Here is a 60,948-nt window from a genome sequence, read left to right as displayed (position 1 = left end):
TTTTAAAATTTGCAGGTTAGTCCTTTTAAATTGCCAGAATTGCAGAAAGGCCCTTGAGCCCAAAATTGATCCAAAAACGAGTTAGTTACAGGTCCAGTACAGGTGTCACAAAATCATTGGGTCTCAAGCACACATGGCAGCCTATATAAGGGCCAACTCATCAATGTGCAGAATCAGAATCAATCACTGCAAGCCACATCATCACAAACAACTCACACGTTTTCTCTCTCTTCTAACAGAATCAAACAACAAAAATCCATCAAGAACGAAGATGAATCTTCATCTTCTTCGTTGAACCCTAATTTCCCACTAACAACTCTTTCAATCAATTGGAATGAATTCAAAACAGTTCTCAGAGATTCACTGAGGAATCTTCATCATCGAACCGTGACTTCTGCAATTCGAAGCTCAATTTCGTCACTTAGGCAACAAATTTGAGCGATCACAGAAGCAAAAAAGAGTGAGAAGAAGAGGATCGAAGCAAAATCACACCAGTGAAGAAGAAAGAGAAGAGAACAACTGATTTATTTTCAGTTCAAGACTTACCAGAAGCTTGCGTGATCTCTTGTTCGAATCTCCAAACAAACGGTGAATCGAAGTGAAAACTTCGAAAAGATTCGAAAAAGTTTAAAACGAAACCCTAAGATGTAAAATCACGAAGGTTCACCGTTCGTTTTTCAAATCAGAGCTCAAATTCATCATCAGTGTGAAAAATAAGTCAAGATAGGGTTTGATTTCAAAGAGATTAGAAGAAAATTTCGAAACCCTAGGATGTAGCTTCAAGCGTAGATCTATTCAAATCCAGGCCTGTTTTCAAAAAACCAGTTTCGAAATCGTAAAGAAGAAGCTCAGGTGAACACAACGGTGTAAAGGATTTGCAGAAAACGTTCAGGTGTGGTGGCGCCGCCGGCGAACCACCACACCTCCGCCGTTGTGTCCATCGGAGAAGATGAAGGTCATAAGGTGAGAGACGAGAGCTTCTCTCTCTAAGGTTTAACTTAGAGAGAGAAACAAAGAAGCAAAATGAAATGATCCGGTCCACAATTCCTTTTATAAACCACTGAACCGGTCTGGTTCAGTCCTGGTTCGTTTGGTTTTGCATCTTAGCCGTTGGATCTAAGGCTTGATCCAATTGGATCAATCCAACGGCTGTGTTTACTCCCTGTGATCCAAGTCTGTTAGGGTATGGGCCTGGACCTTTGTTCTTTGCAGAATTTCGTTGTTTCTTGATTTTCTTGCTATATGCACCACTGGACTTTGCTTTTCACACCTCCCTCATGTCAAATTTTTGTGCAAAAATTCCAAATGAATTTCCATGAATTCTTGATATTTTTCTTGATGTTTTTTATAATATTTTTGCATAATAAAATTTGATAAAAGTAGGAGTATTAATTCTTGTTATTTGTTTACTTTCCCTGTTAATTTTTGAGGAATCTTGCTATGATTTTGATCATGACACATTGGTACATGATAAGGGTACTAAATATGTGATTTTGTGATAGATGTCCCCCTGAATTTGTGGTTGTTTTACTGTCTTGTGAATTAGTATGTGGATTTCTTGTTTTACAAGTTAGGTAATTACTTTAGTGCATGAATAAAGTGCCAAGTATGCCTAAGATCTATCATGATTCTTGACTTGAGTGTGTGCTTCTAATCCTCATATTATGTAGTGTGATAAGGCCTTTAAAAAATTTTGACATGATGCGAGGGTCATAGGTCATGCTTTTGTCTTAACATTATGATAAGTTTTAGGAATATCTTGCCATTTTTAGGTTAGAAATTTCATTACTTTTGCCTAGTTTTTTAGCATTTCTTTTGCCTATAATTTTCAATCCTTATTCTTCCTTATGCCACTAACCATTTCATTTCATGTTTCACTCATTCATAAGCATTCCATACTTCAACTCCTCCCTCACCTTATTTCTTGTGCATTTAAATTGTTACAAGACTTAGTATGTAAAAGCTTAGGAATTCTTGTATTTTACCTTTATGCAATTTTAAATTTCTTGCAAGACCATAGAATGTATCTAGGATATGATGTAATAAGAACTATAGACTCTAATAATGTACACCGACACAAGCACCGACACATGCACACACCTCACTTTAGATGTATGCTTAGAATATGCATGTTTAGATGTATGTTTAGGATTGTATGTTTAGATGAATGCTTAGGCTTTATACTTAGAAAAAAAAATCTTTTTTCAAACAAATGTGAACAACTTCACTCAAATCATTTTTCTCAATAAACTTTGGGATCAAAATCCCATTGATCTTCTTTTCATTTTCTTAATCAAATTTTAAATGAATTTTAATCATACTTAGACCCTTTTGCAAATAACTAATTCAACCTCACAATTTCATAATCCCATGCCCTTGAGGCCTCTCTCTCTCATTCTTCAAAATCCCATTTTCAAACTTAAAATCAACCAACAAAAACAAAAACATTTTTTGGAAGAGAACTACGGTGGATTTGATCCCTTAAACGGGTACGTAGGCAAGGAATCAAAATTCCTTCAATTCAAATAAAATAAAAATCCAAAAACATTCTTCTCCCTCCAATTCTTGACTTAGTAAACCTCTTAGGTTCAATAGACACTTTCAAAATAGCATTTAAAAATAAAGCGCGCGCGTAGAAGTTAAAGACGGTTCCTATAGGATACTATAGTCGTTATGGGTGCCTAACACCTTCCCGTAGCGAAAACAACTCCCGGACCTCGATTCTCAAGGGTTTTGCTTACTTCTTTCCCTTCCCAAGAAAAAATAAGATATCACCGGTTAAAAAGGTTCAAACGTAATCAATGTTTGACACCCGAAAACCAAGATAAAACAATATCCACCGAAGAAATGACTGCAGATCCATTAACTAAAGGGCTTAGGCCGGTTATATTTACGAAACATGTTGAAAATATGGGAATTGTAAAGTCCTTTGATATTTTTAATTAGTGGGAGCAGACATTAATTTTATGTGTTCATTTTTAAATTAATGAATTTATTCTCATTTTCTTTTTATTATTACTATCATGCTTAACATGCATATTTTTTTTTAATGGAAATTTTATTTGAGATTTGTCTCTGATTTCTCTTGTGGAAATGATGTTTCATATGAAATGTGATTTTAATCTCTTTGGGGAGATTGTCATTTCTTTCATGAGAAAGAAATTGTGTTCCGTAATGGAATGTTTCATTTCAAACATGAATCTCTTTTAAGGGATTGATTGTACTTTCTTTGAAAGGTACAATGAGGACTTGTACACAATAGTATACAATGATCACAATATATATACTATGATGTGTATTGCATTAGTACGCTTATTTGGTGATCATGACAACAAGAAATGTTAGTTATGTGGTTGTGGGTGACATAAACTCTTAATAGTTTAATTTTCACCTATAGCTCTAGCTGATAGGTTTTTTTGCTTGTCGGCATTGATCATGGTTATTTGTGATTTTAGTCAAGATACAAAAGTGGCCACTATTATTCAACCAATGTGTTTTTTTAAAGTTTTATTTTATTTTGGTTTGTTTTCTTTTCTTTTATTTATCAAATCAATGTTGCCCAAGTGGGAGAATGTTAGAAATTTTTGGTCTTCCATTGATTTATAAACTTAAACATTTGGTTGAATGGTATCTTGATGGGTCTTGGAATATCTATATTGTGATCAATAGATATTAGACATCACATGGTAGGTGTACTTGAATAATGTAGCCTATAGTTGAATGAATCCATGATGGGTGGAACCATTCAAATCTTTATGAAAGGGTGTGGTTTGATACCTTGTGACTCTTCATTAAAGGATTGGTAGAACCATTGTAACCCTACATGAAAGGGTAGGTCCCCTCTCCACTTTCTCTATAAATATGTCTTGGGGCATATGCAAAAAATAATCGATGTTATTACATACTTACCCATCAAAGTTTGAGAAAGAAGGAGAGGAAGATCCTATCCAACATAATTGGAATTCAAGATCATCAAAGAGCATACATACGCGTTGACAATCAATGGCTTCAAGAGGTAAGTTCTAAACCCTCTTATTTAATTTTAATGGTGTCCTAATTCATGCAACTATGACTGAAATTTATTGTTCATGATATGTAAATTATATTTCATGATCTGTGATAAATTATTAACATCGAAGATAATTAATAAATTGGCGATCGATTGCAATACCATACAAACTAATCTTTCGGAGTTTGGGAAGTGCCAAAAATTGATTATCATCATCTAGCACAAAATCAAGGTTCCTAACAAAAGCGTAATGACAAAAGCCTGTTTCCTTGACAACAAGTTCTTCAAGTAAAGGGAAACAATCAGGAATGAAGAAGATATCCTCCTTGTTTATACAAAAAAATTCGGAACAAGTAAGAGAGGTCAAATTTTTCATCTTTTTGGACAAAGCTCGGAACCCATCTTTAGGAATGTTGAAGAAGTTGGAGAGAATAAGCGATTTGAGGTCTAAAGGGAAAGCGGAGATTTGGGTAAGAAGCGTGTCGAGGTTATGGAGGATGGTGGATTTGAGATTGAGGGATGTGACGTTAGGGAACTGTTGGAAGAGTTGAGGAATGAAAGGGATGGTTTGTAGGGTGATTTTGACGGAGAATCGGAGATTGTTGGTGATGGAGAGTAACTGTTTGGAGATGATAGAAAGAGACTTGAAAGTGCAGTGATCTCCATTGAGGAATTTGATGATGTATTCCCATAACTCATCTGTTTGGAGATTGTTGCCGCTGCCATCATTTTTGGAACCTTGGATTTGGATGATGATATACAAAGAATACTTAACCCTAAATTGAAGCAGATTTCCGATACATATATTTGCAAACAATATATTCGTTGTTTTTATTCAGAAAAACGGAGCAAAATCATTTTTTTTAATTATTTCTTTAAAATCGGAATTTAACTATGTTATACTTTCTCTCAAAAAAAAAACTATGTTATACTTATACTCTTTCAAAAAAAAACTATGTTATACTTATACATACCAGCGTTCATGTCATCTCTTTTTTATTTTGTAAATAAAAATAAATGCGTATAAATTATAAGAAAAAGTTTACCTTATAATTTTAATCTACCTCATAATTTAAAGAACTACAAACTATCTACAAATTTTAGTCAATAGTTTTTTAAACAAATTAATTACCAGTTAGGAGTTTTGTGTTTCTGTTGTGGTTTAAGTTTTTGCTTTTGTTTATGTGGGAGGGTTTGTTTGATTTTGTTATCGCTTGACATGAATACATCTTGTAATCAAATTTATATGTATCTTTAGACTCTATGACTTTTACATTATTGCTCGATCATGGGTAAGTTTAGATTGACTTATTTAAGCTTAACAATTAACATAAGTTTTGTGATACAATTTGAGAGAATTTATGAAAATAACTTGTGACAATTTTTATATGTTTTTTACGACTAATTTTCATAAGTTCTTCAATATAGCTTATATCATAGCTTATAGCATATATAAAACCATTTAATTGTTGTTTATTTTTTCCATAATAACGGGTTATTTAAGCTTATGCATAAATACTTATAGAATTAAGCAATTGTGCTACAAGTTGTTTATCCAGCACTTATAAAATTAAGCACTTGTGTAACAAGTTGTCTATCCAAACATGCCCCACATAATCAATACAACATTTTCACAAGACTATCACTCAATTGTTCATCTTGTTACTCGTAGATAGTCTTTTTTTTTTTTTTTTTTCCCGGTAGTGGCCGGGGTTTGAACCCCGGACCTTACATATTTTATGCATTGTCCCAACCAACTGAGCTAAGCTCACAAGGACACTTGTAGATAGTTTGATATACCTTACCCTTACTCAACTGCATAATTGTTTTGTTGTTTATCTTGTTAGCCAATTTACGGCTTCACGTATGACACATTATGTTGTTATCCTTTAGATTACTTAGTAAATAAAGGGTACATTATTTTATGGTCATCATTACTCAGCTGCATCCCGACGGTGATCCTAGTGATCGTCGTTCCAGCACTTGTTTTTGTATTTTTCATGGAGATTCTCTTATATCTTGGCACAACAAGAAACAAACCTTGGTGGTTCGCTCTAGCACTGAAGGTGAATATTGTGCTCTTGTTGATACTACTTCTGAGATATTATGGATTCGTTAGCTTCTTGATGATTTAGAGACATCGTAGTCTTCACCAACTGATCTATATTGTGACAATCATAGTGTCATTCAAATTACTCACAATGATGTTTTCCATGAGCGAATCAACCATATTGAAATTGATTGTCACTTCATTTGTCAACATCTTATCCGTGGTGAACTTCATCTTATCTTCATTGACACTCTTGACCAGCTGACTGATTTGTTCACAAAACCTCATTTTCTAGAACATTTCCGCACTTTAGTGTTTAAACTCAAGTTGGTTGAAGCTCCACCCACTTGAGTTTGAGCGAGGACGTTAAGATATATTATGATTCTCCTTTTATTATAATTATGCTATGAGTAATTAGTATTTATGTATAATTATTTAGTGTTTCTGTCTCCAATCCTATCAGGGCCGTCCCTAAGAATCCGGAGGCTCGGCTCTGGGAATGAAAAGAGGCCAGTGATAAAATCAAAACGTATTTTTTTTAAAAGAGCAATGTTCTATTTATATTTTTTAAAAGATAAATATAAGGTGTCGTATATATGCGTATATATGCGGTACACCCAAAGGTGAAAATGACTACCGTATACATGAGGAACCCCCACCTTACACCAAAAGCAAGAGGACCTAATTCTAATAGGCCTAAAAGGCTAAAACAAGAGGATAGAAAATGGCTGGGGGTATTAAAAGAAATTGGAGGGCAGTAGTACTAGTGGATATTAAAAAAAAAATTGAGGCCCATGACTGAGGGAGGCCCAGCTCTGTTGAGCTGTTTGCACCCCTCATGGCCGGGTCTGAATCCTATAATATAAATAAGGCCACCTACTTGCACTTGTGACACATATATGTGAATATACAAACATTTTCTCATATCCTCCTTGAGTTTCTACAATGTTCAAAAAAGTTCGTACAGTATGACTAATGATGCTCTATCTCATTATCCAATCCAAGTACCAATTGAAGTATTCAAGTCACAAAAATTAGGGGTCACATTCTTAATATTTCCTCCAACATGTTCAACCTTCATTTTATGCAGAATTCATTCCACATTAGTGCAAACATAGAAAAATAGGTGGGCAATAACAGCAAATTCAACATTTACAATGTTCAATTTTTGTTACTTTTGAGTACTCAAGTCCCCACCCAACAAAATCATAATCTAGTTAGCAAATATCATAATCTATTTTTGCCGTACGGTTCAGGGTTAAATAATCATAATTTTGAGCCCGTTTGTTTTAGATTTTTTCCAAAAAAAATTTTCCCTTAAAAAAATCACTTTTTTCATTTTTAAGTGTTTGTTTAGGATTTTTAGAAAAATCATTTTATCAAAAAAATCTATTTTGACCCTAAAATGAAAAGCTATTAGGATTAGCTTTTCTCAAAATCTATTTTTTTTCAACAACAAGGAGATAACACATGTGCATGTTAGAACTCATTTTTTTTTTTTAAAAAATGGATTTTTATGGATAGTAGACAAACACAAATAACTTCAGATTTTTTTTAAAATCTCTAAAAAAAAAATCTCTAGATTCTTTTAACACAAAATCTATTTTTTTTAAAGCTGAAACAAACGCACCCTTTATTTGATTCGTATAGATCCTTTGGTGATGCATGACAAGATGGATCACTCTAACTTTTAAACACAAGTTATTTAACAAGCAAATAAATTCAGATAAACTCATTAAAGCATGCAACAAAGTTAAATTCCAAGCATAAAAGAAGGTAGAGAATAAAAGAAAACCCCGATGAATCAATAATAAGTAAAATTCCAGACTTGTGGCTAATGGTTACAATCAAAAAGCTGGCTCAGATTTTAATGAGATTTTCTAACCAGTTATATTGCCTTTCTCAAATAGAAGGTAGAGAATCCTTCCCCTTCTCAATGGTGTGTTACATGAAGAGGTTTATATGCTTCAACCTTCGGGTTTTGAGGCTTCAGATAAAAATTTGGTGTGTAAGCTACACAAGGCTTTATACGACCTAAAACAGGCCCCTCATGCTTGGCATCAAGGTTTTATACGACCTAAAACAGCCCCCCGTGCTTGGCATGAGCGCTTAATTCATACCTTAATACTCTTTGGTTTCACGTCAAATAGCTGCGATCCTTCATTTTATGTGCCCTTATTTATGTAGATGATATCCTAATTACCGGTTCTTCTAGGCCTCTCATTCACGATCTTATTTGTAAAATAAACTCGCACTCAAACATTTGTGTCATCCTGACTACTTCATTGGTTTTGAGGTGAAGTTTCTATCCAATTGATGTATGTACATGACTCAATCAAAATACATCAGGGATTACTTCACAGAGCCAGCATGTCCAATGCATCTCGCATGCCAACTCAGATGGCCAATTGCCCATATTTGATTAAACATGGCTCTGACAGATTGGACGATCCTTTCATGTATCGTTCAATCGTGAGAGAACTACAAATGCACTCTCAGATGAATTCCAATTAAAACATACACCCAATTTGCATCCAGTGAGTACCATTCAAAGATTCTCCAGAGTTTTCACTTTTCATACACTTCAAGCTTAAAGGCATAATAAAAGTAATTTTGCAAATGTTAGATGGGCTACATCTTCACATTGAAAACAGTAGTTTTGAATGTTATTGAATATCGATCATGAAAACATAACAAACAATAATCCAAAGTCAGAAGCCATGACATCAGTCAAAGAAGCAATCAATTAGTTCATATATATATATATTGTTAAAATCTTGTTGCAAAATTTGTTTCAATGCTTCATTGCTTGAATTTTTTTGAAGACTTAAACACATTTCATTTATAAGCTTTCAAATGAAACCATTACATCTTTTATACTATAATATCATATATATAAGGTAGTTCACAAATTTGAACCATATTTTCCCTCTACTTTTAAAGGGCCATGAGTCACTATAGTTTTCGTAGACTACAGAGAAAAAAACTTGGCTTCATTTTAAAAAATCAGCATCAATAGATCACGTATAAAAAGAAGGGGTAATAGGAACATGTTTTCTACCGGGAACATACAAAACATTGCAGCAAATAAAAGAAAATACTCAAAGTTGGATAAATCATAAGATAAATGAATATGTGAAACCCCAAAAGTAAGGTTGAGACCCAAATTCTCATTCCTAGACCCTAAACATGTGAATCGTCAAGTTTTGTAAATAAACAAAAATATACTCCAAACTAAAAGACTTCGTAATTTCGTCATCCCATCAACTTGTTCCGTTAAAGTGCATGGGTTGTCAAGTTAGTTACTTCCATGACACTGACAGAATGATGAAATAACTTAATTTTACAATTGCAGGTAAATTTAGAATAATATGTAAGTATCTCGGTACTCTTGCGAACCCCGAGACCTAACTATCACTATGCAGTATCATTACCATCTAAGTTATTCTTCTCCTTTGTGAAAGGTCCACGGTTGTTGCGAAGATAATTAATAAATTGGCGATCGATGGAAATACCATACAAACTAATCTTTCGGAGTTTGGGAAGTGCCAAAAATTGATTATCTTCATGTAACACAGAATTAAAGTTCCTAACAGCAATCCGCTTGTAACAACTTCTGCGTGTTTCCTTGAGAACGAGTTCTTCGAGTAAAGGGAAGCAATCAGCAATGAAGAAGATATCCTCCTTGTTGATCCAATAAATTTTGGAACAAGTGAGAGATGTTAAATTTTTCATCTTTTTGGACAAATCTCGCAATCCATTTGTAGGGATGATGAAGAGGTAGGGGAGAATGAGTGATTTAATGTCTAAAGGGAAAGTGGAGATTAGTGTAAGAAGAGCGTCGAGGAATTCAGTGGATACAATATTGAGGGATGTGACGTTAGAGAACCGTTGGAAGAGTTGAGGAATAAAAGGGATGGTTTGTTGGGTGATTTTGACGGAGAGTCGGAGACTGTTGGTGATGGAGAGTAACTGTTTGGAGACGATAGAAAGAGACTTGAAAGTGCAGTGGTCTTCATTGAGGAATTTGATGATGTATTCCCATAACTCATCTGGTAAACTTGAACAAGCTTTTGCTGTTGCCGCTGCCATTCTTTTTGGAACTTTGGATTTGGATGATGATGATGCTGTCGCCATTGTTTTTGAAACTCTTTCTCTCAATTCTCGTTCATTCACTCCTATATACATGATGATATACAAGAATACTTAACCCTAAGTTGATGCACATTTCTTATAGATATCACTTTATTGTAGGTATTTAGTTTTTTTTTTCCAATAAATATATTTGCAAACAATATTAAAAAAAAACCGTTTTATAGAAATCTATTATCTATTAACATAACATTAGCCAAACAATATATAAAAATTGTACTCCATCTTTCAAAAAAAATAATATAAAAATCGTACTCCATTAAAGTTTCCTTACTGTCCTTTTTAAAGATCTTCTTTAATTTCAAATGTTTAACGGTCACCGCCATTTGTATTTTGAAAAACCACACCGCTGTTTCCCTTTCACTCAAACTCAACCACAATTCATCACGATGTAGATCCAATTGGTGGTGGTGCGACGAGGCGCGGCCTCCGCATCACTTCACCTCCGGCATCCCTCATCCTATTCGGTAATTCGTCGTCTCAGATCAAACACTGTTCTGGTTCGGGCTTGCAGTGGTGGGTGGCGGCGTCGTCGCCGGTGCCTTTGGAAGGTTTTAGCAACACAAATCGCGGTGGGTTTTCATAGTTTGTTCCTGGTGGCTGGTTTTTGGGGGTGATGGTTTGCTATTCGTGGTGGCTTTTGGGGAAGTTTTTGTGGGCGGTGGTGGTGGTTTTTGTGGAGTGTTAGTGGTGGTTTGTGGTGGTGGATGCGAATCCAGATCTGAATCTGTAACCATATCCGGATCTGGATCTGCTTGTTTTTTGAATTGGTGACCAAGCGAGACGTTTCAGTTGGTGATGTCGGAGTGGTGGTGCTGTTAGGGTGCTATTGTTTTTGATGAAGTTTCGAATGGAGGTGATGTAGGGAGTGGTGTTTCTGTCTTGGGTGATGTCCAAGTGGTGATGATGCAGTCTGCGTGTGGTGATCTTAAGATCTAGGGTCATGGTTTATTGAGTTGATGGTGATTTTGGTGGTTGTTGGTTGTGGATATCACAAGTGGTGGTGTTTGGTGTTGAGTTCGGAGGCGAAATGTTCACTGTCTCTTTCTTGTGTGGCAGTGAGTTTGAGGGTGTGGCGATGATGATGATGAGGAGCTTGTGGGTTGTGCTGTATTGGGGGGTTTTGTGATTTTCTTCCTTGCAGGTGCTGAGTTTGCGCCTGTTAGAAAAAGACAGGTTGTCTGGTATTTTTGTGTGATGGCTGTTTCCTTCCGATCCAGATTTATGTGGAGGAGGTTGATGTAGTAGTTCTGCATCAAACAAGATAAGTATTTGTGTATCGTCTCCACAGGGAATAGTGCGTTATCAAGGACAGTTTAACATCAATTATCATTCCAAGTATTAAGAGTACTTGTTTGTTTGAATTGTAACTAGCTAAACTAAATTGCTAAAGTAAAAGTTGAGATTAATAAGGCTTGAAACTTGTTAGGAGTAGAGTTCCTTAACCAAGCGTCACACATAACCTAATGATCCATACGACTTCTAGCTTTATAACCAACATTATCACAATCAATTCTACACTATCCTTCGTGTCCAAAGCGATATAATTAACTCTAAGGTATCGTTTAAACATTCGTGTCCAAATCCCTTAAACGATAACAAAGTCGATCGGATAACTTAATCGACCGTGTCCAGCCTGATTAAGTATCCGAAAGCATTAAAATCTTGATTATGGTGATTATCAAAGATTAACAAAGATGTCAAGGAAGTTAACCTAAGATTTATTGCTACTCTAGCTCTAGATTCAAGAGTTCGTGTCCAAATTATCTTGAATCTCATGGAAAGTATTAACAACAAGAATAACAACAATTATTGAATATAAATTGCTAGAACCATATATTGCAAGATCAAAAGATTACATGTTTAGCAAGGATCAAGTACCTCTCATCCCAACAAAGGGTATTTAGCTACACATCATCATGGAAGCCTTGCAAGGATGGATTGAAAAGGAAAGATTCATTACCCTTGTGATGTCTCAACAAAGGAAGAAAGATCCAACTTCCAAAATCACTCTCACTCTATATGATCTACCCTATTTCTCTCTATGAAATTACAATGAAAAGCTAAGCTAAAACTAAGAGAAAAGGAATATCTAAGATAATCCCAACATAATATCTTCAAGGAATAGCAAGTGGGCATTTAATAGCCTCTGTTCTGCTTGAGCTCGCAGCTGCGAGCTACACTACTAGCATTTGCGAGTTGAGAAAATACAAAGGTCTCCAGAGAGATACGCTATTGGCGTATCTGGTCAAACTTCCCTTACTCGCAGTTGCGAGTAAGGGAGCTCGCAGTTGCAAGCACACACTTCCTCAAGGATCAGCTTCTGCCATTTGCACTTTTTCATGATTTTTGGTCTTTGCTCAGTGTCTTGGGGTAAATTCCTGCATAAAAGGATAGAGTAAGATATATAAAGCGTAATAAGGCATTTCACACTTATTTTTCGGCTTTTCCTTTAATAACTTGCAAAACAAGTAACAAAAAGTGCATAAAATACAACATGAAATTAACACTTCTTGGCATTTATCAGAGGTGATGGTGGTGTGATGGGGTGATGTAGGCCACATTTTTGGTGGTGTGAGGAGGTGCCGATGGGTCTTTCAATGGTTGGGTACTCAATTCCGTAATCGGTTTTCCCCATAAAGTTCAGGCTTAAAAAAAATAGTAGTAAAACACATAATTTTATTTTATTCTTATAGATCCTTTGGTGATGCATGACAAGATGAATTACTCAAACTTTTAAACACAACGTATTTAACAAGTAAGCAAATTCAGATAAACTCATTAAGCATGCAACAAAGTTAAATTCTAATATAACAATACAAATACTTTAGCAATAGGTTGCAAGTGAGTTTTCAAAATAAAAGCAAACCCCAATGGATCAAGAAACAAGTAAAATTCCAGACTTGTGGCTAATGGTTATAAAACCGACCTCTATTAGAGTCGTTCTCACCTTGGATCTCACCTACAAGTGGCACACTCTATACGCTTCAACCTCCAGGTTTTGAGGCTTCTAATAAAAAAATTGTTTTGAAGGTACATAAGGCTTTATATGGTCTGAAACAGGCCCCTCGTGCTTGTATGAGTGCTTAACTCAGACATTAATACTCTTCGGTTTCACTTCAAATCGTTGTGATCCTTCACTTTTTGTATATTCTCATGATGGTGTGTTACCTTACATGCCTTATTTGTGTAGATGATATCCTAATTACTGGTTCTTCTAAGTCTCTCATTCGTGATCTTATTTGCAAACTAAACTCTAAGTTTGCACTCAAACATTTGTGTCATCCTATGTACTTTTATGTTGTTGACGTTAAGTTTCTATCTAATTTATGTAATGTTGTTGACGTTAAGTTTCTATCTAATTTATGTATGTACATGACTCAATCAAATTACATCATGTATTTACTTCTTTCAGACCTCTTTGTTCGAAATCACTTCTTTCCTTTTTTTATTCATTGATTCATTGGTAGTATATTGTTTCATTCTTGTGCTCAAAGTTATTTAGATAAAATGACAATGATAAATAGACTTTGAGGGGATTTCCTCAAAACCCAGATGTCATTTTTAATTTTGAAGAAATAATTATCCACGCAAAACCCAAACAAAAATAGACAGGAATCAAGATTCAATTGGAAGTAGAAATTGAGTAAACCAACCCCATGTTGCCTAGATGCAAAAGTTGAGAGCAACGAGAAAGAAAGTGAATGTAAAGAGAAGAGATTATATCCAGTGTGGTTGTGATTATTGTGATAGGTAGGATTATTTAATCAAATGGTTAAAATGGGTGGTATACTGGTGAGAGACTTAAAATTAAAAATATAATAATCATAAGCATTAATTTTACTGTTCTTAAAAATGTCAAAATGTGAAAGACTTTCTCCATTTTTCTTCATATTTTCCATCCCCCGAAGCCCTCCCATCAAAACTTCCAAACAAAACCTTAAGGGATATGAGTCACTATAAATTTTGTAGACAAATAAGAGAAACAAACTTGGCTTCATTTAAAAAAAAATAATCAACATCAATAGATCAAGTATAAAAAGAAGGGGTAATAGGAATGTGATTTCTACAGGGAACATACAAAGCATTGCAGCAAATAAATCAATACCTATATTTGCAGGAACAAACATGAAAAATTTGTCATAAGATAAATTAATATGTGAAACCCCAAAAGTAAGGTTGAGACCCAAATTCTCATTCTTAATGCAATATGCCAAGTGCTTAACATGTATGAAGAAGTGAGCCATTAAATTTTGTAAATAGAGTGTCTGAGTTATCACTTGTAGGTACTAATTGAATAAGGGTCATGTTAAACAGTGCCGCCCTCGGGGCATTAGTTTTTTTTTGGTGATCTCGGGGCATTAGTTAAGAAAGCACAAAATAGAAACTTTTATTTGAAAACAACAAAGTTTTGACTTTTAAAAAAGTTGAACATAATAATTTTTAACAATTTTCAATGCAAACTTTCTATACTAGTCTCCTTAACTAGTGCCCCGGAACATTACCCATTGAATAACATGTAAGTATTTCAGTCTGCTCTGACTTTTGCGAACCCCTAGATTCAATTATCACCAGTATCATTACCATCTAAGTTTTTCTTCTCCTCCGTAAAAGGTTCACGGTTTTTGCTGAGATAATTAATAATTTGGCTATCGATGGACTTACCATACAAACTAATCTTCCGGAGTTTGGGAAGTACCAAAAATTGGTTATCATCATCTATCACAAAATCAAAGTTCCAAGCAGGAGGGTAATTACCGGCGCACCGTGTTTCCTTGAGAATGAGTACTTCGAGTAAAGGGAAGCAATCAGCAATGAAGTAGATATCATTCTTGTTGATCCAAGTAATTTTGAAACAAATGAAAGAAGTCAAATTTTTCATCTTTTGGGACAAAGCTCGCAATCCAATTTTAGGGATTTTAAAGAGGTTGGAGAGGATGAGTGATTTGAGATCTAAAGGTAAAGCGGAGATTTGTGTAAGAAGCGTGTTGAGGTGATTGTATTGAGAGAGGTTGATGGATGTGAGATTGAGGGATGTGATGTACACATTTGCAAGAGGCGAGGAATTAAAGGGATGGTTTGTTGGGTGATTTGGAGGGTGAATCGGAAACTGTAGGTGATCGAGAGTAACTGTTTGGAGACGATAGAAAGAGACTTGAAAGTTCAGTGGTCTCCATCGAGGAATTTGATGATGTATTCCCATAACTCATCTGGTAAATTTGAACACGCTTCTGCCGCCATTGTTTTTGGAACTTTGGATTTAGATGGTGATGATGCTGTAGCTGTCGCCATTGTTGCAAGACCTCTTTTTACCAATTCTCGTTCATTCACTTAAATTTATATGCTATGATATACAAAGAAAATTCAACCCTAAACTGAAACAGATTTCCCATAGATATATTTTTTTTTTAGGGATTTTGTTTGATCACCCTAAACTGAAACAGATTTCCTATAGATATATTTTATTTTAGGGATTTTGTTTGATTTCCAATAAATATATTTGCAAAAAATATTTAAAAAATTGTTTCATACAAATCTATTATCTAATTATGAAAGATAATATTAATAACCATAAAAAACTCAATTATGCCTCTTCCTCAGCGTAAAAACTCAAATATATGCCTCTTCCTCAGCATATTTTTTAGAACCAGAAATCCAATTTAAAGGAGAGAGAAAACAATTATCAAAAGATTTAAGTAATTTTTTTGTTAGAAAGAAAACAAAACTTGAGATAAGTCCCTATTATTCTAAAAGAAAGAAAATTAGAACTAAATAAAGTCCCTATTATCTCCTTCAAGTGGTCGAAGAGAACAAAACTTGAGATAAAGTCCCTATTATTCTAAAAGAAAGAAAATTAGAACTAAATAAAGTCCCTATTATCTCCCGATGTGGTAGTTATTCTTGGCATTACTGAAAATTATAGAAAAACTCGGACATGGACAAATATGTATTTCAGTATATCGGTACATATGTTTGCAAGAACAAACATCCATTAGAAGATAAATAAATATGCATATGTTCAAAAGTAAGACCACAAAAGGATGAGAATCAAATGCTTAACATGTAGTCATGTATAAACAGTTGAAACAAGTGAACACCCAAATTGATCATTGAAACTATAAACAACAATTAATTTAACTTTTAAAATTTGCAGATAGACAAAAAATACTCCAACATCAACATGTTCCGATAGAGTATATAAGGATTCACATTAACCACCTCAACAGAAGGATGAAAATGACTTACAATTGTAAGCATGAACCACCAAATTGGTCGTTAAAAATTAAACTCCGATCATTTTAATATCTAAAGTTTGCAAATAGACAAAAATATACCCAAATGAAAATACGTCGGTCAATTGTAGGTACTAATTTGGTGAAACTAAAATTATATAAAACTCCAACTATCACTATGCATCATCGTCATCACTAGCACTGTCGCTGTCATTATCACTATCACTATCACTATCACTATCATTCTCAGTGTCACTGTCACAGTCACAGTCACAGTCTACATCAACCATGGATATCAAGTCATTCATGATGACCTCTTCAAGAAGGTTACAGTTCTTGAAGAGATAGTTAATAGATTGGTGGTCTTTGATGCAATTACCAGATAAATTAATCTTGCGGAGTTTGGGAAGTGTCAAGAGTTGATGATCATCATTATCTCGTATAAAATCATACTTACAACAACTCATGGGATAACTCAGGTCAAGTTCTTCAAGTAAAGGGAAACAATCAGCAATGAAGAAGAGATCACTCTTGTGAATACTAATCATTCCGGAACAAGTGAGAGAGGTCAAATTTTTCATCTTTCTGGACAAAAATACCAACACATCTGTGTGAATGTCACCGTTGTTGGAAAAATTGAGTGATTTGAAGTCTAAAGGGAAATCTTTGGTGTGGCAGAGAAGCAAGTTAAGGTTTCTACCTTTTGAGAGGTCGAGGGATGTGAGGTTGGGGAACCTTTGGAAGAGGCGATCAAGGAAATGGATTGTTTTATCAGACATTGCTACGGAGAATCGGAGACGGTTGGTGATGGAGAGAAATTGTTTGGAGACAACGGAGAGAGGTTCCAAGTAGCGGTTGTTGTCACCGTCGTTGAGAAGTTTGAAGATGATCTCCCATAACTCATCTGTTAAATATGAACATGCTGCTGTAGTTTTTTGTTTCTTAGGGTTTTTTTCAGCATTGGATTTGGAAGATGCGGCAGCCTCCATTATGAGCAACTCAAGCAAACGGCAACACAGCACAAAAACTACAGAAACCCAAAAGAGAAAGAAAAACCAAACAATTATGAAGGAAAAAATGAGATACATGACCAGCACCACACCATTAAAGAGAACATCAACACCTACTTAAAAACACAAAACCTAACCAAAAACAATGCTGAATTGAAAGGAAAAAAAAAGACTAATAGATTGAGTAATGCAACAAGACATTTCTATTTAGTACTTTTGTGACGGAAATGAATTGAAAAGTGCCGTCATAATGAAACATTTTGAATCATAGGGAAACTAAAATCAATTCCAGAAACAAGAAATTAAAAACACAAGTACCAACGAATTAAATGGAATCAACATGAAACATAACAAAAACAGGTAAAACTCTTAACGAAGAAGACCAAAAATTGTGAACTTAGCACAAAAGGTAAAATCACAAGCCATAATTAAAATAAACCAGAAACTAATAATTGGAATGGGAAAAACAAAAGAAGGCACAAAAACAAAACAAAGGAATGAAACCAAAACATACCAGAAAAACGAAGATGTGATCACAAAACAAAATTGTGGAACCATTCACAAAGCTGCGGTTTGAAGGACACCCTGGAGCATTGAAAAGATTTGACACAAATCCTGAAATGGGAGAGAACTTGTGATCAGTATCTTCCATCGATTTTTTTGCAATTACTTAATTACTTAACATCCATAACATAGCCCACAAACATAGATGGTCTGAAACATAATTTTTTTTAAAGTCTATGTCTTGTCCAAGGACCGACTAATCATAAGGGTTCAATCCCACCGTCCACTTGCAAGGTCCTTCTAAAGCCAGCGCTTGCAAAAGCTCTCGACGCTTGCCCGCCGAAATTAAACGCAACAATTACAAGACAATAATTTTCAATTAAATAAAGAAAAAATACCCAAAAAAAAAGAGAGCAATAAATCACTTAAAAAAATTAAAAGAACGAAGATTTAGTAATTCACCTGTCCAAATCATTAAGCAGTGATTATGGATGGGTTTGCGATGCGTTTGATTGTTTTTGGGATGGGTATCAAATGGGTCTAGGGTTTCGATGAAGACGAGGGTTTTGATGGGTTTGTGATGCGTTTGATCGGTTTTGGGATGGGTACTGAATGGGTCTAGGGTTATGTAATTAGGATGTTCAAAATCGAACCAACCCACTAAAAAAACCTCAAATCAAACTAACTCAAACCAAAACCGCAAAAAGCCACCTTTGGTTCGAATGTATTCATATCATTTTCTTACTTAACTATATGGTTTGATTCGGTTTGCGGTTTTTTTACCAACTGAACTAATCCAAACCGCAACATAAGAAAACACTAATTACATTGTCACTTAGATCAATACTCATATATAGAAACTCCTCTCAACAAAAGAAACTCATAGAAATTCAATGGAAATTTTTATAAAATGACATATTTTTTCTCTTGATAAGTATTTTTTTGCTTTTTATTTCAAAAATGTATTTATGTACTTCTTGAACTTTTTGAGAATGATAAAATCTTAGTCTTTCGCATTTCTTATATAATAGGATTACTATTTGTACACATTTTTAATTTGGTCTATGTTGTTGGAACATTGTTGGATGAAAATGAAATTGTAATGTTTGATGAAATTGAAAACAATGTGAGAAATATGTTGATTTTAGCTTTTTAACTTGATTTTAACGTTGAAAACAAAAAATCGTATTGTCTCAAAAAACAGCACCAATTGATCCAATCCAAACTGCTTTGCTTTGGTTTGATTCAGATTTTTTAAAAGTTAACTGAATCAATCCAAACTGCATGTTTTATGTTACGACTCAGATGACTTTTAGCCTCAAAACCAAACCGCACCGCGAACACCCCTATTAATGTGGTGGAAGCAATTAGATATTGAAGAGAGAAATTAAAGGAATTAAAGAAAAAAATTTGGACGGTTTTTTCTTAAAAAAATGGTGAGAAAATTAGGGAAATAAAAATGTAAGTGCTCCCAATTGAATGTGACATAAAAAAAATGTAAATACTTGTGGGTACCGTTGTTTGCGGTATTCTTTGATTGGTTTTGAGGTAAAAATTCATTCGATCTAAAATAAAGTTCGATTCAATTTGGATGACTATTTAAAAGATATATGATCTAAAAGATATATCCAAAATGCAACATACACAACTTTTTATTAGTATCAATATTATAATAACTGGTTGTTGCAAAATATAGTCAATTTTCAATATAGACAGGAAGAAAAGGATAGAGTGGAGATCATACACAATGATCGTACACAATAAAAAGAGCAGAAAGACGGACACTCAAGTGCCCGTCTTTTGGCTAGTCCAAATAAATCAAACTATTTAGTTCGGTTTAATTTTTGAAAAACAGTAAAAACCAAAAATACATCATACCAATCATAGTTTTAAAAATCGAACCGGACCGGCCGGTCGAACCGGTCAGACCGGGAACCGGAGGAGTGATCGGTCTAGTCTGGTTAATGGATCGGTTATGCAATCAAACCGGTGAGAACCGGTATGACTCGGTCAAAACCGGAAAAAACCAGTGACTCGCCGGTTTTCAAAACCGACCGGGTCAAGGCTTTTTCCTCCACCATCGAACCTACCATGTACCGTGTTTCGTCCCTTCACCGCCATGAAAAAAATCGCTGACTTGCGAAAATGGAAGAGAGAGAGAGAGAGAGAGAGAGAGAGAGAGAGAGAGAGAAAGAGATTTGCAGACGTAATGAAGAGGTATTTGAAAGAAAGAGATCCATTAAAGGAGATTTGCATGAGATCCAGTTTTAGCAGACTTATGTCTGCGCCTCAAGAGAAAGATGAAAGGCATTGAACGCAGCTTTGCATATTCTTGTTTTAACATAAAACCCTAGATAATTAAGCAGACAAAATGACAGTATTGTCCTCTATTTAACCCATTTGGGTTGACCTGGTGGTATTGGCTTGAGATCTGGGAGTGTGCTCCTCCTCGAGGTCTCAGGTTCGATTCTCTCCAGTGTCAATTTGGGTGGGCTAATTTAGTTTCTTAAAAAAAAAAAAAGTATTGTCCTCTATTTGTGACTCATATTGCAGATACTGTTGGGCTGTGGATGATGCAATGCATATGGGCCTGAACTTTTCAAACCATTATTTATAGGAAATTTTACCCTATACCCCTACATTTATACCCTCACCCCTACATTTCATTTTAATTGTCTATTTTACCCTTCTATATAAATTAAAACACCAATAATTTTTTTACCTACAGTTTTCCAAAAATTGTCTGTTCACCCCCTCCTAACTGCAAAGCTACCGGAAAACACGTTCAGAGTTTTCCGAAAAGCATCAAATTAAGCGATCCTTTTCACAATTGCACACACAAGTTACGCAAAAGTGAGGGTTATCTCCAATTTCATAGTTAAATATGAAACATACATATCAAAGAGATGATTGTGCAGGATCCACAAAACAAGCACTTATCATTTCTCTAGAATTCTTGTTTAGGTTTGCTTCATCATCAAAGCTGTTGGAAACATGCCAACGGACCCAATTTTTTTAGGGGAAGAATTGGATTTAACAATGGCTTGAATTTCACAAAACTGGAATTTAAAAATGCATTTATAATTTCTTATTGAAATCCGTGGTTGGTTACAGATGTAGGTTAATGATCTAAAAATGGGTTCAATGGCATGAATGATAGGAATGGTTTTTTAGTGCTTTCAAAATAAACAAAACTAAAAACTGGAAATGTTGAAAAATGGTTTCCGGGAAATAGACTGTATGGGGGTGAACTCATTTGGATTTGAAGAAATGTGGAAGGTGAGAGTGAAAAATAATTGTGTGAAATGTTAAATGAAAGGAAGGGTAATGTTGGAATTTTCAATAATTTGCAGGGGTAAAGGTACGGGTGTAGGGGTATGAGGTGAAACTTCCTTATTTATATTATATTAAATTAAATTAAATATTTGCTAGTAAACAACACGCTACTTTTCTATAAAAAAAAAAAAAAAACGCTATTGTAGTTACCTTACATGTAACTAAATATTTATGATAAATATTTGGAGGATTTTTTTTATTCTTTGTTTAATTAATCAATGGATTTTCTTTGAAAAATTATACATATTAACGCTAACGTTTCTAATAAAAGCAACACATATATTTGTTTTTTTTTTTGTTAATGAGTGTTGATGTTTTATATGTGTCATAAGTACTTTTTTATAAACAAAATAGAGATGGATTTATCCGGTTCAGTCATGCGGTTCAACCAGTGACCCAGTGGTTCGACCATTAAAACAGTGATCCAGTAACTTTGCTGAGTCGATGACCGGTCCGGTTTTTAAAACTATGATACCAATGAAGATTTTATTGGTTCAAACATTATTTTTTACTAAAAACCGATCTAAACTGAACCGGTAAGCCCCTAATTAGAGGTGCTCTTAATAAATATGATTTGATTTTTTTTCCCTCTTATTTTATTATGGAAAGCCTATCTTTTTCTATTTAATATTTTTCAATTACCGAAGCTTACCCAACCCCACCCAGTCCCACCGCTCAAATTTGCAAATCTAGCAGCAGCGACTCTCACCACACCAGCCGTACCAACGTCCTCAATATCATTCACCTAAAATCTTCCAACATCAACAATATACCACAACGACCAGACCACTGCGGAGGCGTTCATATCATTCACCGGATTCGAAGAAGATCTCTTAATGACGACAACAACAAAAATGGTTGCAGTAGCAGATTTTTATTTACCTGATGAGTGTTGGGAAGGTGTCTTCAGATTCCTCATCAACGAAGATGATTCTGACGACTACAACCGGCACTTGAATTATCTCTCCTTCGTCTCAAAACAGTTCCTATCCATCACCAACCGTCTCCGTCTCCATTTCTCTCTCACAATCTGTCACCCAACACTCTCTTTCCTCTTTCGCCTTTTCCAAAGGTTCCCCAACCTCACCTCACTTGACCTCCCGCCTTCCCGCGGTGACGGATTTTGTTGGATATCCTCTCTCGCATCATCCATTAGAATGAAATTCACACAAACAAATAGTGTGCACAATTCTAATTCCTTTGTTGTAATTCCTTTGTTGCTCGCTTCATAGGGTTTTTTTTCTGCGTTGGATTTGGATGATGATGATGCTGCCACCATTGTTACAAACTAACCAATTTCTCTAGAGTTTTCTGTAATCCCTATTTTCTGTAACTACCTCCCTGTTTTTGTAATATCCCTAAACCCTAATCTTTGTAACTACCTCCCTATTTTTCTGTAACTACCTCCCTATTTTTATGTTTTCCCTATTATTCTGTTATCCTATCAAGTTTCTGTTAGGAGTTATCTTCCCATACAGTCCTACATATTCATTGAGCTATACATTGTTAATATAGAAGATTCATCTTCCGTCTCTCTTTCTCAAAGTTTCCCAAAATATAACAAAATCTCACTCTCAAAAGCTAACTCAAAGGATAAGAGATTCAACTACAATAAAGCATATGGTGAAGGCTGTTGATCCTTTGATAAATTCTTTTTCATTCAATAGTACAGAAAATGGATTTTATATGTAATGCATCAGATGTGTATTGTGATTGGATTTGGATTTAGGATTAATATATATCAATGTATCTTTTTTTTCCTCTTTCTGTTTTTCTTTTTGTCTCTTACATCGTTGATAAATTCTTTTTTTAATACTTCAAAAAAAAAAATTCTTTTTTTAAGGGATCATTGATAAATTCTTCTATAGTTATGAAGCAAAAACATGTAGGACATTAGAACAACAATGACATATGATACAACTGTACAATAACACATAGACACCATTAATAAAAAAAAATGGGATTACAAGAGAGCTGAAGCAAAAATAGACGCCCGTAATAATTTGATGAAATGAAAGTGTAAAAGTAACCCCATGCATTAGTGTCAAACTGCATATATGCCTTCAATTTGAAGTGTCAATGTTGCGTAGATGACAATCAATCAATCAATCAATCTCTCTCTCTCTCTCTCTCTCTCTCTCTCTCTCTCTCTCTCGTCTCGTCTCTCTCTCTCTCTCTCTGCTGGTTTCAAACCGGCGAAGGGAGGGTGGAAATTGGACATACCCACACAGGAAACCGACTCAGTCGAAATTTTAAAGACAACAAGAGTTTATCATGATGACATGTCTTCTATTGATCATGACCAGAGATATCTTGCATGTTCAAGTTACTAGCGTCTTTATATGTGAAATAGTGCTTCTAATATTTGATTCAGTATTTTATTCTTAAAATATATAAGCTAATTAAGAAGAGAAGCAGCAATAGAGATAAAGATTCCCAAATGAGCAAAAAAGAATGCATCAATATTTAATTCCCTAAGATAAAAACATTAGTAGATACACAATGACCATAATCAGGGTAAATGTAGGTGCATTTGATACACACTCTAATCTTTTTCTCCAGTATATGTAGGCACATCACAAATTCCGAGATGATGAGCAAGAAATGATGATATATTGAAGCATTTCTTGCAGCTCCTGATAGTGTAGCCTTCATAAGTTTTTGGCTTTGCACCAAGCAACATAGCCAATTACTACTGAATAAATGGAAAGGTCAAAGAGAATGAAATCAAAAACAAACTAAGGAAAAAAGGTTAAGTTCTATGTCAAGTTAATTACCAGCAACACCGTGTTATTAAGAAACCATTTAGAAAATAATAATCAAAATAAAGAAACCATATATGATACTACTGAATGAATGGCAAGGAAAAATATGAATAATGAATAAATGGCAAGAGCATACATGACACTGTCTACCTTCTCTTTTACATCAAAACTTGAGAAAGGATATAAAGATCCTGTCATATAGTAAGATGCAATTTAAAGCGTAAAAAATCAGCTTGAGGAGGTACTAATTAAGCTGCTACAAAATATAAGTGGCTAGCAGATAAATGAACAATTTCTTATCAATGGACTTTATAAAGAACAATTAAACAGTATTTAAAGCACAGTGTGTAAAAACTAACAAACTCACAATCCTACTAATCATTATCTAAAGTAAGGTAGCTTCAAAAACTAAAAGATAAATGCACATCACAAATCCTTTTGCTGCTTCCATGATGATGAGCAACGGATGATTTTTTCAATATCAGAATCTGAATTTCGTATAGAAAAAGTAAGCTAAGCACGTATATGATTTTTGTTTTTTGAGGTTAAATTCTTTTTTATATCCAAGCAGCACCATTTAAAGATTCTGCAACAATTTTACTTTTTATGCTCTTAATGCTTAAATGCTTGGATCATATTAATGTCAAGTTACAACGTCACATTGAAAACTGTAGTTGTGAAAATTATTGAGCAATGATGAAGAAACCATAGCAAGAATACTCAAAAGTCAGAAGCCAACAAATCGGTGGAAGAAGTAATCAGTTTTAATAAATCTTGTTGAAAAAAATGGTTAAATTTCATTTTTCATGTTGGACAAAAAAGAATGTCGACTAATGTTCTTTCAAGACTCATACAACTTTTATTTATAAGCTTTCAATGAAAATCCTTACATCACTTATAATATAATGCAACTCACAAATCTGAACCCCTCTTGTTTCAAAGGGATATGATATGAGTCCCTATGTTTTTGATAAATAGAAGAAAACTTGGTTTCATTACCAAAATTCATTCAATATATCGGTAGATCAAGTATTAAAAGAAAGGGTTTGCATGATGAATGTGTTTCGGCTTACATTCAAATCATTACAGAAAATCTCAGATGGGTAAATATTTAACTCAGTATATCATGAACAAACAGCCAATAAAAGATAAATAAATATGCCTATGTTGAAAAGTGAAAACACATAAGATTCTAATTACTATATCAGGAAGAATGCAATATGCCAAATGCTTAACATCTGTGATTATTTTAACTTCTAAAATTTTCAAATAGACAAAAACCTACCTTAACATCAACTCGTTCCGATAGAATGTATAAGGTGTCACATTAACCACCCTGCACTGAAGGGTGAAAATGACTTACAATTGTAAGAATCAACCATCAAATTGGTCCTTAAAATAAAAAATTCCGATCATTTTAATCTCTAAAATTTGCAAATAAACAAAAATATACCCAAATTAAAATATGTGGTTACTAGTTTGGCAAAACTAAAATTATAATAAAAAACTCCAACTATCACTATGCATCATCCTCATCGCTAGAACTATCACTGCCGCTATCGCTATCGCTATCACTATCACTCACCCTACCACTCCCACTCCCACTCCCACTCCACTCCCACTCCCGCTGTCTCTGTCACTGTCACTGTCGTTGTCACTGTCGCTGTCGCTGTCGGCATCACTATCACTGTCACTGTCTGCCTCATCCACGGAAATCAAGTCATTCATGATGACCTCTTCAAGAAGGTTACAGTTTTTGAAGAGATAGTTAATAGATTGGCGGTCTTTGATGCAATTACCAGATAAATTAATCTTGCGGAGTTTGGGAAGTGCCAAGAGTTGACGTTTATAATCTATTATAAAATCATACTTACTACGATTCATGGGATAACTCAAGTCAAGTTCTTCGAGCAAAGGGAAACAATCAGCAATGAAGAAGAGATCACTCTTGTGAACCCTATTCATTCCAAAACAAGTGAGAGAGGTCAAATTTTTCATCTTTTCGGACAAAAATAGCAACGTACCTGTATGAATGTCACCGTTGTTGGAAAAATTGAGTGATTTGAAGTCCAAAGGGAAATCTTCGGCGTGGCAGAGAAGCAAGTTGAGGTTTCTACCTTTTGAGAGGTCGAGGGTGGTGAGGTTGGGGAACCTTTGGAAGAGGCGATTAAGGAAAGGAATTGTTTTATCGGACATTGCTATGGAGAATCGGAGACGATTGGTGATGGAGAGAAATTGTTTGGAGACAACGGAGAGAGGTTCCAAGTAGCTGTTGTTGTTGCCGTCATTGAGAAATTTGAAGATGATCTCCCATAACTCATCTGTTAAATATGGACATGCTGCTGTAATTTTTTGTTTCTTAGGGTTTTTTTCTACATTACATTTGGAAGATGCGGCTGCCTCCATTACTAGAAACTGAAGCAAACTGCAACACCGGTGCAAAAACTATAAAAATCGAAAAAGCAAAAATAAAAAACAGACAATTATAATGAAATAAAATGAGATGCATGACCAGCACTACACCGTGAAAGAGAACATCAAAATCTCCTTAAAAACACAAAACCAAACTAAACAATGCTGAATTGAAATGAAAAAAAAAAACTACTAGATTGAATAGTGCAACAAGACATTTCAATTTAATTCTTTTATTGTCCCTGAAATGATTTGAAAAGTAGTTTCCAAATGAAAATTTTGAATCACAAGGAATCATATATCAAATCTAGAAACAAGAAATTGAAAACACGAGGATAAACGAATTAAATTGAATCGGCATGAAACTTAACAAGAACAGATTGGAGACCAGAACTCGCGAATTTAGCACAAAAGGTAAAATCACAAGCCATAATTAAAACAACCATAAACTAGTACTGGGAATGGTGAAAACCAATAGAAGGCACAAAAACAAAACAGGAATGATACCAGATCATACCAGAACAACTACGACGCGATCGAAAAACAAAATTGCGTAACTGGTCAAAAAGCTGCGGTTTAAAGGAAGTCTCGGAGCATTGAAAAGATTTGAAAGAAATCCTGAAATGGGAGAGAACATGCGATCATATCTTCCATCGATTGTTTGCTATTACTTAATTACTTAACATCCATAGCATAGACACAAACATAGATGGTCTCAAAAATCTTTTCTCTTTTTTAAAAAACTCGGTATCCCATCCACTGACTAAGTAACCATAGGGGTTCATTCCGATCGGCCAGTTGTGAGGCCCCTTTTAAAGTCATAGCAAAAGCACAGTATGCTTGCCCGCCGAAATTGACACTAGACACCAAGTCAACACTAAACATCAAATTAAACATAACAATTACAATAACTTTCAATTAAAGAGTAACAAATCTAGAAAACAATTAAAGAGTAACAAATCTAGAATAAAGAAAAAATACCCAGAAAGAGAGAGGAATAAATCACTATAAAAAAGAACAAAGATTTAGTAATTTACCGGTCCAAATCTTTAAGCAGTGATGATGAGTGGGTTTGAGAGGGTTTTGATAGGTTTGTGATGCGTTTGGTTTTGGGATGGGTACTAAATGGGTCTAGGGTTTCGATGGAAGAAATTAGAAATTGAAGAAAGAGATTTGTTTGGTTTTGGGATGGGCACTAAATGGGTTAGGGTTTCGATGGAAGAAATTAGAAATTGAAGAAAGAAATTTAAAGGAATTAAAGAAGAAAAAAAAAAGGACCGATTTTTCTATAAAAAAAATAGGGAAAATACAGGGAAATTAAAATTCAAGTGCTCCCAATTGAAAGTGAGCTGGAAAAAGTATGTAAATACTTGTGGCGACCGGTTTTCGCATCTTTGATCGTTTTTGAGGTAAAAAAGTTATTCGATCTCAAATAAATTACATTCGATTTGGATGAATAAAGTATTAATATTACACATACACGGTAAAAATAAAGGATTGATGCAAAATATAAAATAATGTTAAATAAGTTTTTGGTCCCTATAAATATAATGAATTTCTTTTTAAGTCCTCGTAAATATAGTGACATATTTAGGTATATAAAAAAATTCACCATAGTTATAGTCCTTGTTCGATTCAAATTTGTTTAATATGCTTAAACTTTTAAATTTTTGAACCGTTTTTTACATAATTGTTTAGAACATTATTTTTTTTGTGGTGTCCAGGGTTCAAACCTCGGACCTTGTTTAGAACATTATAATGCGATATATAATACTAAGAAAAGAATAATTAAGTATTGAAATTTCCATTTGACATATGATTTGGTTCATTCTTACTTTTTGTGTTTCTAGATCGGTTTGCGGTTTTATGTTGCATCAGTTTGGATTTAAACACCTCTACCAACGGATAAAAATGTCGTAATGTACCACAATTAGTTCCGTCTCCCAAAAGTGCCTTAGCATACCAGTTATAGTGGCGGTTAACAAAAACACCTTAACAAAATGGTATAATGCACATGTTTATTTACAGTGGTTATCCACAACCAAGGCAACACATCTCTCTTCTATTCTCTTCTATTCTCTATTCTCTATATATGAAACTTAATGTCTACCAAAAATACAATTTTACCCCTTCTTAATTTTTTGACACGTCATCAAAATTATATCCTTTTGTGTCTTTTGCATCAACTTCCCCCTATTTTTTCTCTTCAAAAAACAAATTAAAACAAACTTATTCGATAAAACACACTAACTTAATCTTTTTTTTAAACAAACAAACTTAATCTTAATCTTAATCAAAACAAATTTTCCTATAATTCAACTTATAAATATCAAGAGTTAAAAAAAATAGAATCTTCTATTCTTTCATTATGAAATTAATGTCTACCAAAAATACAATTTTACCCCTCTTAAATTTGACACATCATCAAAATTATATCCATTTATGTTTTTTGCTTCAACTTCCCCATATTTTTTTTCTTAAAAATAAATTAAAACAAACTCAATCAATAAAACACACCAACTTAAATATTTTTTTAAAGAACAAACAAATTTAATCTTAATGTCAATCAAAACAAATTTTCATATAATTCAACTTTTAAATATCTAAAGAGTTAAAAAAAAATTACAACATATTTATTACAAGGCTATTCCTACTTTTCAAAAAATTACACATTTTCAAGTTTGCTTTTTTTCAAAAAATAATTTGCCTTTGTTTTTTTTTTTTTATCTTTTTTTAGTCAAAAGAAAAAATATATTAAATAAATAAAAAGAGATAACGAGACCGAGGACATTAGACCTGACTCAGGTACAACAAAAAACGGGGATACCACATAATAAATCAGACCAAGTGGATTGACCCAAAATTATCTTAACAAAAATTCACTAATCAAGCGAACCAGTACACGGGCACGAAACCATGTTACAAAAAAAAAATGAAAATGGACCTCTACGAAAAACAATTAATCTATTCTCTATATATGAAACTTAATGTCTACCAAAAATACAATCTTACCCCTTCTTAATTTTTTGACACGTCATCAAAATTATATCCTTTTGTGTCTTTTGCATCAACTTCCCCCTATTTTTTCTCTTCAAAAAAAATTAAAACAAACTTACTCGATAAAACACACTAACTTAATCTATTTTTTAAACAAACAAACTTAATCTTAATCTTAATCAAAACAAATTTTCCTATAATTCAACTTATAAATATCAAGAGTTAAAAAAAATAGAATCTTCTATTCTTTCATTATGAAATTAATGTCTACCAAAAATACAATCTTACCCCTCTTAAATTTGACACATCATCAAAATTATATCCATTTATGTTTTTTGCTTCAACTTCCCATTATATTTTTTTTCTTAAAAATAAATTAAAACAAACTCAATCAATAAAACACACCAACTTAAATATTTTTTTAAAGAACAAACAAATTTAATCTTAATCTCAATCAAAACAAATTTTCATATAATTCAACTTTTAAATATCTAAAGAGTTAAAAAAAAAAATTACAACATATTTATTACAAGGCATATACCTACTTTTCAAAAAATTACACATTTTCAAGTTTGCTTTTTTTCAAAAAATAATTTGCCTTTGTTTTTTTTTTTATCTTTTTTTAGTCAAAAGAAAAAATATATTAAATAAATAAAAAGAGATAACGAGACCGAGGACATTAGACCTGACTCAGGTACAACAAAAAACGGGGATACCACATAATAAATCAGACCAAGTGGATTGACCCAAAATTATCTTAACAAAAATTCACTAATCAAGCGAACCAGTACACGGGCACGAAACCATGTTACAAAAAAAAATGAAAATGGACCTCTACGAAAAACAATTAATCTATTCTCTATATATGAAACTTAATGTCTACCAAAAATACAATCTTATCCCTTCTTAATTTTTTGACACGTCATCAAAATTATATCCTTTTGTGTCGTTTGCATCAACTTCCCCCTATTTTTTCTCTTCAAAAAACAAATTAAAAGAAACTTACTCGATAAAACACACTAACTTAATTTATTTTTTAAACAAACAAACTTAATCTTAATCTTAATCAAAACAAATTTTCCTATAATTCAACTTATAAATATCAAGAGTTAAAAAAAATAGAATCTTCTATTCTTTCATTATGAAATTAATGTCTACCAAAAATACAATCTTACCCCTCTTAAATTTGACACATCATCAAAATTATATCCATTTATGTTTTTTGCTTCAACTTCCCATTATATTTTTTTTCTTAAAAATAAATTAAAACAAACTCAATCAATAAAACACACCAACTTAAATATTTTTTTAAAGAATAAACAAATTTAATCTTAATCTCAATCAAAACAAATTTTCATATGAAGGAGCAATATGGATTCATCACAATAGTACAAAGAAATAGGGCAATATATAGAACAAATTCTGATCTCTTTCTCTTAATGATCTCAACTATCTTATTTCTAATCACAATCTTTTTCACCAAATGACATTATTCAAAATTGAAGCATTTTCCGTCTGGCTTAGATCTAAGAAGGAAACCATTCTTAAAACAATTTTCAATAGTTTGGCCAATTCTGCCACTGTAAAACTAAAACAAAATGCTAAGAAATATTTAACCGAAATAAACTAATCTTCGCGAATTGCATTCAGAAGAAGCTCAGCTGAAATATACAGTACCCAATGTGTTCATCTATGAATATAGGCTGAAATTCTTTTTTATATCCAAGGAGAACCATTTAAAGACAATACAAGTACAACATTTTTACTCTTTATGCTTAAATGCATGGGATCATTCTAATGTCGGGTTACAACCTCGCATCAAAAACTGTAATTGTGAAAGTTATTGAACAATGATGAAGAAACCATAACGAACAATACTCAAAAGTCAGAAGCCAATAAATCAGTGGAAGAAATAATCAATTTTAATAAATGTTGTTGCAGAAATAGGTTGAATTTCATTTGTCCTGCTGGACAAAAAAAAAATGTCGCGACAGAAGTTCTTTCAGGAGTCATAGATTTAGTTTTATTATCTTTCAAATGAAATCCTTACATCTTTTATAATATAATGCAACTCAAAGCAGAAACCCTCTTGTTTCAAAGGGATATGACCCACTATGATTTTAATAGTAGACTAAAGATTCTTCAAAAAATAATAGACTAAAGAGAATCAAATTTGCTTCATTGCCAAAATTCATTAAGTATCAATATAGGAATGTGTTCTCTTCAGGGAAACTCTTGAACAGGTTGAGTATCAAATGCATAACATGTAGTCATGTATAAACAGTTGTAACAATTGATCATTGAAATTATAAACTGTGATTATTTTAACTTCTAAAATTTGCAGATAGACAAAAACATACTCCAACATCAACATGGTCCGGTAGAGTATATAAGGATTCATGTTAAGCACCTCCTTAGAAGGATGAAAATTTCTTACATTGTAAGCATGAACCACAAAATTGGTCCTTAAAATTATAAACAAAAATCATTTTAATCTCCAAAATTTGCAAATTGACAAAAATATACCCAAATTAAAAAAATCAGTCATTTTCAATAGATTGTATGAGATGACAGATAGATGAAAACAACCAATGTTTACAATTGTAAGTACTAATTTGGTGAAACTTAAATTATATAAAATTCCAACTCTCACTAGCACTCTCACTCTCACTCTCATTCTCACTTCCACTTCAACTTTCACTCTCAATCTCACTCTCACTTCCACATCTGCTCTCACTCTCACTCTCACTCACTGTCTACCGCATCCTCGGAAATCAAGTCATTCATGATGACCTCTTTGAGAAGGTCACAGTTCTTGAAGATATAGTTAATAGATTGGCGATCTTTGATCCAATTACCAGATAAATTAATCTTGCGGAGTTTGGGAAGTGCCAAGAGTTGATGATGATGATCACCATCTAGAATAAAATCATATTTACTGCAATACTTGGGATAACTGATGTCGAGTTCTTCGAGTAAAGGGAAACAATCAGCAATGAAGAAGAGATCACTCTTGTGAATACTAATCATTCCGGAACAAGTAAGAGAGGTAAAGTTTTTCATCTTTTTGGACAACAATTGCAACTTATGTGTATGAATGCCGTGGTTGGAAACATTGAGCGATTTGATGTTTAAAGGGAAATTGTTAATGTGGTAGTCAAACAAGTTAAGGTTTCTACCTTTTGAGAGGTCGAGGGATGTGAGGTTGGGGAACCTTTGGAAGAGGCGATCAAGGAAAGGGATTGTTTTATCGGTCATTGCTATGGAGAATCGGAGACGGTTGGTGATGGAGAGAAATTTTTGGAGACGACGGAGAGAGGTTCCAAGTAGCGGTTGTTGTCGCTGTCGTTGAGAAATTTGAAGATGATCTCCCATAAATCATCTGTTAAATATGAACATGCTGCTGTCATTTTTTGTTTCTTAGGGTTTTTTTCTGCATTACATTTGGAAGATGCGGCTGCCTCCATTACGAGCGACTCAAGCAAACTGCAACACCGGTACAAAAACTTTAGAAATCCAAAAGAGAGAGAAGAAAAAACAGACAATTATGATAAAATAAAATGAGATACATGACCAGCACACCACACCATGAAAGAGAACATCAAAACCTCCTTAAAAACACAAAACCAAACCTAACCAAAAACTGAATTGAGATGAAAAAAAGAAAGAAAAAAAACTACTAGATTGAGTAGTGCAACAAGACATTTCAATTTAATTCTTTTATTGTGACGGAAATGAATCGAAAAGTGCTTTCTTAATGAAAATTTTGAATAACAAGGAAACTAAAATCAAATCCAGAAACAAGAAATTGAAAACTCGAGAACAAACGAATTAAATGGAATCAACGTGAAACATAACAAGAACAGATTGGAGACCAGAAATCGCGAATTTAGCACAAGGTAAAACCACACATAATTAAAACAAACCAGAAACTAGTACTGGGAATGGTGAAAACCAATAGAAGGCATAGAAACAAAACAAAGGAATGAAACGAGAACATACCAGAACAACGAAGATGTGATCACAAAACAAAATTGCGTAACCAGTCACAAAGCTGCGGTTTGAAGGGAGTCTCGGCGCATTGATAAGAATTGACAGAAATCCTGAACACTACAAGAAAACACTTGATTTCCTAGGGAAAAATTCCTCGGAAAACAAGCCTATTTCGTAGGAAAACACTGTTTTCCTAGGGATTACCGAGGAAACCAGTTGTAGGAAATTTTAGATCTATTCCTACGAGTTTTCCGAGGAACTTCCGAGGAAATGTTGTTTCCGAGGAATTTACCGAGGAAAATTTTGTAGGAAAGCACTTTGCAGTCTGTCAAAACTGACACATGCTTTCCGACGAAATGTTGGTAGGAAAGCATTTTGCAGGCTGCCACACACTTTCCCACGAAACTTTCCTAGGAAACATTAATATTTAAAAAAAACATTTAATTAAATCCAAATTTTCAATTTGAAATGAAAATTTGAAATGAAAATGGCGCCAAAATTTCAGAACAAATCAAATTAAAAAAAACAAATAAATAAGGCTTAATTGCATGTTTGGTCCCTTATGTTTATTTTAGTTTTCAAGTTAGTCCCTTACGTTTTGAAAATTTCAAGTTAGTCCCTTATGTTTATTTTAGTTTTCAAGTTGGTCCCTTACGTTTTGAAAGTTTCAAGTTAGTCCCTTATGTTTATTTTAGTTTTCAAGTTGGTCCCTTATGTTTATTTTAGTTTTCAAGTTGGTCCCTTATGTTTTGGACCGACTTGAAAACTAAAATAAACATAAGGGACCAACTTGAAAACTAAAATAAACATAAGGGACTAACTTGAAACTTTCAAAACGTAAGGGACCAACTTGAAAACTTTTAAAACGTAAGGGACCAACTTGAAACTTTCAAAACGTAAGGGACCAACTTGAAAACTAAAATAAACATAAGGGACCAAACATGCAATTAAGCCAATAAATAAAGTGCGCTAAATTTCAAAAACACCCAAATTTTTTTGAGAATTTGTTTCTATAATGTTGATAATAATTACATAAAACAAAATTCATTAAGGCAACTAAAATTATCTTTAACAGTGGTGAGGCAACTAGAATTTTCTTTGACAGTGGTACATCACCACTGCAAACCACCTAAAACACCCCAAAAGTGCCCTAAACCAGTCCCTAACCAAAAAACCTGCTAAAAACAACACCAAAATACACAACAAGAATAAAAATTACTCGCTATGATCATCATCCCGCTCGTCGTCCTCATCATCAACATCAACGTTGTCATCGTCGTCATGTGATCGGTCTTCTTGAACCGATGGTGATTATTGACTCGATGGCGACGATGATTCCGATGTTTTCCTACTCTTCATGCCACACATCCTTTTCGTAACCATCCTTTTGAGTTTTCTCATTTCATCTGCTTCTTTGGCCAACAATTCCCTTAACTCATTCTCCGATTCTTCTTTCTTTGCCAACGCCTCCTTTTGAGATTGCAACTCCTGGTTCATTCGTTGTATCATTGCTTGCATCTCAAGAGGCAGCTCCCTAGAACGAGATGTGGACTCTGGTGGAGGAGGAACATAGAACAAATCTCCATATACCACATTGTCGGCTAACGGCCCAAGACCGTACATTCTTCCCTTTCTTCCTTTTCCTCCATCCGGTCTTCCTTTTTCTGCAGCCTTTGCCCATAATTGAAGTTTAATGGGGAAGGGAATTTCTGGATATGATGGAATCTCAAGATTCTCCTCCAAAAACTCCGCTGCATTCGTGCGATAAGCTGCCTATAAAGAAAAGTAATAAACAATAAAGTCAAAACCGGGAAGAAAAAAAACACAGACACAGCAGCAGCAAGCAAGCCACAAACAAAAAATGCTGATAGCTTCAATCTCAAAAATGAAAGGCACCAACCAACAAAAAACGCTAGCAAACAGAACAGAACAGGACAGCATTTTCTGGGCAGCAGCAAGCTTTAATAATTTAACTAACAATGTGATATTTATAAGCATCAAATAAAAATGAAAGGCACCAATTGACAATGCATACATATGACCGACACATCCTTTGAACACAGCAGAGAACAAAAAATTATTAAAAATTTACCTGGGTATTGCTAGCTCGAGCATCGACATACCGACCAAGATTCTGACTGAAAAGAGTCTCATCGTGGATCTCTTCCGGATAAGGATCTCTACCCAATCTATTTCGCTAATTGTACACATAAATATTAACCAATTAGAACATTTGGAAAATTTAATATATACATATATAAAAAATATTAATAGTTAAATATATTTTTTTACCAAATTTCTAGCACGGGTAGTGGTACTGACAGAGCCTTGTGCGTCCAACTGTCCTCCTACAATAGATGCTCAGTTCGCCTTGTTAGCTTTGGACCGGTTCTTAAAATGTGGATCTTCATTCCAATACTTCAGCAATAAGTCCCATCTTTTTTCTCCGATCCATTTTGTACGATAATTGCCCTTACGTTTTTTCAATTCCTGTCGTTCATCATTCAATAAATCTGATAAACGTCTTGCAGCTACCCTATGAAAGTTTCTCTCTACAAGAGTGTGATGATGAGATTCCCATCTACAAAAATCCTGCAATAAAAAAAATGATTTATCTATCTGGAGCCATTCCCCATTTTCGTATCAAACCATTCTAGTCATCAAGACTTCTCAGCTCGCTGCAAAACGTCCAATTGTATCTTAATTATCCAATGATGTTTATATTCAATAATCCAAAAATTACAAAAATAATTCTTGATAACGTATCGTAAAAGAAGAGTGAAGAGAAGCATAACCCTAAGATCGCTTATAGGAAAAGCTGAAATTAAGCAATCAGGGAAGGAACAATCTGGCTGGCTAATGAATCAAGATACAAAAGATAGTAGAAAGAAAATCAAGCAAACTCTAAACTCAAGACATCAAAATCATACATGCTTTCCTACAACACTAAAGATTGAACAAAAAGAATTTACTTGAGGCTCCATGCTATGGATGAAGGAGATCATTATTATGACAAACCACATTGCAGAAGAGCAATTTCAAAATCAATTTGTATGTTTTGCAATCAAAGTTAAAGATTAAAAACAATAAACAATGGCTCATTGAAGAAATTTGATTTAACTAATCAAAACTTGGAGGTTCTTTTTTATTTATGAACTAAGGAGAAAAGTATTTATCGAAAAGTATTTAAAAAGGTCATTCCTGTCATTGAAAGTAAGATCTGTATATACGGCCCAACGCCTATCTTTAGGGTAAAACGTCTGGATCGCCATTCTAATATGTTCTGATACTCCGTGGGATGGCTCCAACCTACAAATTTGAATTGTTAATTAAATTATGCATTTAAAAAACTAATAAGAATTAAGTCAAACATAGGTAACAAATTAAATTTTTATTACTTACGTTTCAGGTGTTGGTGTAACCACAACAAGTTTATCCACATACTCCCAGTCTTCAATGATGTGATGTCGTTGTCGTCGTTGTTGATCACCCCCAGATGGTACCTTTTCATTTTGGTTGTTTTGTTGTTGTTGTTGTTGTTGTTGTTGTTGTTGTTGTTGTGGTTGTGGTTGTGGTTGTTGTTGTTGCTGCTGTTGAGGCCGTTGACCAGCAAGCAAGGCTAGGAAATTGCCAGTTTGCATAAGATCTTGCATCAGTTCCGTTGATGATTGTGATGGAAAGGATGTGTTAAAGCCTTGTCGGACATTATATGGGGTGGTGTTGTAATTTGGCGAGTGTGTGGATGGCAGAGTAAATCCAGGCATGGCAAAACCAGGATTAGAATATATGGGGGGCTGGCTAGTAGTAGCCTGACTAGTAGTAGCTGCTGGAAATGATGCGGGAGGATTAGGCGGGAATGGTGCGGGAGGATTAGGCGGGAATGGTGCAGAAGGAATAGTCGGGAATGGAGTGCAGTAAGGAGGTGGAGTAGTAGCAGTAGGATAGACACCATAGCATAGACACAAACATAGATGGTCTCAAACATCTTAAAAAAAAACTTGGTATCTAGTGCAAGGACTAACTAATCATAGGGATTCAATCCTATCGTCCAATTGCAAGGCCCTTTTAAAGTCATAGCAAAAGCTCGGCATGCTTGCATGCAGAAATTGGCACCGGACCGGAGGATCAAATTAGTCCGCCGAAATTGGCATGAGGACAATTAGGTTCATGAAAATATTTAAAAACAAAACATATATTCCATGTGATAAAAAAAATTCATACATCTTTATAGAATTTAAAAATAAAAAGAAGACAAGATCTAAAATGAACCATAAATTATCCAAAATATAACAAAATGAGTCTTCACTCATACTCCCTCTGGTCCTATTTATAAAAAACATTTGAATTTTTCGATTCATTGCATAAATGATGTATTTGGTCTATATTCTAGACAAGATACATTAATTGCACAATGAATCTAAAAAGTCAACTTTTTCTTATAAATAGGACCGGAGGAAATATATTTTATTAGACATATATTTGTTTCCTGTAAGTAAATTAATAATTTTTTTAAAAAGTAAATTAATAATCTTGTATATTTATGACTTATGTAAAAAATAAAACATTGAAATCTGAAAAACATTTTCCATTTTCTAAGCCCATTTCTCTAAGCCCACTCAATTTCAAGTCCATCTTTCTCTGTTCAGACAAAAAAAATATTCCTTTCTCTTTCTTGTTTCAGACACAATTTTCCACTCTCTTTCTCTATTCAGACACAAAATTCCAAACCCATACAATTTTCCAATCGATGAAGATGAACCTGGTTAAAGATCCAAACGTTTTGATTCATTCCAATAACCCATAATCGTTTTTCAGCTGCGTCAATCTCGTTTTTCCAATCGTTTTTCTTGAGTTATTTTTCCAATCGTTTTTATGATCTAGTTTTGATTCATTCATCGATTGAAGTTCGTTGAAGCTTCAATCCTTCATCGATCTGGTTTTTCCGATCTCGTTGAAGCTTCAATTTCCTTCATCGGCAATCGATTCATCGAAGCTCCAATCGAACAACTTCTGATCTGAAACTACTCGCTCAGGTTATTCCAATCTTATTTAATTGATTTTCTGATCTAGTTGAATTGATTATTGTTTAATCTGTGAACAAAAATTTCAGGTAATGTGAATTGATTTGAAGCTATATAACAAAACAAATCTCAGGTATACACTCGTTAATTCTCTTTTCATAATGTTCATAATTGTAGGCCTTCGTTGGTCAAAGCTGGTAAGTGGAGGCCTAATTCATGAAACACACAAATCTCATAATCGATAGTGGATGCTAGATTTAAGAGCAAAATAATTGACTAGATTGACATGATTTGGGGGGTCCATTACATTTAAGAATTTATGGATGAATTCAAGAAGATTTGATTGATTAATTTCTCAATTACATGTGTGAACAATGATCATGTGCCTTTTTAGTTGAAAACTGTAATGTTCATCGTTTATTTTGATCTACGGTTTATATTATATCCTCCCATGTATTACATTGTCTCCCGCCTCTCACTTGATGTGTGTGTGTGTGTGTGTGTGTGTGTGTGTGTGTGTGTACTCATTTGTTAGATAGACTACCAGCAAATTTGAATGAACAATGTTCAAGGCAAACAAAAACTTTTATATGTGCAAGAAAAACTTATTTTAAAAATGTCCAAAGATCATATGTTATCGTGTATGTTTGTTTAATTGTGTTTCCTTTTTTGTAGATCATCTGTAAATCCATGGTTTTGGATCCCTATACACATTGTGATCCTGGAGAGGCCAACTGAAATTGCGGCATTCAATGTTGTAGTAGGTACTTTGATGTCATGGCTATTTCACTATTACTTTGTTGGTTGGTTTTGTTTGATATTATTCTTCACTATAGTTAAATTTGCAATTAGCTCATTTATGTAAATATCTCCGTTGATTTGCTTGATGGATTGTTCGCCGAAAGGAATTCATATTTTGATTTTCTTTCTTGGCATTTTCCCCTCAGTTTTTAGTCTGTGAACTGAATTGCTTCATTATATAGGCAAATGCATTATATATTTAGAAATTTGATTGGTTTCACTAAATGTCTTCTCCATATTCTTCTCTTGATTCCGTCCAGTCTATCCAATGGATTGATATGTGTTAAGTATTCTATTATAGGTTTCCCTAAGGCCGTAGATTTAATTTCCAAGTTGATGTCTGCCTGTAATAGAGTTTGTTGCTAAACTTAGATCAAAGGCTTAAACTCCATAGCATCCTAATTGCGTTTTTAATTTTTATTTTTTTTATATATAAAAAAGTCATGTACTGGAAGATTTAGCTATATGTGATAACTTCATTCAAACTGATATGAATTTTTCAAATACCTTAATGGAAGATTTATTTATGTATTAGCCTTGAAGGAGGTTAATGGCATTGACTTAGTGCTTGCATCTGCCACTTTTCTCCATCTTTATCCTTGTCTAGCATCTCCATTACTCATACAGGAGTCAACTAATCTTATAACTGACACCAACTGCTAGCTATATACTTGTCCTGTTTGTTGCTAATTTCTTACCCATTTAGGGGCCAGATAATCTTGTAATTGACACCAACTGCTGGCAGCGTGAGCATGAGTGGCGTCAAGATACTGCAGTTGTTACAAAGTGGCTATCAGCGGCTTCTCTGGTATGCTGTTAACTTTTCTTATGTGCTATGTTTAAACTTCATGTACACTGTCTTCGATGATTTATTAGAAACACAAAGAGTTATCTAATAAAAAAACTTAAACAATTCTCTCGAAAAAAGTTTTCTATCGATAAATAAAATTCTCTGCGAGTTGTTTAGAGAGAAAGGTTTTCTAGGGAAAAAAATATAACAAAAAATATAGTTTTTGTAGGTTTTGAAAAAAAAAATCCATGACCCCCCTTCAACCATGATGTCAGGGCATTGATGTATGGACTTAAAATTTGAAGTTAATAAACATTTGAGCATATATATATATATATATATATATATATATATATATATATATATATATATATATATATATATATATATATATATATTGTAAAGTTCAATATGATCTTTTTTTTTTAATCTGAGTTACTTTTTTGAAAAACAGTATAGTGGCTTTCATCAAAATCAAGTGCTCCTACCAAGTCGTAGTCAACATTTGTGGAAAAGTTTATTTCACAACAACCTCTAACTTCATGTTTATCCTTTTTGCATTTACTGTTCTGACTTTATATGGTTTTTATTCCAATTTTGGCAAACTTATTAAGCTGTAAAAGAATAGGGATGTACGTGTATGGACATGTGTATGGTTCTATCGGGACTATAGTTTTATTGTTGCATGATTTCTCTTTTTATATTTGAGATGAAGGTTGATGCCATATTATTCAACTGTCTTAGTGACTAGCCGATGCCAATTTTAATTCATTTGTCTATTATGATACTCAAATGTCTATTATGATAAAGATAGCAAACAAATTTTATATGTTGATGATGTTGGTCGCAACATTTATGACTGAACTTTAAATTTGAATTATGTTATCCAGTCTTTGTCTTTAATATCTGATTGCTTTTTGTGTTTTCGCTTTCTAATTAAATTGTAAGATGCTTGTGTAGTTGTTTTGATTTCAGCTAGATGGCCCAATTTTCTGTGTCTGTTCTGTATTACAATCAGGATCGGTTCAACTTCATTGGTCCGAAAGGCCTCCTTCTCAGAATGCAACACGGCCCAAATGGTTTTGCACTAGTAAAGGGCTATTAGATTGTGGGCCAAGTGGGATTATAGCTGGAGATGCTATTATCACAGAAAATCGAGGTCTGTGATGATAGAACCTCCAGCTATAATCCCACTTATCCCACAATCTAATAGCCCTTTACTAGTGCAAAACCATTTGGGCAATGTTGCATTCTGAGTAGGAGGCCTTTGGGACCAATGAAGTTGAACCGATCCTGATTGTAATACAGAACAGACACAGAGAACATTGGGCCATCTAGCTGAAATCAAAACAACAATAAGTGTCGCACATACAAGCATCTTACAATTTAATTAGAAAGGGAAAACACAAAAAGCAGTCAGATATTAAAGACAAAGACTGGATAACATAATTCTAATTTAAAGTTCAGTCATAAATGTCGTGACCAGCATCATCAACATATAAAATTTGTTTATCTTTATGATAATAGACAATTGAGTATCATAATAGACAAATGAATTAAAATTGGCATCGACCAGTCACTAAGATAGTTAAATAATATGGCATCAGCCTTCATCTCAAATATAAAAAGAGAAATCATACAACAATCAAACTATAGTCCCGAAAGAACCATACACATGTCCATACACGTACATCCCTATTCTTTTATAGCTTAATAAATTTGCCAAAATTGGAATAAAAACCATATAAAGTCATAACAGTAAATGCAAAAAGGATAAACCTGAAGTTAGAGGTTGTTGTGAAATAAACTTTTCCACAAAAGGATAAACCTGAAGTTAGAGGAACACCATGCAGCTTCACAATGTCTCGAATATAAATATCTGCCAACTGAGCCACAGGAAAACTAATATTAATCGGAAGGAAGTGTGCCGACTTCGTCAATCTGTCAACAATCACCCAAATTGCGTCATTCCCTTTAGGAGTATTTGGCAAACTCGTCACAAAATCCATGGATATACTATCCCATTTCCATTCTGGTACATCTAACGGTGTCATCAACCCAGCAGGTTTCTGATGCTCTACCTTCGACTTCTGACAAATCAAACAAGAGTACACAAATTGTGCCACATCACGTTTCAATCCTGACCACCAAAACAGCTTCTTTAAATCATGATACATCTTTGTAGCTCCCGGATGAATGCTCAAGCTACTCCTATGACTCTCTTCCAGAATCATCCTTTTTATCTCATCATTGTCTGGAATACAAATCCTACCTCGGAACCTCAACACACCTTGATCATCGACTTTAAAGTCACCATCTTCAGTTTGATTACTAGCAACCAACAAGTCCACAAACTTAACATCAACCTTCTGTGCATCTCTAATACTTTTCAAGAAATCGTTATCAATTTTCAGCATTCCTAACTTAACGCTCCGAGACGACATTTCACAAACTAAGCTCGTATCTCTAAACTGTTCAAGTAACTCAAATTCCTTCACCATCATAGCAGACATATGTAAACTCTTCCTACTTAAGGCATCCGCAACAACGTTAGCTTTACCCGGATGGTAATTCAAGCTAAAGTCATAATCTTTCAACAATTCGAGCCACCGCCGCTGTCGCATATTCAATTCTTTCTGATCAAACAAATACTTCAAGCTCTTGTGATCACTAAACACCTCAAATCTCGAACCATACAAGTAATGTCTCCAAATCTTAAGGACAAATACGACTGCAGCTAACTCAAGGTCATGAGTAGGATAGTTTCGTTCATGAGTTCTCAACTGTCTTGATGCATAAGCAACAACTTTACCATCTTGCATAAGTACACCGCCTAAGCCCAATTTGGACGCATCACAATACACTGCAAAAGGTTCATCAGGTTTTGGCAAAATCAAAACTGGAGCCGTCGTCAAACGCTTCTTCAATTCATTAAAACTGTTCTCACAATGAACATCCCACACAAAGGCTTTACCTTTACACGTCAACTGTGTTAACGGAAGTGCCAACTTAGAAAATCCTTCTATAAATCTCCGATAGTATCCTGCCAAACCCAAAAAGCTTCTAATCTCTGTAACTGACCTAGGAGTCTCCCATTGTGATACTGCTTCAACTTTAGATGGATCAACCGCAATACCACTACTAGAAATAACATGGCCCAGAAAACTTACCTCGTTCAACCAGAATTCACACTTAGACAATTTAGCATACAACTTCTTCTCCTTCAGCACTTGCAAAACGATTTTCAAATGTTCTGCATGTTCTTCTTCTGTCTTAGAGTAAATCAAAATATCATCGATGAACACAACCACAAAGCGATCCAAAAATGCATGGAAAATGCGATTCATATACTCCATAAACACGCCAGGCGCATTACTCACACCAAAAGGCATCACCTTATATTCATAATGACCATATCGCGTCCTAAAGGCCGTCTTCTGCATATCTTCATCTTTTACCTTAATCTGATGATAACCCGACCTTAAATCAATCTTGCTGAACACACGTGCACCCACCAGCTGGCCCATCAAATCATCAATTCTAGGAAGTGGATATCTATTCTTTATAGTTACTTTATTCAGTTGTCGATAATTAATGCACAACCTCATACTTCCATCTTTCTTCTTAACCAACAATACCGGCGCTCCCCAAGGTGAAACACTCAGTCTAATGAACTTCTTATCTAGCAAATCCTCCAACTGTTTCTTCAACTCAGCCAACTCAGAAGCTGACATACGGTAAGGTGTCATAGACACAGGCTTCGCTCCCGGAACAAGGTCAATAGAAAATTCAACTTCTCTTTCCGGTGGTACATCAGGGATTTCATCAGGGAAAACTTCAGGAAAATCACACACCACTTGCAACTTATCAATCACTGCTTGATTCTCCAATGATAAGGATGCCATCAAGGAAAACATCAAGATCCCATCACGTTCTAATTGCTTCAGCTGCTTAGTAGACAAAAATTCTGCTCCACTTTCCTCTTCGGCAGAAGAGAAACGCACCGTTTTACTAAAACAGTTAATGAGAACATGGTTGTACTCTAACCAGTTCATACCAAGAATTACATCCATTCCACTCAGAGGCAGACAAACTAAATCAATCTCAAAATCACGATCAAACATAGACAAAGGACATCGTAAGCAAACAAGAGAAGTAGTCACCGAACCCTTAGCTGGAGTTTCGACGACCATTTCTCCACTCATATCAGACACAGCAAGACCCAACTTAGAAGCACAATCAAAAGCAACAAAACAATGTGTAGCACCAGTATCAATAATAGCAACTAAAGGAGTATTGTTAATATAACAAGTACCTCTGATCAAACGATCCTCATTTTCAGTCTGAGTACCAGTCAAAGCAAACACTTTCCCTCTAGTCTGAGTCTTCTTCGGATTCGTACACTGAGACCCAATATGACCCTCTTCTTTGCAGTTAAAACACACAATGTCCGCATGCTTACACTCTGCAAGTGTATGTCCTTTACTGCCACAACGAAAGCACCGTTTAATATCCTTAGTACAAGCAGTACTCTTATGGCCTTTCTCGCCACAAGTGTAACAAACAACCTCAGCACCAGCATCCTTCTTATTAGACCTCCTCTCATCTTTAGCTCTTCCTTTTCCTTTGTCAGCAGGAGCACTGTAAGGCTTTGGGCGACTTTGTTGGCCCTTACCCCTCTTCTCACTCATAATCTTATAATGAGCTTTGCTGTCATCTTCATAGATTCTGCATCTGCTCACCAAAGCAGAAAAGTCACGGATCTGTTGGTAACCAATGGCTCGCTTAATATCAGCACGCAAACCATTCTCAAACTTGATACACTTGGAGAACTCAGCATTGTCCCCCGTGTAGTGTGGATAGAACTGAGCCAGCTCCACAAACTTTGCTGCATACTCCGTCACCGACATGTTTCCTTGCTTTAGCTCAAGGAACTCGATCTCTTTTCTCCCGCGAACATCCTCAGGAAAATATCTGTTTAGGAATTCTCTCTTAAACACAACCCAAGTAATAACTGCATCATCCTGCTCTAGGGTAGGTTGGAGGCTCACCCACCAGTCATCAGCTTCCTCAGCCAGCATATGCGTTCCAAAACGCACCTTCTGATCATCAGTACATTGCATAACTCTGAAAATTCTCTCAACCTCCTTGAGCCACGTCTGTGCTCCATCAGGGTCGTACCTTCCTTTGAAGGTAGGAGGATGATTTCTCAGAAAGGTCTCCAACATTCTCACATCAGCATTCGCACCAGCACCAGCATTTGGATGTTGTCCCACAGCTTGGGCCACAGCTTCCAAAGCAGCAGCAATCGCAGCATCATTTTTTCCAGCCATTCTAGTCCTCTTATAGCAAATAAGATTCGCAGCCTCCAGGTCTCTTCTCTGCACAACACACAACGTTTAGAATATCATAATAGTGGTATTCCAACTGCTAAGGACACAACTCGACTCACTACTTGGCCGGACGGACCGACCTGCTCTGATACCAATTGTAACACCCCGTTTTCCCAACATAAAAATTTCATTTAAAATCAGAGTATTTTGATCACAACGGAATGTCACATACTTCATTTAAATCATAAAACGGATAATAATAATTATCCTTCAAATTCAACATCATGAAAATCTTAAAATTGTTGCAGCGGAAAATAGTTCAACATCTAAAAGTCTTGGCACGCAGGCCTTATTGGAAAATCTCATAAATTAGTTCATAAAAGAGACACGTAAGGAATAGAAGTAAAAGCAAGCCCCCATCCCGTTACGTATCAGAGCACCTAGACACCAACAAAGAGTCCACTCATGAACGCCTCTAATCTTTATTACCTGCACATTACCCACGGTCGAGGCAACATATACGCAGAAGGGGTGAGATTTCATAATCAATACATTAAGCATATAATCCAATAAAATGCATTTAACAACTTAAACATTAATAACATATCAACAATTAACAATTAGCACATTTTTCATTACATAACAAATACAATCATCAAATACCATTACTAATTTTCATCACAAATCATCCTTGACCATGCAACTCTATCAACTCAACAACAACTTAACAACACGACTCATCTTTGACCATGCAACTCTATCAACTCGACAACAACCTGACAACTTAAACATCATGAACTTCTTGATATGCAAATGCATGTGGTACCAATCAGCAACAAAATGAGCATAATAGGCTCTTCAACGTGTGAGCACAAAGGCTGCCGGGCCTAAAGCCCCCAACTTTAATGAGCACAAAGGCTGCCGGGCCTAAAGCCCCCAACTTTAATGAGCACAAAGGCTGCCGGGCCTAAAGCCCCCAACTTTAATGAGCACAAAGGCTGCCGGGCCTAAAGCCCCCAACTTTAATGAGCACAAAGGATGCCGGGCCTAAAGCCCCCAACTTTAATGAGTATGCAATGAACTCGACTTCCAACAACTTAGACAACGACGTGTACAACTCATACGACTCATAATCATGGACGACTTCTTAAATTCCAACAACATAGACCGACTCATGCAACCTCAAGACACTAACAGTCGACAACAGAAAACAGCAGCAACATACAACAATTAACAACGCTTGAATGTGTTAACATTCACATAAAGAATTAATTACATCAATATAAATATCATAAAACATCATTATAGCATTCATGCAGCAACACTTCTAGTTTCAGTCACCATAACAGACTTCTGGAGCTTATGAAAGCATCCTAAACAGCTCTCTAACTTACTTCTAAGGTCATCTCAAGACTACACGTGCGAAAGGATCGCATCGGGACAATTTTGGGCAACTAACAGCCTAACTCGCAGTGGCGAGTAACTTCACTCGCAATGGCGAGCAAAGTGTGCATTCTGGGTGCCTACGTATTTACTCGCAGTGGCGAGTTATTCTGCTCGCAGTTGCGAGCTCACAGGTCACTCGCAGTTGCGAGTTGTGTTGCTCGCAGTTGCGAGTTCTGGGTTCTAGCTCGCAGATGCGAGTGTTCTTGCTCGCAGGTGCGAGCGATGAATGTCAGTACGGCCAGAAACCTAAAAATTCCAACTTTTCACTTAATCTCCTAATTCTAACCTCAATTTAACATCTAATTATCATCTTATGGTATAACTAAGTTCTGTACACTAATTTAGCATCAACCTAACATCTTTTCATGATTCAATCATCAAATTCGGTCTTAAACCTAATTCCCAATTCTCACCAAAACTTAACCTAATCATGCTAAATTCATCCTATAGAATCATACCCTTAATAGTAATGAAAATTAGTCTCACCCTTACCTTGTAATTGCAGAATCGATAGCCTCTCCCTCTGGTTCTCCTCTTCTGACTTTTCTCCCTTTTCTCCAAAAGCGTTTCCCGTAAAAACGTTTCCCACTTATGTCTGTATTATTTATTTACTCTTATTACTCATCTCACCTATAAACTTACTCTTTCCACCTCACAGCCTAACTTCTAATATTTTTATTTTATTTCTAATATCTTATTTTATTTAATAATAAAATAAGTCACACCAACATAACAACTTCACAACATCATATACTCCACATAATTTCTTCATAAATCGTATAACTTACTCAAATCATAAATCACACAAATTACTCAAATTATAAATCATATAAGCATATATTTATAAATATATTCTAAACTTCATTGAATTAATTAAATAGTTAAGACGGGCGTTACAACTCTCCCCAACTTATAGAATTTTCGTCCTCGAAAATTTACCTCAAGAAAACAACTCTGGATAAGACTCCATCATCTTACTCTCTAGCTCCCATGTCAGGCTTTCACCAGTCGTTCCACTCCAAACAACTCTCACTAGAGGAATCTCCTTGCCTCTCAACGTCTTCATCTTGCGATCATCAATCCTCAAGGGTAAGGTCTCTACCGTAAGGTTGTCTCTAACTTGCACATCATCACTCTGAATCACATGGGACGGGTCTGGAACATACTTCCTCAATTGCGACACATGGAACACATCATGCAAATTCGATAAATGCGGTGGTAAGCCAACTCTATAAGCCACCGTGCCAATTCTCTCAGATATCTGATAAGGACCAATAAACTTTGGAGTCAACTTCTTTGACTTCAATGCACGACCAACACCGGTCGTTGGAGTAACTCTCAAGAACACATGGTCTCCCTCTTGAAACTCTAGGTCCTTTTTACGCTTATCATGGTAACTCTTCTGTCGACTCTGCGACGCTTTCATCTTCTCTTGAATCATTTTCACCTTCTCAGTAGTCTGTTGAACAATTTCTGGTCCTAAAACCACACTTTCACCTGTCTCAAACCAACACAACGGAGTCCTACACCTCCGACCATACAAAGCCTCGAAAGGTGCCATCCCAATACTTGAATGATAGCTGTTATTATAAGTGAACTCTATCAACGGAAGATGACTATCCCAAGTTCCACCTTGCTCAAGCACACATACTCTCAACAAATCGTCAAGTGACTGAATCGTTCTTTCCGACTGACCATCTGTCTGAGGATGATAAGCCGAACTCAATCTCAACTTAGAACCTAAAGCCTCTTGCAAACTCTTCCAAAATCTAGAAGTAAATCGTGGGTCTCTATCTGACACAATGCTCGAAGGAACACCATGCAGCTTCACAATGTCTCGAATATAAATATCTGCCAACTGAGCCACAGGAAAACTAATATTAATCGGAAGGAAGTGTGCCGACTTCGTCAATCTGTCAACAATCACCCAAATTGCGTCATTCCCTTTAGGAGTATTTGGCAAACTCGTCACAAAATCCATGGATATACTATCCCATTTCCATTCTGGTACATCTAACGGTGTCATCAACCCAGCAGGTTTCTGATGCTCTACCTTCGACTTCTGACAAATCAAACAAGAGTACACAAATTGTGCCACATCACGTTTCAATCCTGACCACCAAAACAGCTTCTTTAAATCATGATACATCTTTGTAGCTCCCGGATGAATGCTCAAGCTACTCCTATGACTCTCTTCCAGAATCATCCTTTTTATCTCATCATTGTCTGGAATACAAATCCTACCTCGGAACCTCAACACACCTTGATCATCGACTTTAAAGTCACCATCTTCAGTTTGATTACTAGCAACCAACAAGTCCACAAACTTAACATCAACCTTCTGTGCATCTCTAATACTTTTCAAGAAATCGTTATCAATTTTCAGCATTCCTAACTTAACGCTCCGAGACGACATTTCACAAACTAAGCTCGTATCTCTAAACTGTTCAAGTAACTCAAATTCCTTCACCATCATAGCAGACATATGTAAACTCTTCCTACTTAAGGCATCCGCAACAACGTTAGCTTTACCCGGATGGTAATTCAAGCTAAAGTCATAATCTTTCAACAATTCGAGCCACCGCCGCTGTCGCATATTCAATTCTTTCTGATCAAACAAATACTTCAAGCTCTTGTGATCACTAAACACCTCAAATCTCGAACCATACAAGTAATGTCTCCAAATCTTAAGGACAAATACGACTGCAGCTAACTCAAGGTCATGAGTAGGATAGTTTCGTTCATGAGTTCTCAACTGTCTTGATGCATAAGCAACAACTTTACCATCTTGCATAAGTACACCGCCTAAGCCCAATTTGGACGCATCACAATACACTGCAAAAGGTTCATCAGGTTTTGGCAAAATCAAAACTGGAGCCGTCGTCAAACGCTTCTTCAATTCATTAAAACTGTTCTCACAATGAACATCCCACACAAAGGCTTTACCTTTACACGTCAACTGTGTTAACGGAAGTGCCAACTTAGAAAATCCTTCTATAAATCTCCGATAGTATCCTGCCAAACCCAAAAAGCTTCTAATCTCTGTAACTGACCTAGGAGTCTCCCATTGTGATACTGCTTCAACTTTAGATGGATCAACCGCAATACCACTACTAGAAATAACATGGCCCAGAAAACTTACCTCGTTCAACCAGAATTCACACTTAGACAATTTAGCATACAACTTCTTCTCCTTCAGCACTTGCAAAACGATTTTCAAATGTTCTGCATGTTCTTCTTCTGTCTTAGAGTAAATCAAAATATCATCGATGAACACAACCACAAAGCGATCCAAAAATGCATGGAAAATGCGATTCATATACTCCATAAACACGCCAGGCGCATTACTCACACCAAAAGGCATCACCTTATATTCATAATGACCATATCGCGTCCTAAAGGCCGTCTTCTGCATATCTTCATCTTTTACCTTAATCTGATGATAACCCGACCTTAAATCAATCTTGCTGAACACACGTGCACCCACCAGCTGGCCCATCAAATCATCAATTCTAGGAAGTGGATATCTATTCTTTATAGTTACTTTATTCAGTTGTCGATAATTAATGCACAACCTCATACTTCCATCTTTCTTCTTAACCAACAATACCGGCGCTCCCCAAGGTGAAACACTCGGTCTAATGAACTTCTTATCTAGCAAATCCTCCAACTGTTTCTTCAACTCAGCCAACTCAGAAGCTGACATACGGTAAGGTGTCATAGACACAGGCTTCGCTCCCGGAACAAGGTCAATAGAAAATTCAACTTCTCTTTCCGGTGGTACATCAGGGATTTCATCAGGGAAAACTTCAGGAAAATCACACACCACTTGCAACTTATCAATCACTGCTTGATTCTCCAATGATAAGGATGCCATCAAGGAAAACATCAAGATCCCATCACGTTCTAATTGCTTCAGCTGCTTAGTAGACAAAAATTCTGCTCCACTTTCCTCTTCGGCAGAAGAGAAACGCACCGTTTTACTAAAACAGTTAATGAGAACATGGTTGTACTCTAACCAGTTCATACCAAGAATTACATCCATTCCACTCAGAGGCAGACAAACTAAATCAATCTCAAAATCACGATCAAACATAGACAAAGGACATCGTAAGCAAACAAGAGAAGTAGTCACCGAACCCTTAGCTGGAGTTTCGACGACCATTTCTCCACTCATATCAGACACAGCAAGACCCAACTTAGAAGCACAATCAAAAGCAACAAAACAATGTGTAGCACCAGTATCAATAATAGCAACTAAAGGAGTATTGTTAATATAACAAGTACCTCTGATCAAACGATCCTCATTTTCAGTCTGAGTACCAGTCAAAGCAAACACTTTCCCTCTAGTCTGAGTCTTCTTCGGATTCGTACACTGAGACCCAATATGACCCTCTTCTTTGCAGTTAAAACACACAATGTCCGCATGCTTACACTCTGCAAGTGTATGTCCTTTACTGCCACAACGAAAGCACCGTTTAATATCCTTAGTACAAGCAGTACTCTTATGGCCTTTCTCGCCACAAGTGTAACAAACAACCTCAGCACCAGCATCCTTCTTATTAGACCTCCTCTCATCGTTAGCTCTTCCTTTTCCTTTGTCAGCAGGAGCACTGTAAGGCTTTGGGCGACTTTGTTGGCCCTTACCCCTCTTCTCACTCATAATCTTATAATGAGCTTTGCTGTCATCTTCATAGATTCTGCATCTGCTCACCAAAGCAGAAAAGTCACGGATCTGTTGGTAACCAATGGCTCGCTTAATATCAGCACGCAAACCATTCTCAAACTTGATACACTTGGAGAACTCAGCATTGTCCCCCGTGTAGTGTGGATAGAACTGAGCCAGCTCCACAAACTTTGCTGCATACTCCGTCACCGACATGTTTCCTTGCTTTAGCTCAAGGAACTCGATCTCTTTTCTCCCGCGAACATCCTCAGGAAAATATCTGTTTAGGAATTCTCTCTTAAACACAACCCAAGTAATAACTGCATCATCCTGCTCTAGGGTAGGTTGGAGGCTCACCCACCAGTCATCAGCTTCCTCAGCCAGCATATGCGTTCCAAAACGCACCTTCTGATCATCAGTACATTGCATAACTCTGAAAATTCTCTCAACCTCCTTGAGCCACGTCTGTGCTCCATCAGGGTCGTACCTTCCTTTGAAGGTAGGAGGATGATTTCTCAGAAAGGTCTCCAACATTCTCACATCAGCATTCGCACCAGCACCAGCATTTGGATGTTGTCCCACAGCTTGGGCCACAGCTTCCAAAGCAGCAGCAATCGCAGCATCATTTCTTCCAGCCATTCTAGTCCTCTTATAGCAAATAAGATTCGCAGCCTCCAGGTCTCTTCTCTGCACAACACACAACGTTTAGAATATCATAATAGTGGTATTCCAACTGCTAAGGACACAACTCGACTCACTACTTGGCCGGACGGACCGACCTGCTCTGATACCAATTGTAACACCCCGTTTTCCCAACATAAAAATTTCATTTAAAATCAGAGTATTTTGATCACAACGGAATGTCACATACTTCATTTAAATCATAAAACGGATAATAATAATAATTATCCTTCAAATTCAACATCATGAAAATCTTAAAATTGTTGCAGCGGAAAATAGTTCAACATCTAAAAGTCTTGGCACGCAGGCCTTATTGGAAAATCTCATAAATTAGTTCATAAAAGAGACACGTAAGGAATAGAAGTAAAAGCAAGCCCCCATCCCGTTACGTATCAGAGCACCTAGACACCAACAAAGAGTCCACTCATGAACGCCTCTAATCTTTATTACCTGCACATTACCCACGGTCGAGGCAACATATACGCAGAAGGGGTGAGATTTCATAATCAATACATTAAGCATATAATCCAATAAAATGCATTTAACAACTTAAACATTAATAACATATCAACAATTAACAATTAGCACATTTTTCATTACATAACAAATACAATCATCAAATACCATTACTAATTTTCATCACAAATCATCCTTGACCATGCAACTCTATCAACTCAACAACAACTTAACAACACGACTCATCTTTGACCATGCAACTCTATCAACTCGACAACAACCTGACAACTTAAACATCATGAACTTCTTGATATGCAAATGCATGTGGTACCAATCAGCAACAAAATGAGCATAATAGGCTCTTCAACGTGTGAGCACAAAGGCTGCCGGGCCTAAAGCCCCCAACTTTAATGAGCACAAAGGCTGCCGGGCCTAAAGCCCCCAACTTTAATGAGCACAAAGGCTGCCGGGCCTAAAGCCCCCAACTTTAATGAGCACAAAGGCTGCCGGGCCTAAAGCCCCCAACTTTAATGAGCACAAAGGCTGCCGGGCCTAAAGCCCCCAACTTTAATGAGTATGCAATGAACTCGACTTCCAACAACTTAGACAACGACGTGTACAACTCATACGACTCATAATCATGGACGACTTCTTAAATTCCAACAACATAGACCGACTCATGCAACCTCAAGACACTAACAGTCGACAACAGAAAACAGCAGCAACATACAACAATTAACAACGCTTGAATGTGTTAACATTCACATAAAGAATTAATTACATCAATATAAATATCATAAAACATCATTATAGCATTCATGCAGCAACACTTCTAGTTTCAGTCACCATAACAGACTTCTGGAGCTTATGAAAGCATCCTAAACAGCTCTCTAACTTACTTCTAAGGTCATCTCAAGACTACACGTGCGAAAGGATCGCATCGGGACAATTTTGGGCAACTAACAGCCTAACTCGCAGTGGCGAGTAACTTCACTCGCAATGGCGAGCAAAGTGTGCATTCTGGGTGCCTACGTATTTACTCGCAGTGGCGAGTTATTCTGCTCGCAGTTGCGAGCTCACAGGTCACTCGCAGTTGCGAGTTGTGTTGCTCGCAGTTGCGAGTTCTGGGTTCTAGCTCGCAGATGCGAGTGTTCTTGCTCGCAGGTGCGAGCGATGAATGTCAGTACGGCCAGAAACCTAAAAATTCCAACTTTTCACTTAATCTCCTAATTCTAACCTCAATTTAACATCTAATTATCATCTTATGGTATAACTAAGTTCTGTACACTAATTTAGCATCAACCTAACATCTTTTCATGATTCAATCATCAAATTCGGTCTTAAACCTAATTCCCAATTCTCACCAAAACTTAACCTAATCATGCTAAATTCATCCTATAGAATCATACCCTTAATAGTAATGAAAATTAGTCTCACCCTTACCTTGTAATTGCAGAATCGATAGCCTCTCCCTCTGGTTCTCCTCTTCTGACTTTTCTCCCTTTTCTCCAAAAGCGTTTCCTGTAAAAAGGTTTCCCACTTATGTCTGTATTATTTATTTACTCTTATTACTCATCTCACCTATAAACTTACTCTTTCCACCTCACAGCCTAACTTCTAATATTTTTATTTTATTTCTAATATCTTATTTTATTTAATAATAAAATAAGTCACACCAACATAACAACTTCACAACATCATATACTCCACATAATTTCTTCATAAATCGTATAACTTACTCAAATCATAAATCACACAAATTACTCAAATTATAAATCATATAAGCATATATTTATAAATATATTCTAAACTTCATTGAATTAATTAAATAGTTAAGACGGGCGTTACAGAAGGGGGGTCATGGATTTTTTTTCCGAAACCTACAAAAACTATATTTTTTCCCTAGAAAACCTTTCTTTCTAAACAACTCTTAGAGAATTTTACTTATCGATAGAAAACTTTTTTGAGAGAATTGTTTAAGTTTTTTTATTAGATAACTCTTTGTGTTTCTAATAAATCATCGAAGACAGTGTATAGGAAGTTTAAACATATCACATAAGAAAAGTTAACAGTATACCGGAGAAGCCTCTGATAGCCACTTTGTAACAACTGCAGTATCTTGACGCCACTCATGCTCACGCTGCCAGCTGTTGGTGCCAATTACAACATTAGTTGGTCCGTGAATGGGTAAGAAATTTGCAACAAAAGAGGTAAAGTATATAGCCAGCAACTGGTGTCAGTTACAAGATTAGCTGGCCCATGTATGAGTAATGGAGCTGCTAGAGAAGGATAAAGATGGAGAAAAGAGGCAGGTACAAGCACTAAGTCAATGACATTAACCTCCTTCAAGGCTAATACATAACTAAATCTTCCATTAAGGTATTTGAAAAATCCATATCAGTTTGAATGAAGCTATCACATATAGCTAAATATCCCCGTACAGGACTTTGATCTAAGATTTACCAACAAACTCTATTACAGGCAAACATCAACTTGGAAATTAAATCTATGGCCTTAGGGAAACCTATAATAGAATACTTGACACGTATCAATCACTTACTTGAGATGGTTGAGTCCAAATAGTTACTCTTCCCTGGAAATTAGCTATCAATAATGCACGTGCACAACAGATAGGAGACCATTGGACAGACTGGACAGAATCAATAGAAGAATATGGAGAAGACATTTAGTGCAACCAATCAAATTTCTAAATATATAATGCATTTTCCTATATAAAGAAAATCAAAATATTAATTCCTTACTGTAAACAGTCCATCATGCAAATCAACGGAGATATTTCCATAAATGAGCTAATTGCATATTTAACTATAGTGAAGAATAATATCAAACAAAACCAACCAACACAGAAATAGTGAAATAGCCATGACATCAAAGTACCTGCAACAACATTGAATGTCGCAATTTCAGTTGGCCTCTCCGAGATCACAATGTGTACAAGGATCCAAAACCGTGTATTTACAGATGATTTACAATAAAGGAAACACAATTAAACAAACATACACGATAACATGTGATCTTTGGACATTTTTAAAATAACTTTTTCTTGCACATATAAAAGTTTTTGTTTGCCATGAACATTGTTCATTCAAATTTGCTGGTAGTCTGTCTAACAAATGAGTACACACACACATATCAAGTGAGAGGCGTGAGACAATGTAATTGAACAAAAAAGGCATGTGATCATTGTCCACACATGTAATTGAGAAAATTTGAGAAATTAATCAAACAAATCTTCTTGAATTCATGCACAAATTCTTAAATGTAATGGACTCCCAAAATTATCTCAATCTAGTCAATTATTTTGCTCTTAAATCTTGCATCCACTATCGATTATGAGATTTGTGTGTTTCATGAATTAGGCCTCCAATTACCAGCTTTGACCAAAGAGCAAAGAGGGCCGACAATTATGAACATTATGAAAAGAGAATTAACGAGTGTATACCTGAGATTTGTTTTGTTATACAGTTTCAAATCAATTCACATTACCAGAAATTTCCGTTCACAAATTAAACAATAAATCAATTCAACTAGATTAGAAAATCAATTAAATAAGATCGGAATAACCTGAGCAAGTAGTTTCAAATCAGAAGGTGTTCGATTGGAGCCTCGACGAATCGATTGGCGATGAAGGTAATTGGAGCTTCAACGAGATCGAAAAAACCAGATCGATGAAGGATTGGAGCTTCAACGAGTTTCAATCGATGAATGAATCAAAACTAGATCAGAAAAACGATTGGAAAAACAACTCAAGAAAAACGATTGGAAAAACAAGATTGATGTAACTTGAATGCGCTTGACGCAACTTCAACGAGCTTAATGCAACTGAAAAACGATTATGTGTTAGTGGAATAAATCAAAACGTTGGGATCTTCAACCAGGTTCATCTTCATCGATTGGAAAATTGTATGGGTTTGGAATTTTGTATCAACGATATTTTATGTAAAATAGATCTATATATATTAAAATTATAAGTATAGATATTTATGAATTTCAAATGTAACAAACTCAACAAATCATATTTATCTTTTTCAATGACAACAATAATACAAGAAAAATTCTTATTTTTTTTAATAACATCAACAATATAACATATGGAAAAATTGTTTAAGGGTATAATTTGAATAACAAAAAAGCCAGCCGAAAATTCTTTATAGTATAGAATAGTATAGATAAATTATTTGAGGTTCTTAGTTACTATTCGTGAACAATTTTTTACATTTTTTTTAATATTTGAATTTACTCTTATCTATTTGTTATATGTGCTATTTGTATTGAAAGTTAAGGGTAATTTTGGAAAGAAAAAAAGTCAGCCTAAAAGAGGAAAAACATGTTATTTTTTTATATATAATAATATAACAAATATAAGAAAAAATCTGTTTTTTAATAACAACAACAATATAACATATGGAAAAATTGTTTAAGGGTATAATTGAAATAACAAAAAAGCCAGCCCAAAATTCCCTATAGTATTGAATAGTATAGATAAATTATTTGAGGTTCTTAGTTACTATTCGTGAACGTTTTTTACATTTTTTTTAATATTTGAATTGACTCTTATTTATTTGTTATATGTGCTATTTGTATTGAAAGTTAAGGGTAACTTTGGAAAGAGAAAAAGTCAGCCTAAAAGAGGAAAAACATGTTATTTTCTTTATATATAACTAATGAAAAGACGGGCACTCGTCCTTCCGCTCTCTTTATTATGCTAATGTTTGAAAATTATAAACGGTGTTTTTTTATGAAATTTTGATTTTGATTAAAACTAAAAATATAAATGTTTGTTGATTTCAAGTTATAACAAACCAAACTAATCATGATTATCTATTTCAATGACACCAATGATATAACAAAAATATATAATCTAAATTCTTTTTTTTAATGACACCAACAACGATTTTTACTATAGAAAAAGTTGTTTAAGGGTATAATTGAGATAATGAAAAATACAAAAAGTAAGTATAAATATACTCATTAGTTTGTTACACTTTGTCAATGATAAAGGAAGAAGAAAAAAAACAGATCGACATATATATATTCGTATCGTGTTTGTTATATTTTTTAAATATTTAATTTATTCTTATCTATTTGCTACATATGTTATTTGTATTGAAAATTGAGGGCATTTTCGGAAAGAGAAAAAGTCAGCACAAAAGAGTTGAAAGAGGTTATTTTCTTTATATATAGTATAGAAGTATAGATATAAATATATATGGTTTAATTTGAATTAGTTTTTGGATATTAAAATACAGTATGTACAATTTTTTATTAGTATTAATATTACACATACACCGTAAAATAAAGGATTTGATGCAAACTATAAAATAGGCTTGAACACACTTTGGGCCCTCTAGCTTTATACTAGTATATAAAATGAGTATTATTTTTCCCACCCTATAAGATTCTCGCGCACCCTGTGTTTTTTTCAAAAATGCCCTTGAGGTTTACGGATTTTATAATCTGGAATGGTGTTTTCCTTTGTTATAGGGTGAAAAATGGAGTTACAGATTTTTCCGGATTTTGTAATCCAGAAACTTCAAAAATAGTGCGCGTTGCATGATGTTTCTGGATTACATAATCCGAACGCCCCCTAAACACCCTTTTTTTTCTTGGTGCTAATGCAATCCGGATTACGTAATCCAGAATACACTAATGCAATCCGGATTACGTAATCCGGAATGCACCAACACCAATTCTGAACATGTTTGTAACATGGATAGCAATAATGAAGTTGTTATTATTGTTGATTTTTGACTTGAAAGGTGGTACTTCTGGTATTGGAGCTGAAACAACTAGAGTGTTAGCAAAGAGAGGAGTGAGAATTGTGATTGGTGCAAGGGACTTGAAGAAGGCAATGAAAGTGAGAGACAATATACAAAAAAAGAGTCCAGATGTTGAGGTTATTCTATTGGAGATTGATCTTAACTCTTTTTCTTCTGTATAAAGATTTTGTTCTGATTTTTTAGCTTTAGATCTTCCACTTAATATTCTAATGTAAGTTTTGTCATCATATTGTTCTACTTTTTCATTTTATAATAATAGCATAGTGAAATAAAATGGGAAAAAGTAATGATATTTTAAGATATGTACACTAATGGTTAGAAGAAATAAATTTTACAGAAACAATACTGGTATATTCTCTCAAGTTTTGGAGTTTTCTGCAGAGAAAATTGAGATGACATTTGCCACAAATTACTTGGGTACATTTCTAATTCTTAATTCTTAATGCATATTTGGTATCATAGTGGTTACATTACATAATGAAAGTGTTCATATTTTATTGAATTGTAGGACATTTTTTGCTAACAGAAATGTTATTGGACAAAAAGTCCCTTCTTGCTGGACTCCGCCCTCAAAATCTAAAATCTATCATTTAGACCCTTTTTTTTCATGGTGTTAATGCAATCCGGATTACGTAATCCGGAATGCAAAGGGGCATTTTTGGAAATTTTACAGAGCGCGCGAGAAGTCTATAGGGTGGGAAAAGTAATACTCATATAAAATAGGCTTGAACACACTTTGGGCCCTCTAACTTTATACTAGTTGCAATTTTGGCCCTTTATTAAAAAAACTGCATTACAACCCCCTATGTTTCCCGATTTTGCAACCTTGAATTTTCATCATTCAAATTCAACCATTCAAGACAATGAAACACAAGTGGGGTGTTTTGTTGAGCAAGATTCAGATTTATAGGACAAAGAATACGGTTTGAAACTGATTTCTTGATATTCTACCATCTTGAATGATTGATATTGAATGAGCAAAATTGAAGGGGGAGTCAGATAAACTCGTGGTTTGTTTTACAATTTGGTGCAAATTATGTATTAATATACCAAGTAAGGTTCAATCTATTATGTCTTTTGGCTTCTAAAAAAAACATAAAAGCATTAGTTATAAAAATAAAGGAACATTATGTGATATACTAAATCACTAAAATACTTTTATGATCACAATGATTTGGGCACAGTACACTACTAGAAAAAGCAAAATTAGAGAGGAAAATTAGTGACGGAAAAAATAAAATTCCTCACAAATTCTTTGGTCGCAAAATTTAGTAACGGAATTAGAGAGGGATTTCATGTTTTCCCTCTCAAAATTTCCCTCACTAATTTTTGCTTTTTTAGTAGTGGTATTTGGCCTCACACATCAAAATAATTATTATTTAATTATTTTAAAAATAAAAAATTTTTCGATGAAGTATTTTAAAAATACACATTATTTAATCCTTTTCTTTTTCTATCCTTTTCCAGTTATGTGATTGTGTTGAAATATTGCGACTAAATGGACCACCCAAGTCTTCCTAACTACATCAATACAATGAGAACAAAGAAATAGGCCAAAAAATTGAATATCCTTCGGTTTTGTTTGTAAGTTTGGAGGGGAGAGGTGAGAAGGGCTTTGTGGGGAGGGAGATGGAGAACGATAATATAGAGAAAAAATTTACATTTTTTTAAAGAATGTTTTTGTAGAGAACGGTAAATGAATACTTATTCTTAAGAAATTTTTTAATTTTGAGAATATTATAACAAGATAGATTGAATTTAAAGATTTTATATAAACACTTCAAAACCCTCCAAAAAAAAATTAAATACAATTTTTGAGTTCCTTCAGTCTGGTGTGATTTTAAATTATGAAGAAAAATAAACCTCCCATAGCACTCCTATTTCAAAGTGCTCAACTCCTTCTACAAGAAGCAGTTCTTCTATAGCAGTATTAGTTTTCTGTTGAAGGTTAATAATAATCCTACATTAATCTAGTGAGACAAGTTCAGCTCTTTCTTCATCCCCATTCCCTGTAAATGGTATTTTTCAGAATGATTACTACTATCCATTTTCTCATCACAATCTTTGCAGCTCACTAGGCATGCTTCTTAAAGCAAGTTTCTATAGTGTGGCCACAGTAAAACTCAAACAAAAATGCTAACACATTTAACCAAAATAAACAAAATGCAGAGTAAAAATGATAGACAAACTTTTAAGGGAACAATTGCATCACAACACATTGCATGTCACGTACTGCGAACTCGTGCCGCGTCCCAACGTAAATTGCGAATTATGTGACTATAGTTCAACTCACTTGGATAGTTGCTTTGTGTCCAATATACGTAATCCTCCAGACTCCCCTTGTGACCGAACACTAATGCCTGGACTGGATGTATTGAAACTACAATTGTAAACGTATTGAATGTTGATATTGATTGATAAAGAAACCATACCAAACAAAAACTCAAAAGTCAGAAGCAGATAAATCAGTGGAAGTTCATATGTTAATGAAT

At 34.9% G+C, this 60,948-nt stretch overlaps 4 protein-coding genes, 1 long non-coding RNA gene and 3 pseudogenes across 6 annotated transcripts; 1 reads left to right on the top strand and 7 right to left on the bottom strand.

Moving 5' to 3' along the window:
- Positions 1-4,127: 4,127 nt before the first annotated feature.
- Positions 4,128-6,347, bottom strand: LOC146925972 (uncharacterized; annotated as a pseudogene).
- A 3,129-nt stretch (positions 6,348-9,476) lies between these two features.
- On the bottom strand, positions 9,477-10,410 carry LOC146925971 (uncharacterized). Its single transcript, XM_085705190.1, has one exon. It carries the CDS (start codon positions 10,245-10,247, stop codon positions 9,477-9,479), a length of 771 nt encoding a protein of 256 aa, XP_085561316.1. The 5' UTR covers positions 10,248-10,410.
- A 4,289-nt stretch (positions 10,411-14,699) lies between these two features.
- LOC146925970 (uncharacterized) lies at positions 14,700-15,503 on the bottom strand (annotated as a pseudogene).
- Positions 15,504-16,620: 1,117 nt separating this feature from the next.
- LOC146925969 (uncharacterized) lies at positions 16,621-17,433 on the bottom strand. Its single transcript, XM_085705161.1, has one exon. The coding sequence runs from the start codon at positions 17,431-17,433 to the stop codon at positions 16,621-16,623; it is 813 nt and encodes a 270-aa protein (XP_085561287.1).
- Positions 17,434-25,287: 7,854 nt separating this feature from the next.
- On the bottom strand, positions 25,288-27,659 carry LOC146925968 (uncharacterized). Its single transcript, XM_085708059.1, has 2 exons — positions 27,509-27,659; positions 25,288-26,484 (listed from the first exon to the last, which is right to left on the bottom strand). The coding sequence occupies exon 2, from the start codon at positions 26,463-26,465 to the stop codon at positions 25,641-25,643; it is 825 nt and encodes a 274-aa protein (XP_085564185.1). The 5' UTR covers positions 26,466-26,484; positions 27,509-27,659; the 3' UTR covers positions 25,288-25,640.
- A 4,554-nt stretch (positions 27,660-32,213) lies between these two features.
- LOC146925967 (uncharacterized) lies at positions 32,214-32,843 on the bottom strand. Its single transcript, XM_085705139.1, has one exon. It carries the CDS (start codon positions 32,841-32,843, stop codon positions 32,214-32,216), a length of 630 nt encoding a protein of 209 aa, XP_085561265.1.
- A 1,592-nt stretch (positions 32,844-34,435) lies between these two features.
- Positions 34,436-38,093, bottom strand: LOC146925966 (uncharacterized; annotated as a pseudogene). The gene is made up of 6 exons (XR_015007421.1): positions 38,042-38,093; positions 36,864-37,437; positions 36,639-36,770; positions 35,754-36,054; positions 35,554-35,658; positions 34,436-35,234 (listed from the first exon to the last, which is right to left on the bottom strand). The product of XR_015007421.1 is annotated as an uncharacterized LOC146925966 (transcript).
- A 6-nt stretch (positions 38,094-38,099) lies between these two features.
- Positions 38,100-40,388, top strand: LOC146925965 (uncharacterized). The gene is made up of 3 exons (XR_015008099.1): positions 38,100-38,615; positions 39,158-39,246; positions 39,990-40,388. It is a non-coding gene; the product is annotated as an uncharacterized LOC146925965 (long non-coding RNA).
- Positions 40,389-60,948: the final 20,560 nt, after the last annotated feature.

This window comes from Medicago sativa, chromosome 4, assembly GCF_051527215.1.
Source record: "Medicago sativa cultivar Bolivia chromosome 4, Bolivia_mono, whole genome shotgun sequence".
In the NCBI taxonomy this organism is placed as follows: Eukaryota; Viridiplantae; Streptophyta; class Magnoliopsida; order Fabales; family Fabaceae; genus Medicago; species Medicago sativa.
This window is presented reverse-complemented; position numbering and strand designations above follow the sequence as displayed.

Bases quoted from the DNA above. Each gene is read 5' to 3' on its own strand.
- LOC146925971 (XM_085705190.1), bottom strand. From the start codon at position 10,247: ATGTATATAGGAGTGAATGAACGAGAATTGAGAGAAAGAGTTTCAAAA.
- LOC146925969 (XM_085705161.1), bottom strand. From the start codon at position 17,433: ATGGAGGCTGCCGCATCTTCCAAATCCAATGCTGAAAAAAACCCTAAG.
- LOC146925968 (XM_085708059.1), bottom strand. From the start codon at position 26,465: ATGGAGGCAGCCGCATCTTCCAAATGTAATGTAGAAAAAAACCCTAAG.
- LOC146925967 (XM_085705139.1), bottom strand. From the start codon at position 32,843: ATGGGAGATCATCTTCAAATTTCTCAACGACAGCGACAACAACCGCTA.